The sequence below is a fragment of the Diplotaxodon limnothrissa genome, linkage group LG11 (genome assembly GCF_057381915.1).
Source record: "Diplotaxodon limnothrissa isolate DT_005_m linkage group LG11, D_limnothrissa_male_GT1.1, whole genome shotgun sequence".
Classification (NCBI taxonomy): domain Eukaryota; kingdom Metazoa; phylum Chordata; class Actinopteri; order Cichliformes; family Cichlidae; genus Diplotaxodon; species Diplotaxodon limnothrissa.
The window spans coordinates 13,073,281-13,140,235 of record NC_140606.1 but is presented as its reverse complement, the minus strand read 5'-3'; the positions used below and the strand labels follow the sequence as shown (position 1 = coordinate 13,140,235).

The following is a 66,955-nucleotide window of genomic DNA, read 5'->3' as shown; positions in this document are numbered from 1 at the left end:
GAGGCATGACACCCGTTCATCTACCTTGCTCCTGCTTCCTCCCTCCTCCTCCTGAATCCTAGAAGCAGAAGAGTCCCAGCAGAGGAAACACAGACGCTCTCCAGGTTCTAGGTTAAATACAGACACCACAGCCGCCGCAACGCTCATCACAGCCCTCTCCCCTCCATACATAGTGTGCCATCTTTTGGCCACTCACAGAACTGCTTCCCTTTCTTCCCCCTCTCCTTTTTCCCCCCTTTGCTTTGCAGGAAAAGATCATAAAATCAGTGAAATAAAGTGAAATGGTTGTCTGGGGATGGATATGTCCCTTGCAACGTGAAGTGGAACTTGAGGAAATCGACGGATCTCCTGCAGCTTTGCGGAGGACTGTTGCTGCAGGGCTCTTTTTTTTTTCAAACCCTCACAATTTATGCAGGCTCTTGAGCCGTAAAAACACACATTTCTCCCTTCTGATGTCTCGCACACTCGCTCCTGATGAGAGGATTGAATGAATGAATGAGCCGAGAGCTGAAAGTAATTATGGCAGTTAAAAACAATTAGAGATAAATACTACAACTTGGTATAAATTCACAAGGACTTGTGTGCCTGCACGTTCAAAAGTGTGTGTGTGAATGGCATGCGGGCATACATTTGCACACAGCAAAATACAGAGAGAAATAGAGATATTCACCTTCGAAGGGTCACTCTCCTCTTCCTGGCTCATTAAAAACAGCCCCATTAGCAGTGTTCCATCAGAGTCTGACTGCCGACAGATATGTGAGTGTGAGTGTGTGTGTGTGTGTGTGTGTGTGTGTGTGTGTGTGTGTGCGCGAGTGTGTACAGTGAATCGTAAAGACATGCAGCGTTTTGGAGTCCTCTGGGCTGCCGAAGAATACATTAAACAGCAAAGAGCTCCCTCTCCTCTTCCTGACTGACTCCTGCTGGGACTACTTAGCATTTCTGGGGTGAAAACTTCTCCGGCAAGGTTGTCAAACACTATATACAAATTACAGCAGACCTAAATTGCTCCTGTATATAGTTATTTAACTTTTGTGTGTGTTTTTTTCCACTCGTGTGTTTGTCTTGAGCTGACGAAGACCGTATTCCCCTGATACACTACGGGCAATGTCGCTTGAAGGGAGCGGGAGCAGTAAGAGGAGGGAGAGAGCGAGGGAGAGAGGGAGATCTGTAAAATTGTGAAAGAGACATTCAAAGCTACAAATCCCACAAGAATCCAGAACAACTTCACAATCGTTAGCTCATGAAAATTCTAGCAGTTTTAATGTGTTTTTGGGTCACAGATGGTAAGAGGAAGTAAAAATGTCTCATTTTTTTGGCGCTTATTGTATCCCGATCCAGGGAGAATTGAGTGGAAAAATTAAAAATTAAATTAAATGCTAATCACAATCAGACCACATGCAAGTTTGTCCTTGTTGCCCTATAAAGCTAATGAGAGGTTTGATTGGCAAAGACCTGATCTCAGATCAGCACTAAAAGTCAAAAAATGTCTCCAAAGCCTCTGTCTCTTGTCTTTTCTCCTTCATTAAACCTGTCCTGCTGGAGTAATGAGTTGTGTTAAAGTGTGTGTTAGGGCTGTTTTCAGGGGTGCCGATGTGTGTGTCTGTGTGCCTCAGACACATCTACCGTAGCATGAGAAGGCAAACTCAGATCTTTCAATTCAGTTAACATGTAACAATGGAGAACGACTCCAGTAAATAACAGGGAGGTTTATTAGCAGAAATGTACTTCATGTCTCAAAAGAAAGCTATACAAGGATTGCTGTTAAATTACAGTAAATTACTGGCAGCCAGCGTTATTTGACGCGTGGGTCTATTGATACGTAACAGGTTTCTTAGTGTAAAAATATTGCAGTGCTGTTCTCTATAGAATATAACCTTTACAGTTTATTATGCAGTTACTTTAGTGTTCCTGCTGGAATCTCCAGTTTATCATCATGAAATGTTACTGCATGTTCTCACCCCTGTGCTCTAAATTCAGGATTTCTTTTTAGTTTTTTGGTCCTTTTTTGAAGTACGACACTATATCAGCATTGTCACAGTCTCCCTGCTCTCTGCACTTTACAGTTACGGGCCATCTGCTGTGTTTAGCCGATCAAAGCCTGAAGAGAAAATAACAAAAAATGCCCATCAGAACACTTCTAAACGAATGTTTTGCACTTGTTTTCCTTCCTGAGGTTTTTGATAAAGAGAAAATATATTCCAGTGTCAGAACAGACAGAGCCCAGACACCAGCAGCTGCACTGTTCGATGGGGACTCACAAATCACAGCTTTTACTGCACATTATTTCCTATATTCTTTACAGTATGTTGTTGTGTTATAAAATTGGTTCCTCTGCAGGAAAAACACCCCTATTAGTCCTTATTATGTGACACTGCATAGCAATACATCAGCGTGTGGACATTTTTTAAATTTTATTTTAATGTTTTTTTAGGTGTAGTTTATGTACGATTATGAGGGATCCTGAGTTGACTAATGTTCGAGGGCTGCTATTAACGTAAACGTAAATTCATTTCTTGTGCTTTTCTCCTAACATCGTCTGGCTCTGGTAGAATATCAGATGATTTCACTTTTTGGGCTCCAAATAGTTATTTAAAGGAAAACACCTGCAGCAACAAGAGTGGGGAATATTCTTTACATCTGAATATGGAGAACGATCTGAATGTCACACAGGGGTTAAAACTTGTCCTTACCTTTGATGGAAGTTACTCTAAAAATGCTGGAAATGATATCTTTAGACCTTAACTGTGTCTCTTCCACCAGGACATTTTAGAAGAACTGCTTTTAAATCTTGGTTTATTTTATGAAAGGGACTTGAGATTACAGTTGTGTTGTTAAAGAACCGTCATTACGATTACTGGAATCTATGACTTCATTGTTTCCATTGCTATAAATCATAAAACACTTGAAAATAAAGTACTTTCATTTAATTCACAATGAAAACTTTGATTTTTTTGTTCAACACACCACAAAGCAATGAGCGTGATCTATTATGATCTACTTGTTTCTAAGAAGGTTTCAGGGACAGTCGGTAATAGCAGTGTGAGGGAATGTCCGTGCGCGTGTGCACGTGGATCTGTCCTGTAGGAGTGATAATTGATCGCCTTCCTGTTCATTGCCACCGGTCATCCATTAAGCGTGAACCAGGATTCAAATACTCGACCCATCAGAGGTGCCAATAACTAGGAGCACCACTGAAAATTACAGGGGAATTTAAGTCTGCTGGCTAATGGCATTGGCACAGACACTTTGCCAATACACATTTAGCAACGTGGTGGTGCGGCTGGCCCGGGGTGCCGGCGGAGACTGACACATCTCTCTTGAGTCTGTCCAGACGGAAGATTGGCCTGTCTGTCAGCAGCCAGGCCGCTGCCATTACCCCATGATCACCCCCAGCTCTCCTTACCCTTTCAACCACCTCTTTTTTTCTTCGTCCATGACATTCCTTGTGTTTTCCGCCTTAACGATTTTCCATCCTTGTATCACAACCATGTTCTAGTGGTAAACAAAAAGGTGCCCTCCAGTTGATCTTTTTTTTTTTTAGAGAGAGAAAAACATCTACAGCTGTTAAACCTGGAGAAAATTAAACCAAAATTTAAATGTTGTCTCTTTAGGTGTTTTTCCATTTAAAAACAAAAGTTCCTCCCTGGTATTGTACTTTGGGTTTACATTTAAGTCATGCTGGAGTGTTACAGTAGTTAAAATCCTCTAAAAAGACAAAGCAGATTGTGGAATTTACATTTTCAAAATAAATTGTAAACTTGTTTCTTTAAAATTTTAGTCCAAATTAAGTTAGTTAAACTCTTTTTTATAGGCTGTACATTTTTGTACATTTTTTAAAATGCATATAAGTAAAATGGCCCTCAGCTAAGACGCACTGTTCAGTTCTTAAAACATTCCTGGGAAATATCAAAAAGTTTTTTACTTTTTTTTTTTTTTACAATGACAATACCACAAAATTGTTATGTTGCTCATTTGCACTTTGCACCCCTCTCTTTGTTTCTTTCTCCCGTCAAAAGCGTCATCACCACAAATTACCTTTGTAACATGCTTGCTATAGAATCGGTTGACCTCGGCAAGGAAACACACGGGAAAAGCTCAGCGCCCTTGAGCAAGGTTGGAAACCCTCACTAATTACCAGAGCGCAGGGCGGAGGGCTGGTGGAGACTGTCGTTTGATACAAACACAATGCTCATTTTTCACATGATAATCTCCTCCATGTACAGATCTAAGAAAGAAATGTCCAATAGGCCAGTATTTCTTAAGGCCCTGTTATCCTCTGTGATTTGCCTTTGCTTGAGGACGGTACGGTGAGGAATGAGAAGAAGAGATGAAGGGTATTGGATATGACTTGTTTCAACAAGAGAAGCAGAAGATGACAGAGCAGGCAGGAACACACAAAAAAAAAAAAAAAAAACATGCCCCCCCCCCTCCCCACTTTTCCATTCACACACTCCTCCTTAATCTGCTAGGATGTTCGTGTCAATTGGAAAAGAGGGTGTGACCGATAGAACAGATTTCCAACTTAAAGGCTTTGAAACACCCACTCCCTCCCCTACTTTAATTCTCCTGCCTTGTTGTCTTGTTGCAAAGGAAAGAAAGGAGCGACTGAAAGATTTTTGCCAGAAGTGTAACAGGAAATTTAAGCTGCAAGAAGCGGCCACCAGCATTAGCTGGTTAAGTATCAGCAGCAGGGAACGGGTAATGAATGTAGAAGGGGAGACATATGAAATGTCATTAATGTTAATTCTAATCACTTTTTGGCTATTAAGCACAAATTAGTGAAGGCGATGTTAAATGTCATGGTCTGTCCTGGGATTCGTATAAGAGAGGGTGGGGGCCACGGAATAGGTTCTCATTTACATACTTAAGATCCAACTTAATTCTCAAAAGGGGTGATGGAAAATGAGGCCGAGCCGTAAACCGACGGCGCTGACACTCGGGGAAGGAGGAGAGGGTTGGGGGTGGGGGGGACGCAAACGTTTTCTGGCGGCTGATTCTTCATTGTTCATGCTCAAGGTTATTTTCTTGAGCTCGTCGTCGAACGTCATTCCCTTGAATAATTCTGCTCAGGCTTTTCCTCCCTCTGGCTTTAAGGTTTGTGCTATTTAAGACCAATCATGTCAATGTGGAAAAGAATTAATCCTGCTTAAAAATATGTTACACGACTAGAATGCATGTTAACATCCCCCTGATTCTGTCGCGGGATATAGACTTTAGTTTGGTGGAGCAGGAGATAGTTGAAACAAATAATAGCGCGGGCTAGATTTTCAGAGGAGCTCATTGTCAAGTTTACTTATGAGCTCCAACGACTGCTCGTTTTCACGTAGGTACTCCGTTGCTGTCAAAGAGCTCGAGTCCTGCACGAAAAGAAAAAAAAAAATCAAGGCAGTGAACAATGTAGCATTTTAAAAGCAAGATGAGCCAAAGCTCCGTAAAACCATGTCATGTAATTCGTTGCGATAGATAGATTAACCCCAGTCCACTGCAGAGGCCTCTGCATTCTTGTCCACATTGTTCTAATGGCAGCCCACAGTCTTTGGGAATATCCTGTCTTTTTCTTCCGCTCCTCTCTTTCTATCCTCTGTGGATACAGTTGACTGTGGGAGAGTAAATAACATTTGATATGCATAAACAGCCCCTTCCTATTCATTACTGTCAGAGTCTTAGAGTGCAGGAGGCAGAGGTCAGCATGTGAAGGTCCTCCTCAGGCAGGAGAAACGCCTGTGGTAGCTGTCACTCCTCTACCCTCCCACCACCACCGCCGCCCCTCCACCCCCAGCCTTCTCTCCACCACCTCTTCTATCCTCCTCTTCCTCCCTCCCTCTTTCACTTCCTCCCTCTCTCCCTTATTAGCACAGGCTCCAGGTCATAACCTTTCCGTGGCATTTTGCGATTCCACAACCCTTTGATTAGTGCAATATTTACATATTTCACAGTGGAGAGGGCGTTCTTGTGTCGCAGACACTTGAAGTGTTGTAAATGTGTTTGGCCTTTTGCCTGGGAAATGCGGAGGAGTCATACTCTCCGGTGGTAACTGCAGTCAAGGCTGCCGCGCTGATATACGCCGTAGTGTGTTTTAAGTATATTTACCCCACACCAACGCAGACAATCTACACATGCAAGTGCAATTTGGTCTGCGACGTGGCCCTTGGCCTCCCGAGGAAGGCCGTTTAGCAGCCATTAGAGAGGGATAGTGCTCCCTAGTGGCAGATATAGATCAGACCCTCCAACTTGGACAGTGTGCTGCAGAGCTAAAGAGGAAGCGAGGAGGTCAGAGGCTTGGCTGTAGTCCAGTCTTGTATCAGTAAAGGGTTAATATTTCTTTCTCAAGGTTTAAGTATTTTCTGTATTAAAATCCTGATGAAAACTATGAAAGTGCATTGTGTGTGGAATGTGTATGCAGAGTCCTCATGAGGCCTACTGTAGCAGTCACCACCTTGGAGACAGTTGTACGTACTTTGGTATGCATGCACAGATTTTCAGTGCTAAAGTAGTGCAAACGTCCAAGATAAAGTCACAGAACTGTAGTGACTGAAAGGAGCTGGGATTGTGCAAATTAAAATTAGATCTCAAAACTGATCACCGAGTTAGGACTGACCCATGAGTACTCAGTAAAGGGCATTAGTCCACGAGCCTCAAAGCATGTCGACATGTTATGTTTTGTATATATCTGTACTTCCCCACATCTGTGGGACATCATCTCATCTACGAACATGAAATATTTATCAGCCACAGCAATGAAGCTTAGATTTTTTTCACCTTGTAAGCCTGTTAGTGTACATGTCTACGTGTGTGTGCGCCATCATAACAAAATGTGGTGTTTGAAACACAGAAATTACCACAAAGAAGCTTTTGAGTACTTTTGGAGGTGTTGTCCATTTGTCTTTCTGTCTGTGGACAGATCTTATCAAGACAATAAAAGCCAGTACACTGTGTAATAAACCTTTACGTCATCATGATGAATTAAGGCAAAAACAGGTTTGGCTGTTTAATTAGCAATGTGCAGTAGCCTAAGCAATGATTTTTTTTTAATGCACAATAAAACATATCAGGCTTAAATAATCCCTGACCACCTTGAAAAATGGATCCTCTGAAGGCACTAGTTCAATATTCTTATTCATTTAACAGTGTTATTGGAAACACTCATTTCTTTACAGTAAACAATAGGCTGCAGTCAGCAGCTGGGTTAGCTTTTCTCCCGATTAGAAGGATGGGTCAGGTGTATCCTTCGTGGCCCACCATATCCCAGAATTCATAGGGCGGCCCAGCCAATTCCACTTTCTAACAATGGCGGCCGCAACTAAGTTTTAATATTACTCTTATTACTCTTTCTGGGTCACAAAATAAACCTTTAACATATTTTCAGGCAAGAATGTAGCTGTGTAAACTTTAAATATCTGCACGGTTTATCAAGACATCACATATTCGCCAATTTTTTTTTTGATGTTTTCGGAGACGTCTGTTACCCACCAGCTCGATAGCTAGCCAGGGTTCAAGGCTCGCTAGAGCCACTGAGAACGGCAAACTCCTGGTACATCGTTTTTAAACCCCTGCGGTCTTTTGCTACTCAGGTTAAACATGATAAATATAGGTCACTTAGATATCTTAAAATGTTATTGTTTGGCGTTTCAGTTTGGCTGACATTAAAGTTTTAAGGTTTTCACACAGCTGAATAAACGTCAAACGGAAGACTGATTAAACAGCAGTTTGACATGACCAAGAATTTACGCCAGTGTCCTGTTATATTTTAGATAGCAAGGAGCAGACGGCAGTTTATTAAACTCCACCAAGACAGCGGTGACGCGAATCTGAAGGCTAGATCGTCCAATTTCACAGCCGCTCACTTGCAGCCTACCCGGCCTCTTGAGGACCCAGCCCACGTAGACCGCAAAGGCCGGGTCCTCGGGAGGATGCAGCCAAGAATTTGGACACCCTTACTGTGTTTATCTTATGCTAACATAGCTGTGTCGCTATGAATCACATAGCACATCATTATATACCAGCTAGTCCAACTTAACCCTACAAAACTCACTGCTGTTTAGTTTTCTGTCTTCATTTATGTTAGAAGTGAGAGCAGAGCTGTATGTTTTAATTTTTTCAGAAATCCCTCAGTCAGAACATGAAAATGCTAACTTCCTGTTTTAAGACCAGATGTAGGGTTGTACATTTCCGGTAGCTTTATTTTGCAGTCAAAGCACCAAAACGTAAAGATCGCGTTATAACGCGGCTCACCTTTCGCGGCTGCGCTGTTTCACAGATTTTTTTTAGTGCAATTTTGCATGCTTTTTTTTTTTTTTGACATCGCATTGTGTCCTGCGTCCTGATCGGCTGCAGACCACTGTCGATCTCCTCCGTGCCGTCTCTCCTGTACAGTACAGAATCACTACATCGATCGCTGATTCATTGATTCATTAATGATTCATTGATGTTGAATTATCTCGCAGCTGCTCTATTCCCATGTTCTGGAGTTTGATCTTTGGTTTCATTCTATAATACTGGACTTGGTTTGAACTTTGAGAGTGTTTAAACAAGAGAGAAAAGTGTGAAAATGTTTGTGCCTGTCTGAGAAAAGTGTATTAAGAGTGTAGTGAAGGGCGTTACAGTCTTAAAACATCTATAATAATTGTAGGAAATAAAGTTGGCTACTTCGCGGATTTCACCTATCGCTGGCTATTTTTAGAACATAACATCCGCGATAAACGAGGGACCGCTGTATACAAACACTAAGAAATATAAAATTTGAATCCTTTCTCCCTTTTGCTCTGAGGCGTGGTGGAAAAATATCGACACATCGACGAACATCACCTACAGATATATTCGGTAAATGCCCAAGACATCTTGAGAAATGTAAATCGCCACTTGATTCATCCATTTGGCTGACTTGTTTTGGAAAACCCGACCGTAAACAAGGAGCGAAGCACTCTACAGGCGTTTCCCCACCGGAAGTAGCATATGCTTAGGTGCGCATAGTCTATCCCTCAAGCGGTGCGGCTTTGTAGCTTACCAAAGTCATACTAAAACATTTTTTGACAGATTTTTGAGCGCTGCGTACCAGATAAAATTGGTTCGAGGTCATTAAGCACAACCAGAATTCAAACATAAGGTGCACCGGATTATAAGGCGCACTGTCAATTTCTGAGAAAATTAAAGGATTTTAAGTACACCTTATAGTCTGAAAAATACGGTATACATGAAAACTAAAGACTAGACCCAGTGAAGTAGTCATTCCCTGTTAAAAAAAGAAAAGAAAGATGATGTCTAGATACACAGGTTTATAATGCTTCTGACTTTCAAAATACATGAAAAGCTGAAAGCTGTGTTTTGTTGTGCCAGCTGATTATTGTGATTTTGTGGTCATTAAAAGATGTTTAGAATTTGGAAATTGATGATTCATCTCACAAGCCATGACACACTGAACTTACCTACATAGCTGCCGGCACTGGCATCAGCAGTGTTGGGTAAGTTACTTTAAAATAGTAACTTAGTTACATTACTAGTTACTTCTCTCAAAAGTAACTCAGTTACTTCAAGTTACTCGTTACTTTCAAAGTAACTAGTTACTAGGGAAAGTAACTTTGGTTTTACTCAGAATTCTCTTGTTAATGTGTTGCTTCCATAACTTTGCCAGTCTTCTAGCTTGCTTACTTGCCACAAGTGCACTGTGCCACCTACCAATAGAAAGGATATGATAACGTGCATATTTCCACGAGAGAAATCCCACGCCTGGACCGTCATTGACTGCTGCCATGATTCTAGCCTACGTCACAGAGTCATGTGCGCCTTTTACATCCAACACAAAAACTGCAGTCGTGGTGCTTTGATTGTACTCAGAACTCAGAAATTCTGCCTTCTGAATAGGAAGATGTAGGTAATACCAGACTGCAGATGAGCTGCATACAGAGCTGGACTGGGAAAGAAAATTGGCCCGGGCATTTTGACTAGAAACTGGCCCACCATTATAGGAAAAATCATAAAGCCTTTGAATGAAAACAAACACTGTTGTGACAGTGATGAACACTGTTTTGATGGTATATATGCATCAATCTATCAATCGTTTGTTGTAAGATTCAGATAATTATTTTTTAAAAGCTAGACATTTTAAATGAGAATAAGAAAGAAAAGTATTTCTTTGTGCCCCCCTCTCCCTGTTAATGCCCTACATGCCCCCTTGGCCACACTTTGCTAGATCCGCACCTGCACAGTTACCAGCTGTCAGCTACCTAAAAAAGGATCCTGGTGTTATTTGTCTCTCAGAAACAGTTCATAACTTCCCTTCAACTCATTCATGTCACCTAAAAGGTAAACCTGTTTCTCCATCACCTGTTCAGCTCTGATGATCCAGTAAGGACATCTCCTGGTTTCATCTTCATGTTTCCCTCTCACCAGATAACCAAACCATATCATGACCAGCAGCTTTTTTTTACAGCTGTGGCTCCAGCAAACATCAGCTGATACTAGAAATTAATATTAAATAAATTCTAACAACAGCTGATCAAGCTTAAACGTGCTGCTGTTGTTTAGCGCGACATCCGCTGGTTTCCTCTTTCGGCGCAAAGTGGGCGATAAACAAACAAGAGAGCCGATCAGCTGATCACTGATCAGTTTTGTGATTGAAGTAGAAACGGGAGAGGGAGGGAGGGGGGAGAATGAGAGGAGAAGAGGCAGCTGTGCAGCAAAGACACAGAATAACTCCAGCTTTGTGTCTTTTTCATTGTAGCTGAATTACGGGACAAACTGTTCCTTTTCACCTCAATAAGAAACGCGTAATATTTTCTCTGAATACCAGACGGGACGGTTGGCAACTCTAATAACTTATGAACAAAATAAGGTTCAACATCATTAACTTCATAGCACCCACCCAGCTGTGTAGAAACTCCGTCATGCTAGCTAGCACGCAGTACGGAAAAAGTCAGAATAACGAAAATAAACTCCACCTAAACTTGGTTCATATCTGACCCAGAGAGACTGCAGGTCATAACTTCTTACCTGAAGTTCAGTTCACACTTGGACCGGCGGCCGCCTCGGGTCTCTTTTCCTTCTGCCTCCACCACTTGCTAATGTTACTGAATCTGTGGAAGCTCCGCGATAGCCACCACACGAAGTAACGAGTAACGACCCTATCTAAATCCCAGTAACGAGTAACGCGTTCCTGATTTTGGCATAATAACTAGTTACCGTGCTCGTTACCACAATAATAACGTAGTTACTGTAACGCGTTACTTAATAACGCGTTAGTCCCAACACTGGGCATCAGCAATACTGATCCCATTTAAGATTCAGATTATTACCCAAATTTGCACTACTTTTCTTCTTCTAGTAACAAAAATTGCCATACATACAGGATTGAAGAGGTGCTGGTGAAAGAGGTTTCCTTTGACAAACCAAAGCAACATCATTTTCAAGGCTTACCAATTCCTCAGGTGTTACGTGGGGCGCCACTTACTTTTGGCTCGACTTCTCATCTTGTGAAACACCTTCAACCTAAAATAACTGAAATAAGCACATAATATCAGCTAAAAACTGACGTATAAATGCATAAACATGCATTTAAAGAAAAAAAAAGATTGAAATCTGTACGTACCCCTGTGTTTATACCTGTGTAAAAGCAAAGACTTTGAAACTGAACAACATTTTTCCTTTATGACACGTAAAGATGTGATATAAAGAAGCACATTATACTGTGCTCACCAAAACACCTATCCTATCCATCAAGTCTGACTCAGCCTGACGTTTGGCGTATTTTCCACCTCAGTCAGTCATTCAGTCAGTCAGCTTCTCTCTGCTGTGTGACAGAAAGAAGAGATGTCAGCGAACAGGTTTTTCAGGGAGCTCGGGGCCGTCATGTCTGCCTTCGCTGTGACTGATGAGGTTGTGAAGAGTGACGGGCAGCTGCAGTCTTTTCTCAGCCCGCGGGCCTGCTTGGCATTAACGTTATGTGCCATGTTCTCAGAGGGAACCCGTCATTCAGCCGTCACTCAAACCGGCAGACAGATGGCGCGCATAGACTCCGAACATGAAAGAGACTGGCAAAGTAGCAACAATCCCTAGGTGGTCCTTCGTAGTTGAAGGGTGCGGGTTTCTCATCACCGTTGCTTGGCAGCTCGACTTCAACTGCAAGGCCACACATGGACATCAAGGTGGAAACTGGGCCCAGACGAACATCAAAGTCCCGATCCATCAAACGTGTCATATGATATGAAAGGGAACAGCTTGCAGGGTGGCTCAGGTCTGATCTGTTTTCACCTGATCTTCACGACGCATGGGCACGTTCACTTTCTTCTGCAGGCAATGGAGTCGTATGCAGAGCTCAATCAGAAACAAAATAGGTCTGTTAGAGAAACTGGACTTTATTCGTAGTCGAGCAGCACAAGAGTTTTATTCAAACTTCTGTAGCAAATTTGGAGATTTTATCACGTATGACATTAAACAGCATGAGTAAGGATGTCTACAGTTATGTCACATGTGTCGTCATGGTGCAATTACAGCTGAAGGAGCATCTACATCATGATGAAGCAGCAACATAATCCAGATTAATTAGACCCAGCTATTCATCAGACCAGTTAAATTGGTGCCAGGCTGTAAAGGCTTTTATTCTGAACACTAGTTATGCATACGTGTTATTTATATATATATTTATATATATATATCCATTATCTTCCAGTTTTCCAAAGTGATTGAAACCACAGATTTGAACCAAGGATCTTCTTGCTGTGATGTGGTGGTGCTAACCAGCACCACACCACTTTGCTACCTGTAAATGCTAAATTTTCATGTAACCCAGGCAACTAAACATTTACATCTGCAGTAAACTATATGCAGTTATTAAACAACCACCATCTGGTGTTGGCAAAAGAAATGCTGGAGTCGTTTTCTGAAATGAGAAAAGTACGGGTGACTGAAAATATATAAACACGTCATGAAAAGATTCTGTGTAAAATTAACACACACCTCATGTAAAATATATTTAAAAAAAAAAAACCCAGAAGGCTGGTCTAATTTTATATATAGAATTGATGCTTGCACATAAACAGCCAGTGTAGTCACTTGATTGATACAGTGTAAGCCTCATTTTGTAGCATCTGTTCTATAAATGATCAGCACACATCATGCAACAGCATCAAAGAGCCCTGCAGGATGCAGTCTTCAAACTTTATCTGCCTGTCATGTCATTAGCCATTACTCGGTCCAAACGCTCCTCAGGTTCCTAAAAGCAAACAAACACTAGGGCACCACTGTGAGTTATAAAACGGTCCACATTCTTTCAGTTTACATGACCCGTGTGGACATTTTTAAAATACAGTCATGGATTTTAAATATCCATGATTGACAAGGTTTGGTGAAGTTAGACATTATCTTCCTAATTTCCACCTAACAATGATATACTGAAGTCTGACTGAAGTATTTTGTAAAAATATAAATGTAAACCTCTTTGTAATTTTGGACAAGGAAAACTAAATAACAGCAATATTTGGAGGATTAGTGAAGTGGGGCTAAGTGGCATATGACGTGCTAACTTGTGGGAAACTACAGAGCTTTATTTAGGCTAATAGAAACCCTTTAGCACAGGGGAGACATAGGATGAGGGTGAGGAAGTAAAGTTCATGTTGAGCATGTCCGATGGGCAGAGGCCTATTGCAGGAAAAAGACTCGATAAATGGAGGAAACTTCAGCAGATGGAACGTCTGAGATGAGAACATCCACAACACGAGGTTAGTCACGAATATGTTGCTGTGTGTTTCAGATTACTCGCTATGAAAAAAATATTCTGTCCCTAAGCTTAACATCTACACTGAAAGTCAGCTATTCTTTTCTAAAGCCTTCAAATATTTGGCGTCCGGGACATAATGAACCCCTGGGCTATAGTGTGCACTGTAAGGCTTCAAAAACTTGTGAGGAACACGAGTTGTGTGAACAAAAAGCCGAAGATACCGGGGGCGACTTGTTTCTAATAAATAAAATAAGACGAAAGTATTGCAATGGCTTCAAACAACGCTGTAGACCAGTGACTGTAGGCCATATATAGCCCACTTTGATGTGGACCGGACCAGTAAAACTCCTCTTTCCATTAGTGTAAAGAAGTTTAACTTTACATTTTCAAACACGAGAAAAAGAAGTGCAAGTAACATGGAAAAAAATGCATTGATTGACAGAAAATATGTGTTTTTTCTTTTTTGCACACTATAAAACTGATAAATATCTACAGTAGATAGTGAAAAATTTATGTTATTCAATTAATTAATTGTTTATCTATTACTTATTACTATCAGGGAGGTCTTTATTAGAAAGAAAAGCTGCAAAACCTACAAAAATAAAGTTAAAAGTATAAAATTTATGTCCTCATTCATATTTTCCAAAGCCGTCTGGTGGATCAGATTGGAGTCTTGTGCAACCAGACCTCAGGTTTGACACCCAGACACAGGGCTGATATACGATCACTAAACAAGCGAATAGGTGTGTCGTTGAGATTAGCGCAACTGTCGAGCTGAAAGATCTTAATGTTCTGAGTCTACATATCCCCTCTGATTCTCATCTGACTGTTTAGCCTGTGGAAAAGCAATTTATGGCAGCAAGCTGTTCTTCACCGCATCATGATGTACATCGTGATGCTGCGTCACTGTTGACAACATGGTAAAATTCTAGTCGATAGCTGACAGTGACAGGAGTGATCGTGATGAGAATAATTCGTGTGATGGAAAATGAACAAACACAAAATGTTACCGTCAGTATTCAAAGACAACGGGCTGCACGGTTCTAGGTGACATTCACACACAGGCGGCGTAAGCAACCGAGAAAAATGAAATCTTAAAAACTGTGAACGTGTGAAGCTTTTTCATCTAAACTTGGACTCGCTCAGTCACGCTGGCTGAGGTAAATTTAAAACAAACAAGTGAAGAAAAGATAAAACGGTGCCAACAGGTGTCATTTTGTGTGTCTTTATTGTGGACATGACATTACATCTTTTTGAAATGATGTACAAAAGTATAACAGAACTGAGAATGGCTCAGACGAGGTAGAGCTTTCACATCGGCTTGCTGGCTTGAAAACTACACAGTATAAAAACAACCCGGAAAAATCGAATTAAAACAAACACTCCTGTCTGCTTCTGTCCTCTTATCCTGTTTTGAAGTGATAATAAATACAGATATCAACCAAATACATCTGGAATAATAATGTCTTCTAAGGTAAATTAATCATCGAGTTCATAACAAATTAAAAAAAAGAAATATGAATACGGACACAAATAATACAACTTAAGAGGCATGTAAAACAAACCCAACCAAAGAGAAAAAAGAAACACCTGCCAGCCCCTCTGGGAGGGCAAACCATGACTAGCTACTCAACAAATCCTACAGTTTAGCAAATAGACTAAAAACACACTTTTACATCTTTATGAAAAAATAAGCACTGCTGCGCCTAGCATTATCAAACCTCCCTTGAGGAAACGTAGCTAAAAAGCTGTACCACACAGCAGTCACAGAACAAATCATTTTGCATTCATATCTATAGAATCATTCTAACAAAATAAAAGCCCCAAAAAAGAAATGAAAAGAAAAGTGTTAGCCGGCACCGTTAAAAAGACATTCTCAAAGAAACCTTAGCTAGAACTGGACAAAATAAGAATGGTTAAAGCACTAACCTAGTCTAAGTGCACTAGTAATGCCATTTGGTTTCTACCGCTGTATATAAAGGGTTTGGTAAGAGTTTAAGAGATTAGAGATATACACTTTATATTACACTTACTCCTGCTTCATAGTTTTTCTAAGTCACACTTCGGAGTACAAATTCATAGCTGAGGAATTTATCTTAAAGGGACTTCTGTACAACATTGGTATTAGTACTACCCTACCTCAAAGGCTAGAGAATCCATTTCAAGTATTTTCACTAACCACACCTTCAACATACACGTTTGTGCATTATTAGTCCGATTCAAGCACACGATATTGTATGCATAACTAAACAACCCAATGGCATAACAACTGTTTCATCACACATTTGCGTAAAAACTACTGAGGTCTCAAAATAGATGGAAAATACAGTACTCTGTAAGCTCCGTCATCTACAACTGGTGTGAATTTTGAATCAGAGAAACCGACTGCTTTACTCTTCTTCAGAGTCTTGAGCTGCTTCGCTTTACTTCTCCTCTTCCCCTACATGCTGGGCATGGCGTATTCAATCCTGGGGGCTATTTTAAGGGTGAAGGACAAGTAAAACAAACAGCCCTGCTTGACATCAGCCAATAAATGTTAGCATGCTTTCATTACAGGAGGTAGGATAATATAGAAAGCATCGAGACGGAGGCTGTAGTACACGGGAAGTTTAGTCAACCTCTAATACAGTATAAAGAGGTTTGAAATGCACGCGCACACACTCTCTCTCACACACACACACACACACACACACACACACACACACCTGTGTTAAGGCTGTGACAGCTCTACAATTCAGTGTCTCCACCTTGTGTATTTACTCATGAACTCTCTGATAGGCTGACCTCCTCACCTCTGCCTACTCTTTCTCTGACCCCCTCGAATGCAAAGCGTCATATCACCATTCAAAGAATCAGACTGACAGCCCAGGGGATAGGCTCTGCTTAAATGTTCTGGTAACCTAATCAGCTCTGCATTGTCGGTCCAATAAACACACTGTTACACAGGATGGTGGATACGTTTCATTATGTGCCCACTTTATCTTTAAAATAAAACCATTAAAGGCACAGCTTTAAATCCTAACACGAGAAGATTAACATCACGGTCACGTCTGTCCACTAAGAATGGCCGGGGACTTAGTACGAAGACTGGGGACAGGAAGGAACGGCAGGCCCAGTCGTGACTTTGAACATTTGAACAAGTTTAAAAACGGTCACACTACTTTGCAAAGGGAAAAAAAAAAGAATGCACTTGCACTGCTGCTTTCTTCGGTTATTAAGGCCCCATCATAGACGTCAAGTTGGTCGCTTGCTGTTACAGTGCATGTACCCGCTGAATAATAGGTGTCAGCCAGTAGCTCAACTACAGCACAAATAGGAGGTGATGTCAAAATCAGATGCAAAGAAATAGCTGTTTTTGTTTTGTTTATTTTTAAGTCTTATCCTTTCAGACATTTGCAAAATCTGTCTGTATAATCTCTGATCTTCTGTGCCGACATATCGTTAAAACAGCGGTAAAATCCAACAGGATGCTGTCTCCAATCCAGGTGCGGCGGCAGCTGCACAACATTCCAGGTTTCAGAAACTTGGAGGCGCATACGGGCAGGAACGAAGGCTTGCTACAGTGGATGCGATGTCAATTTGGCGTCAACTCTGCGTTCGTCAGGTGCCGCTTGACGGCTATAATGGGGCCCTTAGATGGTATTCAGCCTGCCTATGGGTTCTGAATCAACAAGAGGGTAAAAGCTGGAATTAGGGGCCAAATATTCTCCTACTTCCTGGCTGCAGTGTTAATACCAACATGCTTAGTGCATGAGCTATTTACAAGGCTCCTTATCACAGTTTTGCATTTTTGTGTAATGTAGCCCATCGTTACCTATGTTACTTCCATAACATCCTTTATCAGTCTTGCAACTCAAACCATTTCCTCTCAAAAAATATATTTAAAAAACTGAAGTTGACTCATTAAGCAAAAGACTATCATTCAATCGAAAACGTTCAATCGACAGGCGGCCGGTAATTTTGTGTCATTTTTCTGTATGACTGTTTGTTGCCGGTGACGTGCTCATGCCGAGTTGTTGGGCACAAGATGCATTTATTTTTAAAAAATCAAAGCATCATGGTGGATTCCAGATAGAAAACAGACAGCATAAAGGTTCAGCCATTACCGTTTATGTAAGGCAAAAGATTTATGCTTTCTAAATCCAGCATAAGATGACATCATGAAATTTTTAAGAGACAGCGCGGTCAAAAGTTCAGAACTGCTCTTTAGCAATGGAAAAATCTTAGGACGCATCTCTTCCCCCTAACATGATCAGCACCGTATTTTTCTTTGCAATCTGGAGCCGACTTCTTCCTGCCACTTTCTTCCTGCTTTAGTGGAGTCCGCCTCATTTAAAGCCCAAATAGTCTGAGATGGTGACACTCTAATATGAACGAGTTACTGAGGAAAACTCCACTCAGTCCCTTCCTTTTAAATGGACAATAATTGAAGGGCCATAAAAAATGGTATGCTCATTTATATTGCCTTTTTCATGAGCATACATCTCCATTACTGTTCCCTCTCTTTTTTGTCCCTTTCTTATCCTACCTCTCTCCATCTTTCCCTCTCTTTCTAATCACAAGCTCTAGAATGGTCACCGCACTCGCACCATTACACTGTCGACTGAAGGGGAGTGAGTTTAGCACACCTAAACAAGCGTGCGCACACACACACACACACACACACGCGCACACACACACGCTGACAGAAAGAGGCAAGTCTTCTGAGTCAGAGCCCACAGGAGACAAACTTGCTATGTGCCAGCTGGTTGTCGATGAACCGTAGAGCTTCTTTCTTCTCTTGCTGTGTGTTGATGGTCAGTGTCCTGAGAAATGCACAAAATCTCACGTACAATAAAGCTTAAAAGAACAAAAAAAATAAACAATTTAAAAAAAAAAAAAAAAGGTTTGTGGGGGCATCTACAGCAGCCATGCAATGCCACAGTCCTCGATCACAATGCCAGCAGTTGCATCTGAGTTCAGTTTCTCTCCTCATTTACTTTCCTTCTCCTGTAAAGCAGCTGGCAGCAACTTTACTTGTTGGTACCTCCAAAAATGGCAGCAAGAGGCAACTCATCGAATTTTCAGGGCTCCCATGATCAGAAATCATTTAAAGGTCACAAGCCAACCTTCGTGATAAAGAAGACCCAATGAAGCAAAAGACTGAATGTTGGTGAGTCCAGCCTCCCTGCCAAAGAGAAACTTTGCATTTCACTCTTCACTTCTTCTATGGTGAGAGGTGTGCACACCTGACCCACGCAGCTTCTTAAAGCAGATTTCCATCAGGTGTCATTTCTATTAAAAAGACTTTTTCTGCTCCGGGCCGTCTTTGTGATTTTGAAATTTTCTAGCACAACTTGAACACGCTTTTTTACAGTAAAAAAAACAACAACAAAAAAACTACAATAACCTTCAATGTAGAAAATTCTACATCATTAAAGGGTGACGGTGAAGAGGAAAGGCTCAAAAAGTGAACTGTTAGTCGTAGGTTCTTGTGTCTAGATCTGTGAATTTCAGGAACGGTGACAGGGCTTTGGGATTGTGTAAGAAGCTGGTCCAGGTTGTGATCAGATCAGCTGAAGGTGTTTACTGTTGCTGTTGTGGGTTTGGTGGGTGTTTGGCAGCCGGTCCTCCTCGCTCCCCCTGGCTCAGTAACAAGCTCCTCCTGTCTTGGTACTGGCTGTTGTCAAAAGGCATATGGTGGACACTCTGGACATGTGTCTTTAAGTTCCCTTTCTGAGAGGCTCGGTATGGGCAGAGTTGGCAACAGAATGGCCTTTCCCCTGAGGAACACACACACAAAGTTGAAAGGTCATATGGCGGCCAGAGGTGACACCGTACACAGAATTTAGAGAGGACAGGGATGTTTAAATATACGAGACAAAAATGATGCAAAGCATAGATGAGGCTTGCTGCAGTGGGAATGGAAAAAGAAGGGGAGGAGGCCAGAGAACACAAGCAAACATAAGCAAAGACACATGGTGGAATCCAGCTAGAAGTACAGCAACACTCTGTAGGTTAAGTGAAGCCTTCATATTTATTTATTTATTTTTAAATCTATTTTCACTTAAAAAGTTCTCTATCCTGACCCAGATGGAGTAACTGTTCCTCGCCCTTTCCTGCCATCTGGAGAAGAGTGCCACACATCCCCCTGTCCAAAGAGTCCCACTTTTGTCTCCATACGTTTCTCTCAATCACCTGGGCCACCCAGCGGCCCCCTACACAAACACACCCCCTCTCAAACACACTCTGTGCGCACCCTATACTCTCGCTTCTAATTAGAATGACCTACAATGGCACAGACACCTCTGAAAAAACAAAAATAAATAAAAATAAGCAACGCACACCTGAGCAAAACAAATGAGCGTGCCATTTAATTGCACCTAATTATCATTTTGATAAATGGAAGAATATCAAAGCGGGAAAACAAATGACTCCCCGTGCCCCTCCCGCACCCCTTCTCCCAGAAGAAGAAACAGGGAAATATAGCTGTTATCATACATCATCAGAAACGCAACGGTGAGAAAAGGAAGGGGGGAGTGGGGGGCTGGTGTAAGACAGAAAGCGAGAGAGATAAAAAACAAAAAAGTATAATTAATCACACCGAACCCCCCCCCCCTTCAAAACCCCCAAAAACAGCTGCAAAGATGGTGAGGGTGAGACGTGCGGGGGAAGCGAAAACCTCCGCGACACCGTCCTGCGAGGGAAAACATCACTGACAGGACCGGTGCACTAAATTATACTAAAGGTTATCGGCACCGTAAAGCAGCGTCAACACTACATTTAATTGGACCCCTCTGCAGCGTCCGCTCCCATCACTCACAGTGTGTGTGTTAAATCTGAGTTCACATGGGCGTGCTTGATTAATTATGATGGAGGTGCCGCGTGTACAGCCCGGGTCTCTCCGAATGTCAAAGCAGAGTAGCTTTAGCCCAATGTTCCCACTGACCCCAATCCTTACTCATCGTTTCTGCAATTTTTAAAGTTTGTTAATTACTTGTGTTCAGTTTCATTTCCACACAATCCTCTTGGTTCTTGTTGTATTTACACCTGCTCATAAACAAAGATGTTATAGTACACTGTATGTGAACGGTGAAAGTAGGAGATACTGTGATGTTGCCCAGTGGTTTGTGGACTGCCTTTTTGAAGTGATTTTTGAGACCCGATACAAGAAGCAATGAGTGGCTTTGACTGTAAATCTGATGGTACTGCAGATGCATTCCCCGCTTTATTGTTTTTTTATTTATTAAAAATAAACTTTAAAAAAAAGTAAATAAATAAAATTTATTAAATAAGTCGTGAAACTAGCAATTCAGACTGTTGAGTCTTCAGAAAAAGACTAACTGGAATCATAAAACAAGTCAGAAATATGGACATTTTCTCACTGAGTTTTATACAATTTCACTACTTTTTTGCAACCACAAGAGTTGCCCTCTGCTGGCCATTAACAGAAATGCATGATTAAGGCATTATCGCATTTTTATATACAGTCTTTGAATAGTTGAGTATATTGGCATTTAAGATTTATTATTTCTATGCAAACCCAAGCTTTTTGCTGTCCTCTTGCCATGCGTATGATCTCAACCTCTTAGTCTCTCGGCAAAAACCGCCATGTTACCGCTGTTAACTCCAGTTAACAGCATCAGTTAGTTTACAGTGTCAGTTAAGATATCAGGATGAATAAAAGCAGTAAAGTTACATCTGCTGACATGATAACAGATGGCTTTTAGTGCTGGAAATTCGTTTATGCTCAAAATACCTGCTAACAGATATTGCTAGGAATGATCATTTTCCTGAATTGTAGCTGCTTGAAGATTTATAAAGTTTGAATTGTAGCAAATGAAGCAATTTTGTACATTAGAATCTACATGCTGTCATTTTGCAATTGCAACATGCTGATGAGCCCATGTGAATGTGTCGAATGTACAGTGAAATTCCGATAAACTGCAAATCCCAAAGCCCGTCTGGCACTGCAGCAAAGCAGCAACTGCCCTTTGAGTTCAAATGCATACATCAAAACACCTAAATTCAATATTTTAGGTGAAAGAAGTGTCAAAGTATGGGTACGGTTAGCCAAAATGCCAGGCAGAGCTATTCACCCTCTACACATGGATGCAGATTTAACTGTATATGTCTGAATGTGTCAGATCAGAGCCTGCACATCCTTTCCAGTGTGATGAGGAAAAAGGGGGATGTGATATTTGTAATGACAATGTGGGGGGGAAAAATGCATCTCATGACAAGTAAAAAGCATGCGCTGTTCTTTAACCAATAATGCTTCTGCCTGATTTAGATAGCTGCGGGGGAATCTACGTTGTAACTTACAATGTAACTGGAAATCCTTTTTAACCCTATGCAGTTCCACATCATTCAGTCATTGCGGGCTCTTCCAATCTCATGTGTAGTTACATTTCTCGGTAAATGCACATCAGGTTACGGCGTAGTTTTCCCATAGACATCTAAATCAGGCGTTAGTTTGAAGTATCCCAGCCTTTTAGTGCAATTGAGCAAACCTCATTGTTTTCAAAGCAAAAGTGAAGCTCGTCAATGAGACAACTGTGAATACACACTCTTACGTGAGGTGTGATCCAGCAGCATGTGAGAATGCCAGGTGTTAATGCCGTGTGCAGAGGGCGCCACATGTGAATGTTAAACATGAACAAAAAAAACAAAAACAAACACACACACACACACACACACACACAAAGGCTAGGAAGCTGAGTGACTGACACAGACACACACATGCAGAGGTGAGACAGTAACATTAAGAAACATGCGGGAGCGATGAGCGAGCCCAGTGATTAGCCATTGTGCCACATACTTGTTTGGGAGCTTCAGAAGCGGTGGTGTGAGCGTCAGTACCTCTGTGGAGTCCGTTAAAATCAAACCCAACTGTGGGGGGAGAAGGAGGATTGGGTGGGTGGGGGGGAGAGGAAGAGGAGGAGGAAGGAAGGGGGAGGGAGGATTTGGTTAAACGCTCTACCAGATCCACACAAGCATTTTTTTTTTTTTTTTTGGTCTACCACCACGCAAACAAAAAGCATTTTGACACCAGCACCCTTGTTAATAGAGGGGAGCTGGCAGTGATGATGGTGGTGATGATGATGATGATGATGATGACGACGACGATGGTGGTGGTGGTGGTGATGATGGTGATGGAATCTGGTGGAGGCGAGTCGGTGATTTAATATGACGCATGTTAATAGAGGCCTCGGGGTGGCTGGCCTTTTCTGTGCGTGTGCACGTCCATGCTGAAGACAACTGTCGGTGACAACATTAATTACAGCCCCTGTGAGTGTTTACAGAGCCTGTGCATGGGCATCTGTGTGTGTGTGTGTGTGTGTGTGTGTGTGTGTGTGTGTGTGTGTGTGTGTGTGTGTGTTTACAATAGAGCTTGGAGGGAAGCTGAGCTCTGCATCACTTACCATTTGGCCTCTGTCACTTAGAATCACTGGCTGTGCCACATATCATTCACACTCTCTATAAAGAAGCTACTTATCTCACTGTCTACTGTGATCACCGCTGGCCCGGCTGATGGACATGACAGGACAGGAGAGGGAAAGGAGAAGAAGAAGAGGAGGAGGAGGAGGAGGAGGAGGAGGAGGAGGAGGAGGAGGAGGCAGGAAATCAGGCAGCCAAGGAGAAGAGAGTATGCGAGGACAAAAAATAAAAGTGAAAATTAAAAAGAAAGAGAGGAAGGGAGGAGGAGGAGAGGGAAAGAATGTGAGGAAGAAACAAGAGAGAAAAGGGAAGAAAAGAACCAGAAATCAAAGAGGGGGGAGGAGAGTGGGGGAGTCTATGGATAAAGGAAAAGCAGGGATAGGGAGAAAGGCAAAATGAGACAGACGGAGGAGATAAAAAGACCGCAAAGGTGACAAGATGTGGAGACAAAAAGGAAAATAACTGAAGTGAGAAAGAAGACAAAGGATCTAGGAAAGGAAATGAAAGGGAAAGAAAGGAGGGGAATGAAAAGCAGAGGGAATAAGTGAAAGTAGAGGAAGAGCCGGAGTGTCTGAATCAAGCTGTTTAGTGAATGGCACTGGGATGCATGCAAATGGATTCGTAAGGCTGGCGTGGACAAATGCTGTTCTGCTTCATTAGAATGCACAATTCCATCTCTCTAATTGACATGTAATTAATAATGTATACAATTTGTCACAGGTCAGTATCCGGAGCAAATCATGTTTCAGTTTAAAAAATAGAGACAGCTGCCCAGCCCAGGGCGGGGAAGGACTCACAGACCGGTTGTCACACTCAACTGAACAAAAAGATCTGTTTTGATTTATTTGCAGAATGCCAGGACGGAGTGGACGTACAGGGAGCCTGATGATGAAATATTGTTGAGAATGTGAATCCCTGTGCATATATCCTCTATATCTCATGTCGGCGTTGCTGGGTGGATAGATCTGTGTGCGCACAGGTGGTACAGGAATGAGTGACTGGTGAGAGAAACTAGAAACTGGGAACATCTAATACTGCAGGAATAGCAAGTAGCTAAATAAAGTTGTACATGTTAAAGTAGAGCTCTGGACTTCCTTCCCTTGTTTCCCCCCCTTATTTCATATCTTTTGCATTTTGGGTAATTTAATGGTTTCTGTGACTGATGTTTTTGCACCTTGACTACTACACCATTTATCCTCTTTGAGTTGCTCTGTATAACTTTAGAAAGTCATAGCAGAGAACTTTTCAAACAATAATCTTTGGTTTAGGGTTTGGAGATCCAGAGCTTTATTTGATATCTTAAAAAGAATTAATATTTCTAACTGTGCTCAGTGGTTTAAATGATATTACATTTGTTATAAGCTTGGTTTTTTTATTTTAGAGAAAACAATCACATTTTCTGTTTACTTGTGTATAAAAAAAAAAAAGGTGCTCATGTCGTAATGTGACAAACATTCAGCAGAATAATGTATTGTATATTTTGCTTGCTGCAGTCCAGGGTTGTCACGATACTAGATTTTGACACTCAGTACTGACATAGAAAACTACAGAAACAAAATGGTGTGTATCTGTGATGAATATTTTAAGACTGTAATGCAAAAAAGCACAAAAAAAAAAGACAATATGTTTTGGAACCACTGCTAATCACATAAATTTGGTACTGTAGGCTGTCACTGCTTCTCTGTAGTTTCTGGCAGAACTTTATCAGCTTCAGTCTGGGATTTTAAGACTTTTTAGACACAAATAATTGTGTTATCCTGTCACTATCTACTAATATTACAGACAGGCAGGAGTGATAACATTTTTTGCCTAACTCACACATTAATATTATCATTTTATCATCAGCCATAGGCCCCAGCCGCTGCCTTAACGAGAACCCAACAGACGGCTAATGCTGCTGTTGGGTTATTGCTAATAGGTAACGTTAAGGTGTGCTCTGGCCAGATTAATATTTATTATAAATGTTTTAGTACTTCAGTGTTGTTAAAATGAGAGCTTCACTGTTGTTTAGCATTGTGAATGCCAATTATTCCAAACACTAGTGAAGTTGTGTCAATTTGAGGAGGCGAAGATGGCCGCGTTGGTGTCAATACTGGTGCAAATAAGCATCTAATCTGTCATTTTTACTATCAATTAGCACATTTGCAGCCCTACTGCAGTCACAGGATTTCACTATACTTAGTTCATATGAGTGGCCTTACATTTTGTCACAGTCAAATGTGCATTTGTTAGATTTTTTTTTTTTCATTGTTTAAATTTTTTTGTGACAAACAAAGGTTGTGAAATCCACCTCAAAAAAGTGAGAGTGAAGACGATTTTAACCCAAGGCTTAGACACTTCTACATTAGATCCAGCACGTGTGTGACAAATATGTACTTGCTTCTGTTTGGGGTTTTTTTTTTTTTTCCCCCCAGTGCGTAATGGCTGTATTTACCTGTATGGGATCTCATATGAGTTCGCAGGTGGCTGGGTTGGCTGAAACTCTTCCCACACTCATTGCAGAAATACTGTCCCTGCCGCATGAGAGACCTCAGCATCCCTGCGCACACAAACACGTGAGGGAGGAAACACAGGATTAAATGGTGGCTCTGCAAATTCCAGAGGTCAAAACCACTGCAAGCCATTCTGGATTTAGAGGAGGCCAAATGCAGTGAATTTGAACTTTTGATTCTTAGAACAGAGATAAAACAACAACAACACCAATTTATATTATATATGTATGTGTGTGTGTGTGTGTGTGTGTGTGTGTGTGTGTGTGTGTGTGTGTAAGAAAATGGACTATTAGGGGACAAAGAATACTCTGAGTTTGCATAGGCTTTACATTTAGGATTTTTCTTTTAATAAAATGGGTCAAGAGTGAACATCAGAGTCATATTATTTCAAACAGGAAGACATTTTCACGTGGCAGTTTTTCCACAGCTAAAGACGTAAAGGTCGGATTCAGGCAGAAAGTGAGTGGGTGTACATAAAGCGCAGAGCCTGGCTGGAGCGGTGGAGGTAGGTAGCATCAGTAGTGGACTCGCGCAGGCATCATTAGTATGTCTAATGTTTCATTATGAGCGGCTAGCTCCAGGGGCTGGACTGCAGCTGTCACACAGCATCATCTCAGAGGCTGACAGCCAGACACACAAAGCGTGCACACACACCGCATAAATTACAGGCAATTAAAACGCCCCGGCTGTGATGTGCCCGCTCCGCTGCCCGTGTGTCACATGTCAGGTATGTGTGTGTGTGCGCATGTGTGTGTTGGCATGTGTATGAGTTATAAGAGTTGTATATATGCGCGCTTGGGCCAAGGGAGGAAAGTGAAGCACGGGCTGTGGCACACACTGGCATCATTTAGACACACACATAATAATGCAACAACTGCGACATTACATGCACCGCTCACCTTTACATGTTCATGTCCTTAAAACGCGAAAAGAAATCAACTTGTTGATAACACACGCTCAAAGCTCGTAAGTCAGTTTTCCTTGATGGCACATGACTAAACGGACACTCCCTGGCTTCAGCCTTTTTGTTACGTCCTGCTTTTACGCAGTTATTTTCAATAACTAAACATTTAGACAAAAACCATCAATTTGCCATGCCAGCTTAATGCGGGTCAACAGGACGAACTTGTAAATTTTATACTGCCGGAAAAGAACCGATTAACTTTGACGTCACAAATCACAAAGTTCACTATGCTACTTTAGCACACATCCTGCGAGAAGAATCTGCGAAACTTTTAGGTAAACAAAATTAAACAGAGAACTCACCGACGCCTTTAACGCTACATGGATTTTACTTTAAAATTGATTTACAACAAAAGGAAAGCGCGGGAAAATCAATCAACTTTTATCTCGCCACATCTAATGAGAGCTCTAAAGCTATAACGAGGCAGTATAAGAAAAACGCCACCGGGAAATTAATTGTTAAGGGGACAAGAAGCCCGCCTGTGCTTTGTAAACCAGATGGAATGCATACTAAAAAGTGGTTAAAAAGAGCAGGAATTCACCATAAAACCCGCTCTGTGTTCATAATTTCGACAGCTATGCAGCAAAGACACGTCACTCGTGCCGGATTTTTCTTTTCCCCCCTGCGTTGCATGTAAATGCAGGGGCAGCACGAGGACGAGAGACATTTAAGGATGGTCTACTTAATGACAACACACATGCGTGCTTGCCTCGGACCTCTCTCGTTGACAAAAAAGAGGCCCGGAGATTCAGGGGTGCTTTCACTGAGGACGCATAAACACCATAAGCTTAAGGCCTGGCATATACCTGGGAAGTGCCCATAACTCTGGTACATTTGTGTATGTGTGTAGGCAGAGAGGGAGGGATGTGGGGGGGGCAGCTGCGGGAACAAGGAGGACAGGGATGCGGAAGAGGTGACAGAGTGTCTCTGGCAGCCCGACTGCTGGCCTATGGATACTCTACTTCTACTCTGGGCCGCCAGCCCTTCTCACTGACGCACTAATGAAAGACAAGACAGAGCTGGACGGAAAACACAAGCAGACACGCGCACACTCGTGCACATATTACAGAGAGAAAGGGAGAAAGACTCAGTTGCTCAAAAAAGGTCACTTTATCGCATGTGACTCAAAGGGCTAAGGCAGATCGTGACGATATGCGCCTGGACGGGTGACAGCGATGTCATGCGTCTGCTCTGGGGCTGTTGTCTTTGACCCCTGGCTCCACACAGCCCCACTTGACCTCAGAGACACAACTGAAAATGGGCAAATAATACGGATGTTCGGTAATGACCATTTCCAAAGCAGCTGGTGGGGTAATTATTCTGTCTCATCTCTCTCTTTGCCTCTTCTGTTCCCTCTCTCTGTTTTTCCTCCCTCCATTCGCATCTGTGCGAGTCTCTCGTCAGGCAGAGCCGTGACCTAAACAGTTTGTGACAGCTTTCTGGGAGAGTGGAGCTGGAGAGTAGGCATGCCTCGCAGACCTGAGAGTAGCAAAGGTTCTCTCACGTCTTTCACGATTACAAAAAAATAAATAAATAGAGGCTACACACACACACACAAACACACGTTCCTTTTGCATCTAAAAATTTCAGGCACATATGGACACACATGCTGCCTCAGATAAAGACTTTCATTATGCCTCACAAACATGCGAGCACACGTGTGCGCTCGTTTAATGGATCCCATCGTTATTAAAAACCTCATCAGACTGTGTGTGTGTTTGCCTGTCGATCACTTTCTCCCAGATGGAGTGCCAAGTGTGTGAGATAAAGAGAAATATGTGTGCCTGCTCTACAAGTTTGGATGTTTGAGGCTGCTGGTGTCTTTTTCTTCGATAGCTTGTCAGGTTTAATCACTTCTAATCATATCAGCTGAAAAAGTTGCTCAGACACTGGAAAATACTCTTCTACATACTCCTGACATTTGGCAAAGCCAAGGCCCTCTGGGCATTTTGGATGTGAGCTTATGATGAGGGACTTTCTGCAGTGCAGCTTTTTTCCAATGTTTGGCATTATAAAAACACAATAAAACAGAACTTGGACTACGCCACTGCTAATTTTCACAAACAAAAGTAAATCAGCCATAAAAATAAATAAATTGATGCCTACCAGTAGGATCCATGAGGGCATTGGCTGCACCCCAGCGGTGGTACATGGTAGCAAATTCATGAGGGCTGTAGTTTTTGAGGAAGCCGAGGACGTCACTTGGCGTCTCTGGTGTCTCGGTAATTGGCTCCTGCTTTACCTCCCTGCGAGCCTCTGAAGGTAATGAAGAAGAGGATGAGGAGGGACAGGAGGAATTCTGAAAAGCGCCACCCTTCGCCTGCGAGGCACCAAAGTTGGGTCCTGCAGTTGAACTATGGGTAATGGTGCTGGGCCTCGTAGCGTTAGCCCGAACCTGGCTGTGAGGATTAGGAAGCTGCTGATGAGGGGTGCCCCTAGCTCGACTGTACTCTGCTAGGCCGTGTTTGCTAGACAGCATGAAACCCAGTCCCTCTTGGGGCAACAAGTAGCGGTCAGCTCTGGAAGATGTAGTGGAGCCGGCAGTTGGGGCTGAGGGGCGTGAAGGGGTGCCAGTGTTCTTCTCCAAGGAGCTGGAGGATGACAGCGAGCTTCCCCGCGGGTACACTTCCACTTTGGGTCTGAAGCGTGACTGATGAGTGTGGTCCTCCGTGGGTCTGATGTTGCTGCTGCCTGGCCGTGCTGGGACTCTCCCAGCTTGGGTGCCCAAGCTAGAAGAGGGGCCCCTTGAGGAAGAGGCACAGGGAGCAAAAGATGATGATGGTGTGGCTGAATAACTGGCTGGCTTGCTCTTTTTTAGAGCCTCGCTAGAGCACGCTGGAGGCCGTGTGCGCTGGGTGCGCATCAGCGAAGGGAGAGGCTGACACTCCTTCCCTTCCAGGAAAGGTGGAGGTCCTGTGCGTCTCCTAGAGGATAACGAACTGTCCTTGGAGCCTTTTGAGTTGGTTTTAAGAGCCCATTTAGGAGCCAGATTGGAACTATTGCCATTAATGCGGTGAGCCACAGTCTGGTGCATCCAGAGCACCTCGGGGTAGCGGGTGGAGTGAGAGCAGAAGGAGCACTTGTGGCTAGGGAGGCTTTTCTTGTCCAAGGCTAAAGAGGCTATACCCCTGATGCCCTCAGCCCTGACACATAGATCCAAAGGTGCTACGCTGGGATCGAGTGCAGTGGACTGAGCTGAACGGTAGCCAGGAGGGGATGTAGAGTTGTTTACTCCATGAAGAAGCGCTTTCTTAAGTTTGATATTACTGCTGGGAGTTCCTCTGTCCGAGCTGGGACTGGGAATGGTGCTGGATCTATCTTTAGAGGCAGGTGGATGTTGGACACGGACATGAGTTAAATAGGCCTGTGAATCTGTGGCGACAAAGTCACACATGCTGCAGATGTAAGGCTTCTCATCTGTAGGGAAAAGCAACAACAACAAAAAGGTCAGTGGCTACAAAGGATGTCATGTTGATTATAGTTTAATACACTTAATAGTTAACCCAGGGATCATTTCTTTCACATTCATGTTGGTTCGACTAGATGTAGTTTTAGTAAATGTCCACCAGGCTGCAGCATTGATCAGTCTTTCCAAAACCTCTCTTTTTATTTTATGCATACTAAAATAAAACAATTATATCTACTAATGCAAGAATATACAGAATAGGAGAAAACAAAACAAAATTACATTTTAACATTTCATTAAGATTTGGTATTTCTTCAGTAATAGTCTGTGACCATGCAAAACTCATGTGAAGGTTATGTATAAATATTTGAATATTATTTCAGAGAGATGGAAATAGTTACAACATAGCATCGAACATTGCCATAGAGTTCAATAAACTCCTTATTGACATATAAACAAATGAGGAGTGTTACAGGGCTGTAAAACTGGTTTATTTACTGGCACGCTCTTATGCTGGCACTGCTTTACATTGCATGTGTTAAATGTACTGAGCCAATGCTGCTAAGCCATGCAGGTGCAATTCTATAAACTCCCCACAAGGTGGCAGTTGACAGGTTTCTAACAGTGAATGTGATTGTTATGACTGGATTTCCCTAAGTGTCCAAATTTTCAACAGGAACAGAGATCATTAATAATGATGGTAAAATGGTAAATGGTAAAATGGTCTGTATTTATATAGCGCTTTACTAGTCCCTAAGGACCCCAAAGCGCTTTACATATCCAGTCATCCACCCATTCACGCACACATTCACACACTGGTGATGGCAAGCTACATTGTAGCCACAGCCACCCTGGGGCGCGCTGACAGAGGCGATGATATCAAACTGAATGGAAACACTAGTAATAGATGTAGAATGAGTAGCAATATTTGGTTTTAAATAAAAAAATATATATGTGAGGAAGAACAATCCTAAAGTTAGACTTTTTCAGTATGAAAGACTGCCAGAGGCAGGGTAATCGCACATGCAGACTCATATGTATGATAAAATACATCAGATACTCTAAGTAGCACATTATTGTATTCTCCATAATCCCTCCTCTTTTTTTTTACAGCACCAGCAATCTGCCATCTGTTTTTCCATTTGGCTTCCTGTTGGCAACGTTGGCCAGCGCTCACAGCCCAGGACCCCGCCAAAGGTAAAGCGTGGCACAGGGTAGACTACCAGTTAGAGTGGAACAACTGATGTTTTCTGGTTACCAAACCAGTACTTTTATTATTCAGTTAATAACCAGTGGTGTGGGGCCATCATATAAAGGGTGGAGTACACAACATATGTGTATTAGTAAACACAAATAGTGTGGTGGCTCGAAAGGAGCGTCCTCTCAGCCTGCATGGCCCCTCACTGGAAAGTGACGCTATAAATAACCAATCCCTCAAACATCAGGCTGCTTGGCTGGCTCAGTGGTAAGGAGAGTGGATGAGTGACAGTGGAAGTGTCACAGGAGGTAACCTTAGAGATTAGAAGAGTCAGCAGGCAGACGAGGAAGAAAGGTAACGAGGAAAAGGATGGATGGCCAGATAAATAAAATCTTTTGCTGCTTGAGAATAAAACACATTAGTTAATCGCCGAATCCTAAATACGTTTTCATCGCTAACTGTTAATTTAATGTTTCAACAGACTGATCCTGACACCCTCTGTGTATAAAATCCAACCTGACCTCAGTGACAGTGATCTCTGATGAAGAGACGTTATCTAAGCTAGATAGCACTGCTCGGATATTGGAACGGTGGATTCAGCGGTGTTTGCTACCTTCATTTTACCTTTGACCTTCCCTCGATGAAGCAATGTGCACACTAAACTGTAATTTTGCATCACTGTTGTACACACGTAAAAATATTTTTTAAATGTTTAAAAGAGATTTTAGGCATTTCTAGTATAACTAACACAATCTCACACAGTCAAGCGCAGTCTCAGATTGTTCTTTTTAGAGAGTGAATTCCTCACAGTGCTGCACAACTATAAAAAAAAAAAAAAAAACAGTCCGAGCCTGCCTTCAATGACTTTTTGATGTTCCCAGTAAAGCTAATAATTTGTTATTATATAATAAACAATACCAGTGTGTTAAGGGAAGCAAGCAAACATGTGTTCATGGCTAAGACACAAATCAGAGAGAGAAAAAAAAAATCATATTCACACACATATAAGCAGGAGGGAGGTGAGGGGAGTTTCCTGAGACAGGAAGACCTGAAATAGCGCACAGCTCGATCAGGCCTGAAGAAATGCTGCTGCTATTTTTGCATTTCTGTACTAGCAGGGAGGAAAAGAAACAATCACAACAATTCTATGCTATCCGCCGTCCCGTAGCTGTGCAGACAGAAATCTGAAGTTTGAAAGATAAACAGCAGAGAGCCGTAACGCAGGAATTCCTCCTTTAGCATTTTTAACCCATGATTATGGGTGTCCTTTCTTCTTCTTCTCCTTTTTTTCCCCCCTTTGCTTAGCAGTGTTTATTGGTTGTGGAGGTGAAAAAAATGATAGGCATTCCAAAAATGTCCTCTGCTCTGTTGACATGCCGCTGAAAGGCACAAACTCTCATTTAACTGCTAACCGTTCATTGTTCTGCATTACATAATAATGGCACTGTTGTAAACTGACTTTCCGGCAACTGTTAAAGTTTATTGACCATATATAATGGCATCTAAGAGCGGCACTCTGTTTTTATAGAGTGCCGTGCACAAATATGTAACTTGGACATTTTGCCACATGGTGGCTCTACTTCCCACTCTATAAAGGCTGATGAGCTGAGAAGCTGCAGCTTCACAAAGCACATTTCATCAGCAGATATTTACTGCAAGGCTTTAAAAGCACTACAATCACTCCTGAGCCTAAAATCCTTCAAGATATGGTTCTACACTTATGTTTCACATTATATTTTGATAGAATTGTTGGTCATAGCTTATTTAACTAGACTCCTTATCATCACATTAATTGATCCTCAGCTCTTTGCGTATATTATATATTATGTGGCATCTATAATGGAAGAGGGTTATTTCAAACAAATAAAAAGGGAATAAAACAAGATTAAGCCAATAGAAAATACTGTTTACTAACCCGAAAGCTCTCCAGAGTTTGCAGTACCCATCTCTGAGGCCTGGTCTCCAAGGGTGGAAGCTGGTGGAGAATCTCCATATCCCGGGGTGCTGGGCCAGCTGGGAGAACCTGACTCTGGGTCACTGGTGGAGCCCCATCGCTCATCTCTTGCGCTTCTTTCCTTGTCTCCAACAGAGGCCCTGCCTCCATCCTTCCTGTGAACCCGCTGGTGGACGATCATCTGGTGACGGCTGCGGAACACCTTGCCACACTCAAAGCACTCGTTGGACTTGCAGGAAGAAGCTTGCGACTGGGATGGGCGCCTTCTGTCCTGACGAGACGAAGGCCGGTACTCGGAATCACTGAGGCTGTCTGGTGTCCGGTCCCCTGAAGAGGTGTGGCTTCCCAAACCGGAGCTGCTGCGTCTACCCGAACTGCGTTTCTCTTGACCTTGCAGGACATAACGGCTGCTCTCCTTTTCAAAAACCACAGCAGCACCGGCTAGGGCTTCCTCTCCGATACTTCCTGCCCCGCAAGAGGCCTTGTAACTAGACTCTACCGGCTCCACAACCCTTCCTTTAGTGGCTAACTGCCAGGCCTGGTAACTGCAAACTGGATCTAGCTCTGGGATTCTTTGACCTATTATCTTTTCCTCACTTTCCTCCTCTTCATCCTGGTTCTTTCCCTCAAAAGGCTGGAGGTTTAAGTAGTCAAGGAAACGTTTCTTAGTAGCTGGGGAGTCCTCATCATCATCGGGCCTCCCTTGGCTCGGGGACTTCCTGCTATAGCCGAGACTGTGAACTTTATCGTGGGCTCTTAGGCTCTCTCTGTTGTGAAACAGGTTTCCACATTTGGAGCACATTTGGTAGACAGAAGTAACGGAGCCGGTAACAATATCAGGATCCTGGGCTACATCATTGATGGTGGCTGGATGCTCAGTTGACTCTGCTTTTGACCGTGACCTAGATTTGGTGTTGTGTGTTTTCATGTGAGATTTGAGAAACCACGCTTCGCGGAAACGTCTCCCACAGATGCGACAGCAGTGATCCAGGATCCCCGCGTGTTTCTTCATATGTGACTTCAAGAACCAGGACTGGGAGAAGACCTGACCACAAGTCTCACAAGGGAAGGTCCCGTCACTCTGGGGCTGGATGACGTCAGCTTCGGTCGCAGCCTCCTCCTTGACAGCGGTCTCCTCTTCTGTGTCTGCTGTTATGTGGACCTTCTCAATGTGGCTGAGGAGCTGGTCTTCCCGCTGGGCCTCGTAGCCGCACAAACGGCAACAGTAAGGCCGCTGCTCAGTGACGGACTTTTCCCTTTTCATGCTCCTCACAGGGACTTTCCTACGGGTTTCCTCACCGCCATCCCCATTTATCATCCGGTTACAGGCAGAGCTGCTCTTGGTTGGGCTGGTGCCTCCATCGAGACCCTCTGAAACCCTCATCTCCTCCTCCTCAGCAGCACCATCTTCATCCTCATTGGAGTGGTGGCTAGACAGCGTGCCCAGCTTGTGACTGCGAATGTGGACTTTGAGGTTGCCCTTCTGCGAGGCTCTGTGGTCACAGTAGGGGCATTTGTAAGGGCGCGCACCCGTGTGGCGTCTCATATGCTGCGACAAAGAGCTAAGGAAAGGAAAGCTGCGTCCACAGATGTTGCAGTCGTAACTCCCAGGAGTTTTGTCGTCCTCGGCCTCCATCTCATTTTTAGGGTTGGCTTTGTCTACGCTCAACTTCTCCTTCTGACCTCCTGACTGAGTCTCCATTACGTCCACACTGTCTCTGGGATTCATGGTATGAATTAAACTACCCTGTCTAGGTGGCCTTTCATAAGCTCAAAAAGTATTTATAACTACTGCTATCTGCAGCTGTACATCTAGAGATGTCTGATGCGTCCTTGTTGGCACGTTGAAAACACTATCTGCCTTCAATCATTCGATCAGGCTACTAATATAGCAGCTGAAGTCTAGTCACTGGATGCCACGCAATATAGCCATCCTCGGTGACTCAAATCACAAACAGCTACTTGTCATTTGCTCTCTCAGGGTCGAAAAGGTCGGCATATAATAACTGAGATTTAAACAATCTCTTTGTCAAAATAATGTGAAAGTTTCACGCAGTTTCATGTCATTGTGTCGGTGGAGTGGCATGTCTGAAGGTCTCTGCCTCAGAGGTGGTCATTCGCTACTCTTCTGGTCTTCATTGTACTGCCAAACGGCGAGCGTTCTTTAAGCGGGGACCCACACGTATACTATCCACCTGTGAATAAAAATGAGAAAGGCATGTTAGTTCAGCTGCAGCGCATCATTTCAAGAAGACTTTTAGTTTTCTAAATCCACCTCAACAAGCCACTGTAGTGGCTGTGTACACAGCCATAGATGTATATGCCACATCCGGGCTTATCAGATGCAAGGATCTCGGGGTCTGACATATTCTTATTAAAAAAAACAAAAAAAAACAACCTTTATCCTGCTTGTTGGAGTTCCGATGGAAGAAATGTTAAAACGAAGCAACGAGGAATAACATTTGATATGTTGTTTATGATTTGTTACTTTGTGCTAACTTAATTATAAAGTCACTAACCTAACAAAGCTACACACGCTTGTGTAAGGTAAAGAAAGATGTCTTTGCATCTTTTACTATGATGTAGCCCTAACGTATAATTGTCTGTGTGTTAAATCTGCTTCATAACCATCACGTGCGTCCCTGAATTGTACCTCCAAAGCCATGTAAAGCTGCACAGCCCTGCGCAAATGGACTTGTTTTGTACATAGACTCCCAACAGATAAAGTCAGCAGTCACTGACAGCACTGCTGAGAAAAAGACACAATGAGCCAAATGACTCATCCATAGCTCTCATTTCAAGTCACACTTTAAAATGATGGACTAATTGTCACTTTTTGCAGCAGAACATTTAAAAAAAAAAAAAAAAAAAAAAAAGCAGCTGCAGAATCTTCCTTTTGAAGGTTTCATAATAGAACTATTACAGTTACTATCAACCTACAGTAAGCATTTTGGTATGAATATTTTATCATGAATGCAGTTCCATTCTCATAATAGCAATGTTTACAAGTTTAGCAAGTATAATGTATTCATATACATACCATAGTATGTATGGCTACCCTATTCAAAAAGCAGCTTCCTAACCTTTCTTGGACCTCAAAGCTCACTGTGGTGATAAGCACTTGACCTTCTTGCCCACCGAACAGTCTGACAAAAATGTACAGGGTTTAGGTGTGTGTTCGTGTGTGTGTGCGCGTGTGTGTCTATAGGACACTGTGAGTCTGTATCTTGCACTGTTCGCTGCCACTATGCACGTGGATGTGTGTGCAGTGATTGTGCACGAGTCGGGTGGGGATGTGGGTGGGAGGAGAGCGTGGGGGCTCTGACACAATGGCTGAGTCGACACTTTACACAATCGGGGTTGGAGTTGGGTGGGGGTTGTGCTGGAGGAGTGGTGGTGGTGGTGGTGGTGGGGGGGGGGGGGGGGGGTCGCTTTCACATCAGCAACATCAGCAGTGCCACCATATTCCCTCCCCACAGTGGCCTCATGCACCCGTCTCAACTGATTCTATCACATGACAGGGATCTTAAGTACACAACAGGAAGTGGCTCTTCAGACAGTTTGCTTTGCTCTATTTCTCGACTGGAGTTGAATGGGGTCAGAGAGAGAGTCAAACAGAAAGAGATAGATAAGAGAGAGCGATGAGACAAACAGAAACTTCCGTGTTGACTGCATACACAGTATTTCCATGAACAGGTGAAATACTGATTTTCTTAAACTGTTTGTGTCTACGACATTTCTTTATACCAATAATCCCGAAAATCCAGGCCTAACCTGAATTAGCCATAGTGTACCCTGAATACTGTTCAAAGTGCCTACTTTTCACCATATTGACGTTTTTCCTCATGGGCTGTCCCACTCTTTCACAATACTGATTAAAGGTCATTCACATCTTTATTCTTTTCTAACCGTCAGCTCATTAAAACATCAATGCATAAGGCAGCCCTGTTGATTTAAAACAAGGAAACATTTTCCTTTATAAAACCGGACATATCACATAAGTTACTATCACAAAACTCTCAAGCATGAAAAGATTTCCATGGGAAACCTGCCTGAAAGCATGAACTATGTGAAATCTGACTGACAACATTATTACAGGCTTATACATAAAGTCTCAGAACCCGTGAGCTGAGTTACTGCCGAGCTCTAATTATAAGTGGATAATTGATCATAATCATAAGAGTATAAGGTGGTGGAGGAGGAAAGTTAGCACCAGAACAATCATGTGTCTTAAATTCTTGCACTGAAAATGACTACCCTGCACCAAAGCTATCTATCTCTCAAGAATGATTTATGCTATTGAAATCAGCCTCAGTAGGCTACCATGCTTCCTCTGGGCGAGCTTAGTCTGCTAAGATTTATAGTGAAGACGTACCATTGCTGCCATAAGTGCAGCTGTGCCTCGCATTACCCTGAAATAAAGTACTGTATCAGATCGAGACAACTGTCTAAACATAATACAGTTAATCATAATTTATTTCTGTTTAACTGAAAACTGTCAACCTGTAAAAGCATACACAGTGTTAAGGGCATGGCTTTGTGGATGGAAGTGACATGCATAACCCAAATGCAGGCGATTAAATATGGTAAATGGCCTGCATATGTATAGCGCTTTACTTAGTCCCTAAGGACCCCAAAGCGCTTTACACTACATTCAGTCATTCACCCATTCACACACACATTCACACACTGGCAATGGCAAGCTACATTGTAGCCACAGCTGCCCTGGGGCGCACTGACAGAGGCGAGGCTGCCGGCGCCACCGGGCCCTCTGACCACCACCAGTAGGCAAACACGGGGTTAGTATCTTGCCCAAGGATATTTGGCATGCAGCCAGGAGGCAGCCTGGGATCGAACCACCGACCTTCTGATTAGTGGCTGACCTGCTCTGCCACCTGAGCTACAGCCACCCCAAATATGACCTTTGTGGTCCTTTTCAAAGTTTTTGCTTATCAATTTAAAAAGATCTCAGTATGTAAGGCTTTCAACGTAGCACTCTTAATTCTTATTCTCATGTATATATCTCATGTATATCTCATGCACATATCTTTCCACGTAGCACTTTTAATTCTTATCCCTACTTTTATTTTTTTCCATCTCTATTTAAGTGCTATTTATGACAGCATGTTTGCACTGAAGCACCGCAGCAATTTCCTAATGTTGTAAACCTGCTCAACATTTGGCAATAAACCCCATTCTGATTCTGATTCTGATTCTGATTCCAGGCAAACAGGCCTAGATAGTGGTCGGCAACCTTTTGGCAAACACCAGTTAACAAAAGGTTGTACTATACTGAAAACCCTCCGTGCAATTGCTTTGGTTGCTAGCAAGTTGCTATGGTCACCAACCGTTTGCAAGGAAAAACGGACTAGTCTGCAATCAGTTGGAAGCTACTTTCCAAATGAGAAATAAAATTGTGAAAAGTCCATGCGCAAAAGTTGTTCCTTTTGAAACGTGCGGGACGCAGCGTTAAAGCACAACTTTTATTTGAAGTCAAATGTTCTCTGTTTCAGGTTTGAATAGCAATTTTTCACCTTTTGCTACGCTCACTTGCAAGGAGTTTGCCACCATCCATGCAAACTGCAGCAATTTGATGGAAACAAAAGCAACTCCAAGGTTTTTGGTGTCACACCCTCTTTGATACTGATTTTAGCTGGTGACAGACAGCAGCTGGTCAAAAGGTACACATTTTTTCCTAGCAAACGGAGGTTGACAGGGGGTTGCTGACAGGTCTCTAGGCCTGTGTGACTGAGGCCTATTGGATGCACTGGGCTTTGATGTCGTGTCGTGGATTTGCATAGAATTGATACAAGAGTTTGTCAGTTTATGAATGAATTACTAATGAAATCCTCATCTGTCTAAACTGCACTCTGTTTTTAGTGGCAACAAATGCTAACATGCTAATACAAAGAAAACTAGATAACAATAGACCTGCTCAATATTTCAATGCCATTTTAAGAATTTCAGCGCACTGCACTAAATTTAGTGTCACAGAGCCGCTAGCATAGCTGCTGATTTAGATCAGAAGCATTAGAAGTATCACTGTATGTAGAATAATTACTACTGTAAGTTCATGATCTGCATTTCATCTGTGCAGCCTCCTGAAAGAGCACCACAGTTTGCTGCTGTAATTGCTAAGCCCTTATTATTTTAACACCATGACCCATGGCGCAGTGTTTAATTTATGTAGCTATCTTAGAGAAGATATTCATAAACTGTTATATGAGCCAAATATTATCACGAGAAGACTCCAGTTGTCACTGTAACAGACAGAAATTCAAGTGATGAGGGACAATAAGGAAAACAAAGCCATCTACCCACAGCCATTTATCCACCTCAGTTTCCCCTCAATCTGTTCCATCTGCTCTCTGTCTCCAGCCTAATGTTACTCATTAGTACTTAGTAGTTTTTTCCAGTTCTGGCGCTAAAAACAGAGGATAATGATCTTATTTGCTATTAAATGGCCTTGCTGACTGGGGGTCAAGAGGGTTGGGAGGGGTTGAGACTATTCAACTGTAAGCCTGTCATCCACCAGACAAGCACATGTGCCAATTGAAATGTAATGAGATTAACCACCAGAAGGGAAACAATGCAGGCTTGTCGCCATAGAGGCTAAAGGATGAAGAAAAAAAAAAAAGACAAATTGGCTTAAGGAGAGAGAAACAGTCCAGGAGAGACAGAGAAAATGACCAATCATCAAAGTCATCAAAAACAAAAAGAGAGAGAAGCTCTACTAAAGATCACCGTGGCACAATAAATGGATAGGAGTTTTTCTCTGAGACACGGAGCCCATTCCACTTTGTGACTGCCATTGACATCCTCCAGCTAATTAACCTCGTGCACAGTAAGAGGGGAGGAATTAATAGGACTGGAGATGGTGAGAGCACATAGCTGGAAAATGATCCTAGTTTACTGTGTTTAGTTCAGCTACTTCGTAACTGGAGTGTTTAACCTTTTTTTGGTTACTTGCAGGAAACAGATCGCCCTCAAACACAATGATCAGTCTAAACCCAGTTGGCAAAACTGCCACTCAGATATCAGACATGCCATTAACGGACACTTAAGCCTCCTTTGAGTCTCACACACTCAGCTGATAATGACTGCTGCATCAAATAAGAAGAAAAAAAAAAAACAATCCTTTTCCTGTCTTCCTTCCTGACACGTTCACCTCAGCTGATCTGCCTTCTGAACGCCAAACCCTAGCAGTTGTAAACCGGTAAGAGGAGGAAATCCGTTCTCATTTTCCCAACCCTGCGCAACCTTTACAGAGCAGCTTGGCTCGTTTTTTTTGTTTTTTTTTTGTTTCTGGATCTTCCGGGGTTCACATCTGGAGAGAATCTCAAAAAACAAAAAACAAAAACTGTGTCAAACTGTGCAAGCAGAGGATCTGTTTACAGATTTGTTTTCACACAGCAGTGCCGTCGCAAAGGCAGACGTAAAAACCAAGCTTCATCCATTTAGATCCACCACTGGTAGCAAGGCAAGCACAATTTATTTAAGAGTACCAGCTGCAACAGCACCCTCTAGAGGCCGTATATTCTGCCTGCAGAGAACATGTGAGTAAAAGGCATGCTCCCATTTGGCTGCACAGTTTTTGCAACCGTTTGCTCGCCCTCGCCGTTTTGCTCTTTTGTGACAGAAAATGCCACCATTCTGCCTCCATCACAGCAGTCGCCTCAGAGGCGTCCACGGCACAAATCTCCCATACCCGGGTTTGAGGAGATTGGCTTTCATAACGCAGTCAGTCACTCACGCTGTCACCTTATCACTGGTAACGACTCTAGGTCATTCTCATGTGGGACATCCTTCAGCAGAGATGGAATCTGTTTCCCTCCCACACAGCAGCACAGAGATCAGCATTTGAGGTTATGAAAAAAAAAATAGACAGAGGGGGAGAAAAATAAAGAGTGGACCTTCTGTTAAAATAAACACACACACACACACACAAATACATGCAGGGGGAACTGTGGAATCAACAAGCAAAACAGAGGGGTCTTTTAATGTCCCATACACACACACATCTTTTGAACGTCCGTATATGCACAATGTTGGCTTTTACTACTGTTTCATACAGGCAGCATTGATAGCTTAACAGCACATACAGAAAGGGCTCTCTCACACACACACACACACGCACGCACGCACACAGCTTCAGGAAGCATAACATACAGGGAGCACTTTACAAATAAACTTACTATCCTCTATACAGTTGCTCATAAAGTGGAGACATTCAATGCTCAGAGTGGGACAGAGGCGATGGAGTCTTAAACACTCACACACACACACACGCAGTGTATTCTCAGACCAATCAATAATCCATTATGAACAAACTGCTCTTCACCTCCCACCCAGCTCTAAACTGGCAGACAAAGAGGTCTGCTGTATGTGCCACGATGAAGAGAGAGAAATAGACCACAGCCGGATAGGCATCTCTAACACACACCTACAGGATGTTCACAAAAAAAAAAAAAAAAAGAAACACACACACACACACACACTCACACAGAGTTCTGGCATTTTTAGGGTAAAAATGCCGTAGCTGGGAAAAAAAACAAACAAAAAAAGAATCAACTTTTTGTGGTTCACAGATCAGTCTCTGCTCCAGTTGCTGTTAAGTACTATTTATTGACTTACATGCCATATACCAAAAATCCTGTCAGCAGCTGTGAGAAGGAAACACACATAAAACTTTCTTTCTTCACTCTAGAAAAAAAAACATGTTGTGTCAGTAAAATATGTTCAGAATTGTGTACATTATTCCTGCACTGCTAAGAAATGTATGTCATCATCCCTGCAACATTTTTCACATATCTCCACCATAAACCAAAAATATGCTTGTGTGTGTGTGTGTGTGTGTGTGTGTGTGTGAAAGCTAGACAGGAGATTGACTTCCTTTAGAGATGAACTGCAGATGGATGTGGTCCAGATGTGGGTTCAAGACTTTTAGTCCCATTTTGTGCTGGATTCTTCCTGGTAATGCTAGCTGCGATACCCACAAATGACTAGTTTTAAATGACTTGTTTTGATTCTGGCTCAGACTGTCTGTACCCACTCATGCCTGATTCTTCTGATTGTGTATTTAACAAATTAAACATAGTCTAATGACAAGATCTGACCTCCTCCATTTTGCCATCCTGCACCCCACCCCTAAAGAATTTGGTGTTCTCTGAACGAGGTCTGGCAGAGTTTGACTGACTCCAAACTGAATCCCACTTAGGGCTAATCTATAACCAGATCTCTGACCAATCAGGGTCCGGTGTGGGCTGAGTGATATTATAGTTTTCCCTCTCTTCCTTCTCTTGTCAGAGCAGGTCATTCTCATAAGCAGGAAGAGCAGTGGGGGGTTTTGTGGCATTGTTGGGGTCTCCAATTCCCATCCTATCCCTGGTCCCATCCCTACGCCCCCCACCCATCCCTTAAACCCAGCCAGAACAATAGAGGGGGTCCATGCTGTCTGTCTCTCCTCAAGCCGCCACCCCCCCTTCTCTGATAAATAGACTGAGAAGGGATCCTGTCTGCCTACTCTATTTGCGTGAGAAGGGCCTTTTGGACAGAAAGATCCCACTGGGTCTCTGTTTATGTATGTGCGCTTTTGTGTGTGTGTGTGTGTGTGTGTGTGTGTGTGTGTGCGTGCGTGCGTGCGTGCATGTGTGTGTGTGTTTAGGAAGTGGCAGGTGTTTGGGTCAGTACTGTCATGTTACATTTTAGTGACCCACCCATGCTTGTGGGATTACTGGACGGGTCAGGAAAAAGAAGAGTGCAGTTCTCAGGCCCACACACTAACCAAACACACTGCAATGGAGGCTTTTGTCTTTCAGTACGATTCACTGTGGCTGCAACTGCAATCAAAAGAGACACCTGTTTTTTTAATTTATTTATTTATTATTAATATTTTGGGGTTTCTTGTGTATCACATGAAAATGGATAAAGGCCAGTACTTTTGTCCCCCCTGCCAAGAATTGTGAGAACACTACATTTTCCATTGTTTGATACCTGCTCCCACAAGTATAAAGCCAACAAGCGCTGCCTGCTCTTATGGACCCAACCATCTTCGGCTTCCTCTGTGTGTGTGTATAAGTGTGTGCATATTTCCCTCCCCCTCCTTCTCAAACTCTGCCTGTTTTTCTCACACCGCTCGTTAACCCCTGGGTGCTCCTGCCCACAGTGCCCCCCTCAACACACACACACACACACCGTCTCTAGCCCTCTCCTAAACCACAGCAGCATTCCTCACACACATACACAAACTAGGATCTACTGTCACCATGCAGCGCAGACTAAACCATCATAACCCTCGCGTAAATTACCTCCAAGTTCAAAAACGAGCAGACACGTTTCTTGCGAAAGACAAGACTTCTTGTGCAAGACTGCGTTTTTTAATCGTTGGTTCCTAAGCCACTAAACCTAACTTTAACCCCGAGCCCAACATTAATCTAACCACAACCCCTAAATCCAAGTCTTAATCCTAAAGCACTGGAGTGGATGTAAGGATGATTAGAATGTCCTTATATAAGGGGATCTTTTTTGATTTTCCCTTACATGGAAAGACATTTAGGGCCACTCAAGCAGAACCGTTCTGCACACAAAAACAAACAAGTCATTTAGAGAGTCGCAGCAGTGTTTGATCAAAGATAAGACGTTTCATTCTTTACTGCTCGGATCTGTGTGAAAGGCCGCAAATGCAACTCGTTTATATGCTTTGTCTCAGGGTAAAACTGAAGGCATTAGGGTTGGGAGAAAGATGAAGAAGCACAGTGGCGAAGGCACTATAGCCACTCGTGCAGTAGAGTTAAATTGAAACTTCTCCATCTCTTTTAACCCCACTCCCTACTGTCCACTCTCCCTGCCTTCTTCATCCTCTTCCTCTGCACTCTCCTCAGTCTCGCCCGCAGCCCCGCGCGACCTCTGCAATCTCTCTGAAGTGTAATTAGACCAGCGACCTCAAAGTTGGCCACCAGTCTTCCACCCTGTCACACTTTCTGATGTAACCCTTTTATTTTGTGGCTTGCTGAGGCGAGATAGTCAGGCGGTTAGCGAGTTTGCGCACAGGTGCAAACACGTGGAGATGTCGCTTGCACACAATCAACGTGGGAGAGGGATAGAGTAAATTTTGTATTGATCAAGCTGTTGCATACTAATGGGCGTCTCTGAGCCTGCGCTAAGTCGCCCAAACAACAGCACAAAGACCGAGCATCACTGAGACAACAGCCAAGAAGATCTTTTTGTAATCGACTCACAAAAATCACAATTAACTAACTTATTGCTTATTTTACCAGCTAGCTATGGCAATGCGATTTATTAAAGGCCTTGTGTTTATCATGATTCCCCTTGCAGCTTTTTAGAAAGGCTGAAATTTTACTTCAGACTGGAGAGTTTCCACAAACATTATCTCAAATTTCAACATCACCCTCCTCAGCACAGTATTTAAAATGTGTTAGCGTCCAATGTTCTGCTGGAAAACGTAAAAGGTGTCCATGCCGAGGTGTTGCATTAGGTGTCTCTCAGAATATGTGGGGCGGTTTTGTGTGTGTGCTTGAATACAGTTTGTTTGGCTGCTGATTTGCTTGGTTATTTGCTTTTTCGTTACTTGCTGTGCTTTTCTTTTCAAACCTTTACCTTTGGGCAAAATCTGAAGATCACATCCTGCAAGAGTTGTCAAGAGCACATATGAGAACCAAACAGGGCAACAGATCTGTTTTTGAGTCTTTGTGTGTGTGTGTGTGTGTGTGTGTGTGTGTGTGTGTGTGTGTGTGTGTGTGTGTGTGTGTGTGTGTGTGTGTGTGTGTGTGTGTGTGTAATACAGGATGGGAGGGTTTCCACAGAAATCTCCTGATGGCTCTACTACAGAAATAGTGTGTGGGGTGTTCACACAGTGAAATAGAGTACAAGCACACACACACACACACACACACACACACACACACACACACACACACACAATAAACTAACAAAACTCCAAACAAAGTAACCTCAGGGCAAAATTCAATTACTTCCCTTGGAAAAACTGCTACGTAGAATACAAAAAAAGTTTAAAGACATAGTTGTATGTGGATTTGCGAATAAGAGCGTAGAATAAAAGTAATGCCATGCTCACTTTTTTTTGCTTTTGTGGATGGGAGCGTCGCAGGTAATTATTATAGCTATCATATAGCTTGTTTTAATGGTATATGACAAAAATATCAGGCATAATAAAGTCATGGCTAGCTTGCTGAATTAATGCCCACTGACATGGTGCATAACTGTTGTTTCTAAAAATGTCAGAGTTACACTATAGTGGAAGTAAGATTCTCAATAATTGCACCAGACTACAGTCTACGCACATTTCACACAGGAACTTCACTTATTTTTGGTCAGTTCAGTTATACAGCTTTGAATGTTAGGTGGTAGGCAAACATAGCAGAGCACACTGGCGTAGCATTTCTATCCATCTGTGTGTGTGTGCGTCAGCTGCTTAAACTTAAAAGTAAATGTAAAGCTGTCAAACAATAATAATATATAGGTAAATATATAGCTGATACATTTAAATAACTGAGTAGTCAAATGTGCATGAAAACACTTTGTTGTGTGTACTGCTAAGTTAAAGCTAAGCTACATTAATAACCGAACCCAAGCCCACACAAGTTTCACATTCTTTTGAAACACTTAACCTGTTCCACAGATATGAAGTCACTGCCAGCAGATCATTAGCTTAATTAGCGCTCCTTCTTTTAGCCGATACCTTGAACTTCTGATTGTTTTTGGCCTAGTAGGTAAGTGGCACTTCCCCTTTATAAACCCACGAGGACTAAATATTCAAAGACACCGTGAAGAAAACAAGTTCATAAGCATTACTTTCTATAATGAAGATTTCTAATATAGCACACAAAAAAGAAAAAAGCCAGACAAAGACAAAGGTCAGGTAATGATGCCCACATTTGCAGTGTTTAACTTAATTTATCTCTGTGTAAATACCTGTCCAAATTATTAGAGAAAACTAGAGCTTACTGAGTAGTTTCTGATGCACTATTTTTCTAGAGGTACTTATCCTCGCAAACCTCTCAGATGAGGGGGAAACCACTACTTAGCACAGCCATACAAATGTAGAGCTACAACTTGGCCAGTCACCCATTTGCTCACTGAGTAATGATGTAGCTCACACAGAAGTACCTTTAACCTGCATTACATCTGAAGGCCACCAGATGGTGATAGTTGTGATTGCAAAAAGACTTCAGCTCTATAAAAGTCTATGGGGAAACAGATTTCTGACTTAGCCCTCGTAAACATTTTACTGTTTAATTTATGGGCTCAGTTACTCATTTTGGGTCGTATTGGATAAACAATAGAGTCTATTTTGTAATCTATTTTTCAAAATAGAGGATTATCTGTGGTATGAAACCACACTGAAACTCACTGGCTAACAACTGGTCAGAGGTCTTTAACCAAGTAGGTTTAGAGTCAGACCCGCCCCTCCTCATCACATCTGGGGGGTAATTTGGCTCTCAGGATGACAACAATGGAAACGGTCGGGGGTGTTAAAAGGGCACTTCAAAAACAAATAGGTAATGTCACAGCAGTTACAGTCATCTTTTACACAGACTGTGCTACTTGTATTGTTAGTAAACCACAATAATTTAAAGAACAGACATGGTTTGCCATCTTCAAAATGAAAATTTGCAGTAAATAACTGAAAACAAGATTTGTTTTTTTGTTTGTTAACCTGTAAAATTTGAAATTTGAGAAAACATAACAAGTTTAAATTTAGGACTGGTTTGTTTGTTTTTTTGTTTCCATGCTGTAAGAGTGCGTTTAAAAGAACAAAGAGACAATTTGCAGCGACGTAGCAACATTAGCTAGGAAGCTAAGCTAAGCAAATTTTCTTAGTTTGGAAGCTAAGCTAATTTGCTGGTGCTAGATTAACATTTACTGCACAGGCAAGAGAGGTGTATCAGTATACTTTTCTATTTCTTTCCTAAGCTAACACGTTTTTAGCATACAAAGCAAATGTCTATAAAATCACTGACCTAGAAACATAGTGGGCCTTGGGGGATTATTACAGTGGGAATATGAAAGTGACACCACCGCAAATATAAGATTCCACAAAGTTCACTGAGGTTACTGTAAACTTATTATTGACCATTATGAGGAATATTCCGGGAGTTGTTTATGTGTCCGTGTGTGTGTGTGCACGTGTGTGTGTGCACGTGTGTGTGTGCACTGACTGTAACATCTGCCCAGGATTTCATAGCCAAAAATAATTTTGAAAAAAAGAAGCAACAAGCAGGAATTGGGGATGCAAGATGAGAATAACAAACATTGTTAGTCTTTCATGTGGGACAGAGTTTTTCTAAAGAGCGCACTAAAGCTACATGCCATATTTCAGGCTGTGCACAGGCTGACAGGCATTACTGTTAGTGTGAGCTTATGTGGCTAGGTAGTTGTGATTGATGGCTGTATAAAAAGAACTGGAGATCCCATCTGGGTCACGTCTTATCAGGCTGACTGATTCACATTGATGAAATCATGCTGGCTTGTTAACCCGCCCAGTGGAAAAACCCTAAACCAATACAGAGGAAAACAAGGCAGCATCAGAAACAAGAGAGGGAGATAGATGCATGTCAGGGAGAGTAGAAAAGGCTGAGCAAATAATGAGAAGGAGGGCAGCAGAGGGAAGATAAGTGGTAAATAGTGATGTAAAGTCATGGCAGGAGATGGATTAGGATAATATGAGCTGACTGAGAGGAGCGAGAAGGGAAGATGTGGGAGATCGAGGTAGAAAGAGAGAGTGTGAGAGCTGCAGCGTTGGAGCTGCACACTGCAGATGTCCATTTTACAGGCGCATGCAATATTTTTAGGAATTTGGACTGCAAATCACCACTGTCTGTTGAGAAGATTGGTAAGAGAAAAAAAAAACTTTTAGCTCATTAGTACTGCATTTTCTCCCTTTTTTTTTTTGCTTGTAATCAAATTCTTCAGGAGAGCAGAGTCCAAACACCAATACCAGACATCACAGCGATTATTTGCAGAGTAACCACAGCACAGGAAATTGGCTAGAATGCACTGTCTCTTAACATTCATCCAACAGTCCTACAGAGACAATCTGCTAGTATAGTTACACTGTAACAACCCCCTCCCCTCTTCCTCCAACCAAGCTGTGCAGCTCAAATGTGGATGTGTGCGTGTGAACATGCATGTCTGTTTGTCACGTTTCATATACCTGCATGAGCTCTTAAACACAGGAAATTTTCTTACTTTGTTTTGATATATTTTACTTGAAAAATATTAAATCAAACAGGCAACAACAACAACAAATCTCCCACTACAGATTTCTAATGTTTGTACATAACAGTGAAAAAAGAGATCTAAATCTGCTACTATATATACTGATGGAACATCTGTCTTCAGAGGTTTAACTGAACAAGCTTGTTTCAAAGAAGCAGCAGCCAAAAGTCACATTTGACAAGTTTTCTTGCAAAACATGACAAAAAAAGGAAGATGAACAACACCTGCGTAGGTGACACACAAAAACTCCAAAACATGAAAAACCTGTGAATGACTAAGTAAATTACATCCAAGACACTTCAAGTGTTTCTAACAGATGAATATACATATGACAAAACAGGGAGGAAAACACTCCATATGCATCTAAATCAGCCCACAATGTCAGTTTATTTTCCCTCCAGATGCAGGTGGGCCTAAGAAAACCAGATCACTTCATTCTACTGGCAAACAAGCAGAATTATGCAAGCTGCCTGTTTGCAATAAAACTCCATGCCACAACCTGATCTGCACCAGTTGCACTGTTTACATAGTAGTGGGTTTACCATATTGACATGTAGAAGCAAGCAGAACGTATACTGGCATGAACGTCAGGCTGCCACCCTGTCTAGTAATAGGTTATGTGATAACAAATAAGTTAATGATAACAAATTGCTGTATTCAAGTATCTTGTACATGCAGTGTATGAGTTTGTGAAACTATAACAAAATCTCTAATACTTCTGAAACACTAGGTTTTCAGACTTTTTGAACAACAGTTTTAGTAATGAAATAATTTTTGTAGTTCTTATATTTTCCTGTTATTTATTATTGCTAAATAAAAACTGAAGCTTTCAGTAGAAAAATCATTCAGTGGTACTTTTCATTTGTAAGGTCTGTAGTATACAATATTAAATTCCTTGAGGTGATAGCTGCTGGGCATCAGCGCTATATTATTAAAACAGTTGAATTTTATATATTTAGCACCTCACTGACTGATGATAAACATGGTTTATCATAGTACTTTGATTCAGATTGAAACATGATGGCAACAAAGGTATATAACAACTATAAAGAGTAGCCTACTTGCCCACATAACCTTTGCTCTGTACAATCACACACAGTTCCATCATTAAGTTAGCTTGACATCTCTAGTTTGTAGAAATACCTTTTTTGGCTAACGTTTGTGTTCCAAGATAAACTCTACACAATGACTTTCCATTAACTTTTATTGACGTTCGAGTATTTATTGAGATAATACTTTCATGAGCATAACCTGTACTAAATGTGATTTTCATTGAGCACCAAATTTTAATTTGTTAGCAAATGTAAACATGTTAAGATGCTAAATCTGGAAGGTTAGCATGTGTTACCTCTTTTAAAAATCACAAAGAGCATGCTGTTACTCTAGCTATTGATATGCTACCATGCTTCTGGTAGCTTACCTCAAAGCAACTTTGGGGCTAATTATGGCCTCAAAGAGTAATAGTGTGTTTAGACTCTTTCAGAGTCAGGCTTTGCCTTTTTCTTTAGCTGTCACAGTGTGTTCATGGAGCTACAGTAGTCTACAACAGACTTTATGAAGTTAATGAGCAGTGTTGGGTAAGTTACTTTAAATTAGTAACTTAGTTACATTACTAGTTACTTCTATCAAAAGTAACTCAGTTACCTCAAGTTATTCGTTACTTTCAAAGTAACTAGTTACTAGGGAAATTAACTTTGGTTTTATTCAGAATTCTCTTATTAATGTGTTGGTTCCCTAACTGGATACCAGCAAGGATGCCAGTCTTCTAGCTTGCTTACATGTTAGTGCTATCCTGCCACAAATGCACTGTGTCACCTAATGGCCTGAACCTAAAATGTCAGTGTAGTAGTGTGAGTGCAAGTTAATGATGAAATGAATGAAACTAAATTAGAAATGAACAATGTTTGTTTTTGTGTCTCACTTTTTATCTGTCTGTTTTAATCTATTTCTATTGTTTCAAACCTCTATAAATGCAAACACATAATTTTGGGGTTGGTGCAACAGTGTTATAAATCTAATCTTTGTACGTAGTATCACTAGGAAGAAGCAGTGGATAACAAAACACGACATAAACTTTTGAAAGGTATATTTATTTTTATCATTGAAATGGGTAGAAAGTATACTTTTAGCAGTGCCAACACTAAACTGTACCTCAGACCATTTAGGAGCTGTAGGTATCAAAATAGTGCAAATAATTTAGTGCAAAAATGGTTCAACATAAACACAGTGAGGTTTGTCCATTCTTTGTAAACTTAACTGAAAACAGCTGAACTGCACCAACTGGAGACCTCATGTTCAGTAATGGCGGGCAAACTTAAAAGTATTTTCAGCCTCACAAAGAAAAATAAAATAATAAATATTTTTAGCCACATAAATAGTCAATATTTAACCAAAATAATATTTCCTCCAGTCAGGTCATGTAGATAAATAAAATATGATGGTAGATTTAGTGCTTCAGTGGTCTAAGATTCTAGCCTACGTCACAGTGTCACGTGCACTTTTTATGTCCAACACGAAAACTGCAGTCGTGGTGCTTTCGATTGTACTCGGAACTCGGAAATTCTGCCTTCCGAGTAGGAAGATGTAGGTAACTCCAGACTGCAGATGAGCTGCATATGTGTTTAATAGTAATTTGTTTTTGTAGAGGGCTAGCAAAACAACCGTTTTCGAGGGCGTCGCCATATTGGAACCCCGACTTCTCTGACGAGGCTAACCAGAACGCCGTTTACTCGAGTGTGACATCATTCCCAGGTCCGTGTTTCAATTTCTGAGGTAAGTCTAACGCAACACACGAAGTAACGAATAACGACCCTATCTAAATCCCAGAAACGATAAACGCGTTCCTGATTTTGGCATAATAACTAGTTACCGTGCTCGTTACCACAATAATAACGCAGTTACTGTAACGCGTTACCTAATAACGCATTAGTCCCTACACTGCTAATGAGTTAGTTTATCATTCAATTCTGGACAGAACATATTGTTCCTGAAATATTATGTCTGGTGCACCAGTGGTTAAGGCATACCACACAACCACAATGGCCATGGTTCAATTCATGATCAGAGAAACTTTGTAGGATCTTTTAACTCACTGTGTTCCATACCTTTCTATTGTGTTAACTTTTTTAAAAATGTAAGATGAAAAACCTCCTGAAGGTCAAGTCAAACTGTAGAAAAAAAGGCTGTCTGGCAGCTTTGCCTGTGCTCGATCTCGATGAACTCTTTAACTTCCAGGAGATATCTGACTGAATTTGAATTAAGTTTTGTCTATCGCACCAAGATGACTGTATATTATATTAAAGAAAAACTCTAAGACAACGAAGGGTTAGAGTTATGTGCTTAGCCATAACCATTCAAGTTATGTAGTTGTAGCAATCTACCCATCAAGTCTTCTTTTCAGTGAACAATCAATTTTGTATTCTGATAATGAAAGTCTGAGAAAAAGCCCAAATTCTTAATTGTAGCAGCTTGACGCAGCTCACCACTTAATGTTGAGTCATTAAATTGGACAGGCAGCTGAGGATAATATAGGAGAAGGCAAATATTGCATCAAACAGTGATGTTTGCACAGCTTTCCCTAAAGAGATCAGAAACCTCCAGTGGGAGCTGCTTGCATTACCCAGGCCATTTAAACCAGGCAACCAGCCACCTAACCACTGCTAAAAAGCAACAGCTCACACATGAAGTGAGGGACAGAGGATTGAGGATTACACACAGTCCCCCTCTCCAAACCGCACCAGTGGACAACTTTACACAACACATTGTACTGACTGAAGATGGCAGGATGGGTTACTAAAAATGGACACAGCTAACTTCTAATAAGAAACATAAACACATGGAGGCAGACACAAAGTCTGCTGATAAACCTGCATTTGCAATAATATCAATTCAAGATAAGCAGGGCTCTACCATACAAAAAGGAAAAAAAAAATATGGCACTGTCATAGCAACAAATATAGTTTAGGATCATATATGTGGTCGTACACGTGGACAATAATGTGGAAGCATTGGAAAGAGTCAGGGCAAGAGACTAAGAAAATAGTGATGGGTCGTTCGCGAACGAAATGGCTCTTAGAGCCGGCTCTTTGACGTGAACGACGCGAGCCGACTCCTTATCGCGAGCCGTCACGTGGGTTTTCTTTTTTTTTTTTTTTTCCTTTCTCTCAGCCTCTCGCTCGCACTTTTTTTCCGCTTCACTCTGCACGCGAGCCTTGTGCTTTATGCTGGGCGGAGGGGGGAGGGGCGGTAGTTACACTCAGTAGCACAGGAACAGAGCCAGAGAGAGAGAAAGAGGCAGGGACAACAACATTAGAAAGGTATAGTAATCATCCACAACTATTTTCAGTTGCAGATGATAAAGGATTGAGAAAGTTTATTCATGCAGGTCCATATGACAGAGAATATGCATGTTCTTTTAGTTTTCATATTATAATTTATATTTAATTGTGTTGTGGTTTGCAGTGTTTTGTGTTCTTTTCACTTTAAATTTGTGAAAGGAAAAAGCTGAAAATTTAAATAGTTAAAACTTGAAATGTGAATAGTTGATTTTTGTATTATATGATTTATTTATTACATTTTATGTGGAGTGAATAAATAAAAGTATATTTACGGTGGCCCCTAGAGACAAAGCACATACAAACTTCAAATCACGTACGAACTCTGAAGCATGTACAAACTCCAAAACACGTAAAAACACGTACAAACTCCAAAACACGTAAAAACACGTACAAACTCCGAAGCACGTAAAAACTCAGAAGCACATAAAAACTCAAAACACGTACAAAAGACAACAGAAGTGCTCCAGGATGCTGGGCGCAGTGTTGAGCCTTTGTTATCTTGTGGCTACACAAGCCAGCAAGTACCAACGACCGGATTTGGTGTGTGGTAATAACAGGTAAATGAACTTTTTTTTAAATTATTTGAATATATATATGAGTGCCTGTGTATAAATACACAAACAATACACACATGCTTTCAATTGTGTAATTTAAGTGATCTAGTAGCTCGGCTTTGGAAGTTCAGTTCATGCTAGAAATGTGTTTTGGAGTTTGTACGTGTTTTGTCTCTAGGGGCCACCGCATATATTTATATATAAACATATATAAATAAAACCACTTGTTTTTATGTTAGTAATTGCTTTTGTGCATAATTTTATATTATTGTTAATAATAAATTAATTAAAGCAACAAAACAACCTGAAGAGCCGGTTCGGAGCCGAAAGAGCCGGCTCTTTTTAGTGAGCCGAACCGAAAGAGCCGGATCTCTAAAAAGAGCTGGAAATCCCATCACTATAAGAAAACTAGTTGCTTATATTTCCAGTGTGATGCAGCCTAATTAATTACGTATTTATTGTAGAATTAACCAATACCTCATGCACTGAACTGATCTAATAAGGCAGTCTAAATTAGTTCCACACATTTAGTAGCAGCACTTGTTTTAAGCTGCCCATAACAATTCCATTGACGTTTGAAAATAGAAACAGAAGTTCTAAATTTGAACTTAAATTTGGCCCAAACTGATTTTTTTTGCTCATACAAGTACTCTAATTCACCCACACAGCTCCGTAAAACCTCCTCCTTAGTTCTACCTCTCATGGCACAGAGCTTGCTGCCCAGATACTTAAATCTGAGTACACCACCTGCTTCTGGGACACAAACCAAATTTAAAAAAAATCAATATGCATTTAAAGGAGTCATATCAGTATATGTACAGCAGTAAGCCAGTACGACGTTACAGATAGCACAACTATAGCAGTGGTTTAAGGGGGAATTTACATCTCACAGTGGTCTCAGTATGATTCAGTGTAAAGTAATGCATTTACTGCATTAAAATGTTTTGGGAGTTTTTTGACCCACTTCCAGATTCTAGTTTCTAGACGAGTCCTGACCATGAGGAGTTCTGACCTTGAGTCTCCTGTTTCTGTGTTTGAGATTATGCCCGAGATTATGACTCTGTATATGGGTCAGATTTTTTGTATGATTTATTAAGGTCTTATTTTCAAGGGAAGCCCGCCTTTTGTGACCATCCTTAAGACTATTAATTAGGTGATTTTGTACAGTTGGTCAGGTATAATCCGATGGGATTAGCGGCTACGCTCTTTAAATAGAGGTCTGCAGCCAGGGATTAGATGATCGCAGCCAGTTGTATTTAAGAGCAACAGATTTTCATCTCCTCGGTTTTAGTTTTAGGGTAAAAGAGCAGAAACGGCCACTGCGCTGTTTGTTGCTATGTGCAGCATTTAAACGTGCAAATATTGAAATGAAAATCTGGGGTATTTGCTCTGCTGGCCTCATTTCTTATTAGCAGGGAGTTTGTTAATAAATCTTTGCTATTGGGATGGGATTAGCTGGCATGGTCTAGGGCTGGGGAGGGCAGTACCAGGGGCCCTTTTACCTTCCTCCCTTCAACCATCCTCCTCACATCTGGATACAATGTAGGAACAGGGCACTGAGGCCAGGCAGATAGCTAAAGGGAGGCTGTCTGTGTGCTGAGGGATTCTTTACAAAGCGTCAAGAGTGTTGTTGCATCTGCTGCTAGTAGCTGTGGATGTTGGGGTGTTAGGGTTGTGTGTTGTGGATGGGGGGTGGGGGGGAAGGTGGGGAGGGGGTGCTAAAAAGCTCCCTATCTTTGGTCTCTTCTTTCCTGTGTAGTTGACTGCAAGGCCCGGAGCAACAGACGAACAGAGAGACAGCTGGGAACAGAGGTAAAAAGCAGACAGCAACCAGGAAACACAATGGGAGACCAAAAACAGGTTTCTGTTCTTAACAGGCTAAATGCACTGGATATGATGCTGTCAAAGATTAAATACAGTTATAACTGTGATATTACTAAATGAATACTAAAAATGAAAACCACTGAAGCTGCAGATTTTTTTAATCTACACAAAGTTTTTCCCAAATTTTCACACAAAGGCAACTTTGCCACCGACTGTCCAGAATGATGTGTGTGATGTTAGTAGGAGGTAATGTTGCCTCCAGCTAATAGCCTCAAACACTCAAGCAGGCTCAGTAGCTGATTAAGTCAGATCACTTCTTTCAATTTTCATACATCCATTTCTTTCTTTCTTTTTCATATTGTCAGATTTGTAGTCTTTAGTCCCAACTGATGCTAACTCAAGTGGCAGCACCTGAGGATATTTGTTAGACTTCTCATTGTTCCCTTGGGAGACAAAAAAAAAATCTTTTAGTAACTTTTTTTCCTCTTGAAAGCGAACTTTACTTTTAATATTACATAATAGTTTGATCTAAGAAATAGACAAACATAGGCAAAGAGCTCAACTAGTCTCTACATCTTCAGCTGGTCTCACTTGAAAGAGCACACAATGCAACGTATGTCACTCCCAGTCATAACAACGCTTCAGTATTTGTGCTACTTCTGACTGCAAACTATAACCTACCAGCCATATGGAACAGACACAGAAAGATAAAAAAAAGTTAAAGTGATAAGGTTGTTTTCCCTTCTCCTTCCATGTACAGGAGAATCCTCGAGAGCAGATCACAGACACGCACATGGCCTCCAATCTGCATCCAGATTGATTTCATCACGCATGCATGCTTGCAATTCACCTGGATGTCTGAGCCACACTGAGATTTCGGGTGAGCTGGCTAGTCTTTGGGCGACCCTCTTCCCCCTCACCTCTGTCCTCAGTGAACCTGACGCCTGCTTGACCCAGAGCACCTCCTGGTCCTACTTCCTCAGTGCCTCAGAGATGATGTAATCACTGTTCTATGACTGTCCCTCTTCTCCAAGAGGGCTTTAATTTTGCTATAGTTGAATAGATAGTGGTCTCAGAGTAAATATTACCCAAATTTGGATGTTTTTCTGTTTTTGTTTCTTTGCTCTTTCTTGTTATTCATTCTATTGATTCATTTTGAGAAAAAGTAAAACATGAACATTTGGGGAGTTTGTTACAGCAATTGTTGTATTTTTATGTTATATTCCCTCAGCAGGAGGCGGTTCCTCATCCATTATGATCAGCATTTGTTTGTTTGTTTTTTGTTTTTGTTTTTTTAAACAGAGTAAAGTCCATCTTTCCATCTATAACCCCCACAACCCGCACGCACACACATACAAACACAACTCACTAGAAAACATCGTGGCAAGGTTAGGCTGACATCAGTGGCTAACGATCAGTTCCTCTGTGGGCTGAATGATTAGCTGCAGTAGCCTGGAGACATTTCCAGCTTGTTTCCCTAAGTTAGTCAGACATGTAACATCACTGGCCTTCAATCTGGACTAACTACATCCACTCCTCTTCCATTTTCTCTCTGATTCTGTGTCCCCCCTCCCCCCCAAAAAGACTTCTTCTAACTAATAGACGTTGCTAGCAATGTAGTAGTAAATATGGGGCACTTAAGATGGATCAAGTCAAGTGGAGAAGTAGACAGCAGACTTTAAAGTGTGTGGTATTTAAAGTTTTTTTTATATATAAGAATGGAGCGACAACAGTAGTTAATGAGGAGGTGTGTGTATGTGTAGGGACAGTGTGGCAAGAAGTAAAACAATTACTTTTAAAGTGGTTATTCATAACTTCCTCTTTTTTTATGTTTGCATTTTTAGTTCCCATAAGTGGCATTTTCTTTGTCTGTGCTGCCCAAGTGGAAGTCACCTATTCTTAACTTCTTCCCTGCATATAAGTTTTTTTGGACTGTGGTGAATTTTCCAAAGAAATCAAGCCTTAAAAAAATCTGAACCTGTACATGTAAGCAATGGGGTTCTTAAAAATTTCTGTAGGCACTTGCATCCCCATTTAGTGTGTTTATTAGACGGCAGGGAATGGGTATGTTAAAAAATGAACCTCTCTTCTTAGGAATGGGTTCACCCAACCCCCCACCCACCCTTAATGCCCTCTGGGCTGCTGTGAGTTTGGATTAAGTTTGGGTGCTGCGTCCCCTCCCTGCCGAGCCCTGTGAAACACACACAGATACCTACATGCTAAGTGACTGTGTCGTCTTGGTTTATCAAACCTTAAAAAAGGACAGACATAAAAACCAGGCCAGGCAAGGTAGAAAGAATGCAGAGATGGAGATATTTCAAAATATTCTTCAACTGATGTATGCTTACGCACAAAAGAATATTCTATAACGAGACACATATTTCAATGTAAAGTAAGTAATAAATCAGCAGTAAATGGTGTTTATGTAGCCAAATTGAAGGTCTCACTTCTTAAATTTCCTTTGTATTGCTATCTAATTAGACCGTGTATGTGAGTGGTGTGCAGGATATGTGTGTGTGTTTGTGTAAAGCAGCAGATCAATAAGGGCAGTCTACTACAGTGACATCTGGGCTGGACAAAGACTGCCGTTCCTCTCCTCTTCTCTCTCTCTCTGAATCCCCAATCATAGCCACGTGGTCCTCTGGGCTGTTTCTCTCAGCTAAGCTTATTTCTCTTCTTTAATCCAGCAGCAATCACAGCAACAATGCCAAGCTTCGGTTCATGGACGCAGGCAGAAATCTATTAACTATGATCACTATGTCAGCTCAAACCTGATAAGTGCCGCTAATGAATCCAGCGCAGTCAGCTCAGCGCTGCGTTGCTCCTGGTTGTTATTTCATTGTATCGTCAATAATGCGTAAGGCGGAAAATCAACATGAGTGACGGTGATGGACAATGTGGCTTGTAATGTGGCAAAGGAGCTTGTGTTTGAACTGAAGCAAGAGTCAGATTTTCTGCAAAAACTCTCCAACACATCCCACTCTTTGTAACTGAAGAAATCTATGCACTGACAAGACTCTGCAACACTGCTTGCATCCCTACAGGCCCAACCCTGCTGTGAGCGTCGTCCGCTAATAAATGGCGGCACTGATAAATGGAGTCGATATCCAACACTGATCATCAGATCATCAGCGGGGCCCACCCCTGATTTCAGTGATGGTCCCAGCCTACTCACAGCTGGTGAAAATATTATTTATTAGGGCAACTAGTAGGAGTATCAGCAATAGCGCTAATCAGACCAGGCAAACTGTCAGTGGTGGAAAACTGCAAAAATACTGGCACACACCTACACGTGTCAAAAAGGTACAATGTAGCGCAAATGTATGACACACTGGTTTAGCAGTCGATATAACAGTCCGACTGTTATATCTTTTTCTATTTAATATCTGGTTCATCCTGCGCGAGTCCTGTAGAGGTTTGGGTTCGCTAATTGAAGTTTTTAACAAGTTTTGCCTCAAGAGCAGAAGGCTAATGTTAGCATGTAGAGTTAGCATGGCTGCTAGAAAAAGAGAAGAGAAAACTTTGCCATGCTTTGTAAATGGCATGCATTTGGCTCTTGTATCAGGGCAACCAGGCTTATTAGACACACAACACACATAGCTCAGGTATGGAGATGATGTTTTAAAAATGTTTGTTTGCTAGGTTTAGTAGGATGAGCTGCCATATTTAGCTAAGGCTGCCAGCAGCAATTGCAAATGCCTGCTAACATTATTTTAGTGTACTTTCTATTTTGCACTACAAAGTATGGAAATATAGGATTTGTATTAAATTTTAAAAGCTCAAATTGACCTGTTTCAGGGGGGTGTTGTACTAATTTAGTTATTTTATTCTATTTGTTTGTTTTTTCTTTTTACCAAGAACCAAAGATCCAGCTCTTACCATCAGGTATAAAAAGCACATGCAAATACACACACGGGTTACGCTGTTGATTTCATTATTTAAAATGGAAACAAACGTATGTGTTCTTGGGGAGCTTATACCTAAGAAGAAAAGAGTAAACATATAAAAATAGATACTTTATATATAACCTGAGTAAAAAAATAACTAAATACATTGCAGTAAGAGGAACCCCTCACACTAACTACTCCTAACATCACTAAAATACTTTGGAAATGAGCAATCTCTCAATGACTAAAAATGCTACCTTGTGTCACAAACAGTTTCCATTAGACTCTCAGTGGATGTGTGCAAATGACAGTATTAAAATGTCATGAAAAATGTGGAATTTAGTTGAAAATCATTACTGTAGGTTGCACCTACACCCACCTAAACCAGCTTCAGCTAGTTTATGAAGGGAACTGTGCTCTGCCATTATTGTATCAGTAACCCTAGTAAGGATAGATATAAAGTAAGCTGTGCCAGATGTACTCTATATAAATGTGCACACTGGGTTTTTCTGGGTTTCTTTCTGGAAAAAAAAAAAATCTATATATGGCTTTCAAAGGGAAGTTATTCACTCCTATTAGGGCTTGCTGTCTCAGAGGGGTTTTCCACCACTGCATTAGTAAACTTTAGGTGGGAAAAAGTGAATCCTTCCCAAGTCTGAAGATCACACTTTGCTGAATGGATGCGTACTTAATTTAAAAACAAAAAAACAAAAACAAAAAAACACACCATTGTCTTTCTCTCCCCACCCCAACACTATGAGTAGATGACTAAAATGGCCTGTGCCTAAATCCCCTCCCTACCCCCCACCAGCTCTAACCCCTTAACCCCTCTCCTATCTTAATCCCCTGATTACTACATCATTTTATTTGGGTCTAATTTAGACAGATATCTGTCTTCACAGTTTAGTACCTGGACAATGCTGCTTGGCTTGGCACAGACTGTATTGATCCATACGGGAGGGGGTAGAGGGTGCAGGTGCAATTGGAATAAAGGGATTAACTGCACACCTGTTATCAAAAGTTTTAAGAAAACTGTGGGCACCACAGGAACAGAAGTTAGTAGAGAGGACAAAACATCCACTGGAAATGTGTAGGATGACAGCAAATGCAAAATTCCTTCTGATTATCCTAAGCAGTAAGCAATACGTTTCCCACGGAGGGCTCATTTATAATTTAATCCAGGAGCTTGGTGTTTCTAGGCTAACACAGAGAGACTGCCCTTTCAGAGTGGAAACCCCCACCATGTAGCAGGGAATCAATGCCATCACCAGAGAATAGACACTAGACCCCGTATTAAAATGATGTGGCTGTGGAGCACCAGTAAAAAGACAATAAATTGTTTGATTTTTTTCCTCTTCCATTTCTGATTCATACCAGAAAATTGTTTTTGCGTTCATCATTGCCCATCTCCAATCCAACTTCAGCATGTCACAAAGTTACTTAACCATGTAAAGGCAGATGCGTACATGTTTGCTTTCATGTAAAAAGCGCTGATATGATCTAAAACATAACAAGGAAGAGCTGAGAGAGGGAAAGGGGGGGGGGGGGGGGGGGGCAGCAGGGCACACGGAATGACTTCAGACTATATGCCTCTGCACAAAAACATATCTGTCCTCTGATTTGATTACTTTTTTTCCTTTCATATCAATTATAGTTTCAAACCACACAACATTACCACGAACGGTTGGGACAGAGATGAGAAAGTACGGTCAAAGCAGGGTAGTAATTACAGTGGAAAATGGACTGAATGGATCGGATTTACGAATTGTGTATGCAGGACAACACAATTAGCCAGCTTTGGAACCATTCTCTGTGAATTCAGCAAGGTCTTAGATACCACCAACAGAGAATGCTCACACCCCAGTATTACAGGGAAAAAGGATTTTTACAAAGGTCTTTACTAAAAGATTTAGACACTTAAGCCATTGCCATTTTCTGAAAAAGATACTAACAGGGATTATTATTGTTGTTTTAAATCTGTGCACCCTGCTTATGAAGAGGAACATTCATGTTTCTTGCCGACTCTTTTTTTTTTTTTTACTTCCCATCAGTTCATAAGAAAAATATACACTTTTTTTAGCCAATGATTTGCTCTTTACACTGACTATTTATGAAGTTTTTCTCTTAAGGTCTATGCTGGAAATGACTCAATGAGAGCATCAACAATGAAGTGGAACAATAAAGCTCGAGGCCAGACAGACAAAACACTGAGCTAAAAAGTCACAATAGATCATGCACATTATATCACTACAAGCAGAACTTTCCCACTGAACATTATCAGTTCATCCTTTCTTAATGTCTATATCCTAGAGCAGCTTTAATACTGATTGTTGAGCAAGAGACAGTTAGGCAAATCATAAGTTTTACCCCATGTCCAGTTCTGAAAATCGACTATAAACAAGAGTCTGTATAGTGTTTAACCCCCCTCCAGTGTGGTGAAGGTAAATGACTCTGTACATGGTGAAAAGGCACAAGGCAGTAATGAGTAATGAAAACAGCCGAGTTAGTGCTGCCATTCAGTAAAGGGCCTGCTGCTGTGGAATGTGAGGCGCCATTCATTCACATGGGTTAAAAATGCATTTCTGCCACCACAAAGCCCTGCCTTGTCCTCATTGTTTCTCGCCACACCAATAAAACACTTCTACACTCTGAAGGGACAATACAAACCCCCACTCCAAAAAAAAAAAAATTTAATTGCTAATTTTACTCCCACAGATACAGGAAGAACAGGAGGGGAGGAGTTAGGGGCTGGATGAACTTTACAAATTAAAAAAAAAGTGTCAGGGTAAGATAAAAAGTCAAGGTATGGCTCAGAGTTTGATCTTGATAAGCACAGGGATGGAAAACTGAGTGCACAAACTACGTGCGACAGACAGGCAGTTCTACTGAAGATATACGCAGCACTTCTTCGGTTTATGCAAAGACACGCAGGTGGAAGGCAATCAAACACAAAGGCTTCACTCGAGCCATGCATAAGCTCTCCGGGGACTTGTTTGTGAATGTGAGGCATCTGTGCTTTCCAAAAAGTTCTCAACTCCCTGAACATGACTTACATTTGTATTAGTCAAGTGATGAACCGTCATAATTCACATTTAAACACAGGTCATGTTCCTCTTTCACTCTGCTGCGATGGTCAACAAGTGACGTCACTGCTTATTTACTTCTATGACATAACCTTCTAAGAAAAAATAATACCCCCAACGCTGAACTCGTCAGCTAATCCTGTTTACAGCTTTTCCTTCACTCTTGGATTAAGAAAAGGAAAAAAACTAAACAAACAAAAAAAAAATCAATTAAACATTCAGAAAAACTACTTTTTTCCCCAAACACCCCCCTCCATAACTGACTAAATCTGTTTGCCTATCACACCTATTCTTGTTAGTATCCATGAGACTCAGATCACACGTAACTGCTATTTATTATCTAACAGTCAATTTGGGGAAGTTAGATAATTTATTGTTGTTGTGCCGTGCTGCAGGGTGTTATATTTGCTGGCACGAGCACAGGGCGAGAGTCGCAGGCCTAGAAATATTTAACATAATGTCTGAAATCTAACATGGGGGAGACAATGTAATCCTGTCTGCAAAACAACACACTCTGCCTCTCTTCCTCCCTCCTCCCTTGTTCGCTCCCTCCGCTCTCTACTTCTTTCTCTTTCTGTATGTGTTTGTGTGTGTGACCCTTACACAGAAGAAAAATGCTGTATCTTTCAACAGCTACAGGGGAAAACAGTATGCCACAGAAAGTCAATCTCAAAGAAAATAGACAAGAGAAAACTGGCAGCTGAGAGTCCCGTGCACAATTAGAAACAAAGCCGTTGTAGCGGGGGACAGTGAAGGGAACACAACCCTTTTGCCAAAATTTTCTTACTTGTAGGGAACAGCTGAATATCACAGTATTTGGTGTATACGCATGTGTGTGTGTGTGTGTGGAAACTCCACTCGATACAAAGCCACCATTATTTAGGCTCCTATTTGAAGTCAAACTTCCTACACCAGCAGATAAAGAGAACAGCTACCCCCCTCCTCCCTCCCTGTGTGTTTTTTCATCATCTGTATTGCTCAAACTACAAAGCAGGAAGGTGAGCCTGTTTTGGCACATGTGCACACTGCCATGCATGCGCACACTTTCTCCTCTATCTCTACTGCAAACTATGCTTTTACATAACTGTCTCCAGTGACAACTTTCTTTACAACCCCTTATAATATGCATCACTTTATTGATTTTGTTTTATCCTCCTTTATCACCTACAGTGCAGCTATCATTTACACTTACTGCTACCATTAAGACGTTTGAAAGTGTTTTATGATATAGTTCTAATATCCCCGTGAAGCTCCTTTGGGATGTCAGTTTTGCCTACTATTTGCATAGCACCATTCCTAAGTGTATCACAGGATTATGTTGGCTTCTACTTCTTCTTTTTGTTGTTGTTGCTTTTCCTAGCCACAAGGTTCCACTTATCAGTCAAACATTCCCCAAAATGACCCTTATCTCCACTGTAGCACATGCCGGTTTTTTTTTACTGACCTTCTCTTAGTCACTTCTCTCTCGCCTCTCACTTAAAGGAAATGACAAGGTTTCAAACTAAAGAATGTGTAACAGCCAAAGATTGCAGGAGCAGCAGCAGTAGTAGTAGTAGTAGCAAGACCAGCCAGCACGAACACACCCTCTAAATTACAAACAGTAATAATTATGTGAACTCACTTCCTCACCAGTTAAAACAACGCTGAGCAGCTCAAACAGTCGGAGAAAGAAAGGGGGCGGGGGGTACAGGTTTCCTAAAGCGTCCAAGAGTCCAGATCCAGCAGAGATACAGAGGAGACCCCGCTGTGTGAGCCAGTGCGGCGACTGACAACAGCAGCCCGCTGATCAACTTCGCCACAATCCTGCACGATTACTATTATTATTATTATTATCTCGGCCGAATTCCTGTCTCCTTGTGTTGTAGCTACCACAGTACAGGTTCCTCTCTCTGCTTCTTTCTCTCTGTCTGTCTTGTCTCTTGTCGTTTCGCTGCTGTTGATGCTTTTAGGTGTTGTCGGATATGTCATGACTCAGGGATAAAGTGACACACGGTTGGAATTATGTAGTAAATTTAGCAGCGACGTAAACAAATACTACTGTGTGTTGAATACGGCTCTAAAAGATAGTGTACATTATGGCGTGTGTTGTTAGAGGTGCTAGCCAGTTAAATGGTAATTATTTTTGCTTAGGCATTTATATAGTTTCTGTATTTTCTGGTTTCTCTCATCTGCTCGTCTTTTGAGTCAATAACTTTTGTACACAGAATGATCAGATAACGTTGGAAGACGTCACTTTGCGGATTGCATTGAGTAAGACATTTATTGAGTGATTGGAAATAAAGGTTCCGCAGGGCATTGTTGATTTAGATTAGCCTGTAGTTTTTGATGTCACTTCATTAAAATTAATAATTTCATGTATTTGTTACTTTTCACGTTGAGTCACTCCATTTCCTACAATTCGCATGCGTTTCAAGTAAAGGAAGCACACTAGGCTGGTCCGCACAGACTATCTTTTCATAAGCCATGCAACATCCCCCATGTCACAGCGAGATTCAACAAATCCTTCCTCTTTTAAAACCACCACACACTACTTTCTGATCACATTTTCTAGCATGTGAATGGCAGAGGTTATGAGAGCACCTGAACGCACCGTGCATGGAAAGAAGCCCCATCTGTGTGTGTAAGAGAGAGAGAGATTGTGTTTGTGAAACGGTGAGGTGCAAGATCGAAGGCGAACAAAAGCGAAGAAAAAAAGTTTGTCCTCGCGGTGTCACCAAACCTCTGCCCCCCACGCAGAGGACGCACATTCCACTCTTCGTGCTTTCACGTATGTCCATCGCTTCCTATCAGGGACACGTGAACTGGCGCCCGCATGTGTATTGGCAATTAATGATAAAGTGTACAGATTAGTGAAGAAGACGCTCATCTCACAATGACCCCCGTGCGCAAATGTGCTCGTGTGTTATATTGGTATGAAATCCCTTTGACACTGGTGTTCTGGGCTTAGTTTTGCACACGCACATACACTCCCTCATTTTTGTATCACAGTCACCTGTATGTACACGTCACGTACACGGTTATGTGAAACAAGGCGAAACAAGCCTCAGTCATCCCAATTGTCTTGCAGTAACCCCCCCGGTTGGAGCTTAGTGCTATTGTGAACCTTTACCATAACAGCAGGCACACATCCTGTAGGTGTGTGTCATCAACTGCGGGGGGGCAAGTAGTAGCTCCTACTTACACTATCTCACACGAACTACACGATCAACCCCCCCCCCCCAACACACACGCGTACGGGCACACACCCCGCATGCAGATTGTGAGAGCTTCAGCAGGCGCAGAGATTGAAAGAAGAAGAAACGCGACACACCAGAGAGCTTCCAGCGGTTTCAGATCCTCATATGTAAGGTCTAAAAGAGCCACCGGACCCCGACTGCTGCCCGGCACCTGTGCCTTGCTCAGTGGCAGTTGTGCCATGTCTATTATGTAGGACACGGCTTCCTAATATGGATATTGCCCCCACCCTTCCCTAACGTCCACCTCCACCCTCCGTGTGAATAAAACAATCTCTAAAAAAGAGAGAGAGAAACTGTTCCTCCTCCTCTTCCTCCTCTTGGATGTTTTCTGTATTGAGCCTCTGAGCTGCCTCTTTTTTTTAACACTACTCAGAAGTCTACAGCTGCCATCTGTGTTTCTGATGCTGCAATGATAGAGTTTATTATCCAAAACATTACTCAAGGAAGAGATGAGTGTGTGTGTGTGTGTATGTGTGTGTGTCGAGCTGATGGAAAGTTTGCCTGAGCTGAAGGATGTCGGTGGAGCATATTAACCAAGTACTCCACCTTTTATTCAAACGCGTTAGTTTGGTTTAGTCCCTTTTTTCTATCCTTCCTTTTTTTTTTTTTTTTTGAAGGATCACATTAGGTATGAGGAGTCTCACAAATTCGAAGTATCATCAAACTGCTGTGACTCACTCAGTGTCTGTAAATCTGTAAAGAGTGGAGAATTTATACACACTTGTACATACTTCTGGTTATGTTACATTGTGATAGCCATACACGATATATACACACACACTGTTATATATATAGAAATACATATGTATTTAAACCAACCACTACACCCTTTCTTGCATGTAACCTATTTATAAATCTAGATCAGACAATCGCATACCACCTACAACCAAATCCAAACACCGACGAGATCGCCCCTGTGTTTTTCTATGTGTCTAAAAGGCAGGGAAAGACGAGATGTGCGTACCTGCGTTATCCAAAAGAATAATCCAGGGTGACTTCAAGAAGCACAGACAATCCTAAAGGTGAAAGCATGCTCTTTGCAGTGTATGCTGAAGAGTATGATTGAGTAGGTCGAATCCATTCTGTCCCGTGAGGTGGGGGGGGGGGGCAAGGTTTCCTCTCCGCTTTCACTCGACCATCACGCTTGTGCTTCGTTTTTGTAACACATGCATAAACTCAGCTCTTACCGTTCATATCACACAGGCTCGTGACTTAAAATAAATATGCTCGACTTCGTCTTTGGGTGAGTGTTTTGGCAATTTCCTGACACCCCTCTTCTCCAACCGAATGGTTTCTCACGCATTAAATGGAACTATCTGCTATTGTCTCATCAGCGAAAAGTTGTTGATACTGCTAAGGACTCAAAAAAGTGCGTCAGGAGTGTGAAACTGCCCGACCCAACCACTTCTTAGAAAAACGCTCAGGTTTTTGTTTTGTTTTGTTTTTTAATGCCACGACACATAAAGACACAAGGTGCCGATGAAATTTCACTCTTCTCCCGTCGAGTCTGATTATATTGACAGTTGATCCAGGATGTTGTTGAGATCTATCTAGAGTATAGAGATGATAAGGTTTATCTTACTGCAATATATATATATATATATATATATATATATATATATATATATATATAT

General features: G+C 41.8%; 1 protein-coding gene across 2 annotated transcripts; it reads right to left on the bottom strand.

The window, feature by feature from the left end:
• Positions 1-19,135: 19,135 nt before the first annotated feature.
• znf516 (zinc finger protein 516) lies at positions 19,136-66,358 on the bottom strand. 2 transcript variants are annotated; one of them, XM_085365135.1, is made up of 6 exons: positions 66,286-66,358; positions 33,104-35,337; positions 28,691-30,001; positions 25,563-25,667; positions 22,509-22,579; positions 19,347-19,470 (listed from the first exon to the last, which is right to left on the bottom strand). In XM_085365135.1, exons 2-6 carry the CDS (start codon positions 34,869-34,871, stop codon positions 19,411-19,413), a joined length of 3,315 nt encoding a protein of 1,104 aa, XP_085221261.1. In that variant the 5' UTR covers positions 34,872-35,337; positions 66,286-66,358; the 3' UTR covers positions 19,347-19,410. The 2 variants fall into 2 exon arrangements, with proteins under 2 accessions (XP_085221260.1, XP_085221261.1); XM_085365134.1 differs by lacking the exons at positions 22,509-22,579; positions 66,286-66,358 and adding an exon at positions 63,715-64,004 and having other exon boundaries at positions 19,136-19,470.
• Between the last annotated feature and the right edge of the window lie 597 nt (positions 66,359-66,955).

Coding starts and splice junctions, on each gene's coding strand:
- znf516 (XM_085365134.1), bottom strand. CDS start 34,871: ATGAATCCCAGAGACAGTGTGGACGTAATGGAGACTCAGTCAGGAGGT. Junction 30,002..33,103: donor AAACTCTGGAGAGCTTTCGG/GTTAGTAAACAG, acceptor TTTTCCCTACAG/ATGAGAAGCCTTACATCTGC. Junction 25,668..28,690: donor TGCCCTCATGGATCCTACTG/GTAGGCATCAAT, acceptor TTGTGTGCGCAG/GGATGCTGAGGTCTCTCATG.